Source organism: Nuphar pumila, chromosome 10 (assembly GCF_984573655.1).
Source record: "Nuphar pumila chromosome 10, dmNupPumi1.hap1.1, whole genome shotgun sequence".
NCBI lineage: Eukaryota > Viridiplantae > Streptophyta > Magnoliopsida > Nymphaeales > Nymphaeaceae > Nuphar > Nuphar pumila.
In genome coordinates this window covers 100708541-100779717 of record NC_143258.1, presented here as the reverse complement: position 1 = coordinate 100779717, position 71177 = coordinate 100708541, and the positions used below count along the sequence as shown (strand labels likewise).

Below are 71177 nucleotides of genomic sequence, written 5' to 3'. Positions count from 1 at the left end.
AGTTGCTCTCTGCTTGTAAGTTTATGAATCAAGTTTTCATGTGAATCTGGGGCTCTTTGCCTAGGCTTTGTTGTTGTCTGTTTCTTGTTTACTCACTATCATGCATGTACATTAATCTGCAAATGGTTTAATGGCTCTACGCACCCTTGTAAGCATGCAGGTGCATGCATCATACAGAAGCATGAGTTTTCTCTGTGAGAATTAAGTTTTTCTTTGTGAGGACAAGTAATATGTAATATATTATGCCTTTGGTTTATGCCTTTATGTATGTGATATGTTAATGTAACTGTGAAAAATAACCTGTTTATTGTCAGTGCCATGAATCTCTGAATTCTAAATCCATTTGCAGTCGTCTTGTGTTAGGAGGCCTGGATTTATTGTGGGTGGTGGGGGTACTCCAACTGCTGCACAGCTCCCTACATATACAAATACAAGTGTGCCTTTGAGGTAACAAATATTTGCCTTCTTGCTGTATTTACTATTTAGTACTCAATGTCTAAATGGTTGTTTTCACCTCCAGCAGTACTCTTTCTGGAAATGTATGGAGAAATCTCTCCTCATGGATGCCACAAAGCGCATCACCAGTTTCTGAGGTATTTTGATATCTTCACTAGATAGTGATCTTTTATTTTTGGTGATCATTTCCTTTGGCATTATTGTACATTAGTTCATTCATGATAGTAATCAGATGTTGATGCATACAAAGTATAACATAAGTGCAGGTTTCATTACAGTAACATTTTTTAAAACAAAGCAGCTAATAGGAATTTTTTAAAAATAAAACAGCTAATAGGACATTTTTTAAAATAAAACACCTGGCTTACTTTAATGTTTTATCCTTCTAATCAATAAATTGAAAAATAATTTTCTGAGATTGTGTTAGTGTGTATGTGTGAAGCTGTTAGAGGACTAATCTGCCATGTCTGGAATGAGTGTGATGCAAGTGTTAAGAATTTATTGGTTTAGGTTGTCATCATTCAGTGTACATGACTGGATTCTTGAAATTTGGTTTGGTGATTGACATAATGGTGATAATTGTGAAAATATCATTTGATATATATATATATATATATATATATATATATATATATATATATATATTGTAATAGGAAATACCCTTCTAGTGGTATTTTGGTAATTCTGCTCCTGTAATAGGTTCTGCCCGTTAGGGGCAGAATTGACTTTTTCATTTGTATTTTCTGTATTTTATTTTAGTCTTTTTTGTATTTGGTTGAGTGCAATATGGTCAAAAGACCATATAGTCGTTGGGGGAATCCCCAACGGCTATAATGGACCCTTCTTTGCCCTCTTATATGTATAAATAGGGACCTCTTGTCCCTTTGTATGAAATGCATTTTTTGTGCATTTTATTGTTAATAAATCTATTATTTTAAGAGTGTTTCTTTGGCCCTTAGTGGCTCTTGTTCTTGAACCCATTTTGAGTTGTGTTTTGCCTAGGTGTGTGAGGGCTCTTCCATTTTATTACAATAATCTTCTAAGTACAGGCTTTGAGGCAAGCAGGTTGACTTCAATTTTCAACTTGCCCTCCTGCTTGTTCTCTTCCATCCATGAAAATGATGACTATTTTGTGCTGTTTGGGAACCAGGACTGAATCCTTCTCTAAGCTCAAATAAACTGGTAATTTAGCTGGGTTCGAGCTGCCTGGCTTGTTTGCTAGCTCCAGTGAAAAATTTTCAGGCCTTGTATTTCTTCATTTCTCTTATCTCCTGTTTTATATGGCTTGACCTTTGCATATGTTTGCCACACAAGTTAGCAAAGCACTTCGTCTGTTAGCAAGTACCTAGTGCCCGTCTCCTAAAAGGCCTAGTCAGCCTAGTCAGGACCAAGAAAAGAAAAAATAAATAAATAATACAATAAATCCTTAAAAATAACAGAAAATACATATTCGGCACAATTTATGAAGCCAAACAACTAAAACTAAGAAAACACACAAATCATGAATGAAGCTAATTAAAATGTAATTACGTTTCTAACATTGTTGATTTCCATATAGGCAACTCTACCTTTTTTTTTCCTTTGCTTCTCTTATTCACTGATTTGTCAGATTTCTACAATCAATTGAAGTACAAATTTATGAACCTTTTCTTATAAACATGAAACACTAAGAATTTTTTGCTTTTAAGCATGATAGATTTCCCCTCTTCTTTGGTGTATTCTTGCTCCCCATGTATCAGCATTGAAATGTTGAACGGACCATTGTGGCAAGAAGGATATTTTCACATTTTCATTGTATAGCTGACGGAGATGGTTGTCATTGAAGTTTTTTTTTCTTACTGATTCTTCCCCTAATAATATTTCATGCAATTCTTCTACCCATCAGCCTGTGTTGCATGGTTGTTTTTATTTGCTTGCGGAAGATTAATTCTGTTGTGATATAACCTACTGTCAATTTTTTTTTGAAATCTAGTCATCACAGGATAGCCACAGATTTCCAGGTACGGGGAGGATTCTTGGATCAGCTCGCAATGCTGCCGCTTTTCCTACAGTTTCTTCTGATTCAGGACTTAATGCCAGGCTGCTAGATAATAGTATATCATTCTATGAAGATCCATCCACGGGAACAACAGCAGCTCGAATTCCAGATTCAAGGTACTCATTTGTCACATGGCACCTCTGTGTTACTTTCTCATGCAGGTGTCACTGCCCATACTATTCAGTTGTCAAGTGTGCTTTTAACCCTTTAAGATGGCAAATGACTAATCATTTCTTATATTGCACTTTTAGGAACTCGGCTGTGGAAAGTGCAGTGAGCGTCGAAGGCATGGGAACCAACAACCAGGTCTCTCTATTTATTCAAATATTTAGAACTTGAAAGTTGAAACCGGGATTATGATTCATTCCATAAGTTTGTACAAATTTCCTTGAAACTCCAACTAACATGGTGCTCTTTGTACAAGTCACCTGATGGCCTATAACTTGAGTTGGCTCTTTCAAATGGTATTGATACAGCTTGATATTAGTGGATTAAACTTGCTTCCTCTCTAATCCTTTCTGCAGGGTCTCAGTAACTATAGCGATCAGATCCAGAAACTTGTGGATATGGGTTTTGACAAGGTAACATTTCATTTGAGTTGCTCTGTCTTGAGGATTGATCTAATGTCTCCCAAAGAATATGCCCATGCAGTGAATTATTTTGATTAGTGATATTTAAACTAATGAACCTTTAAGATGTTGAAACTCTCCTTCCCCCAAAAGAAAACGAAATGTATGTTTAACCCTTATCCATCTGATTGGAAGTTCAACGCCTTGTCCAAACATTCTTGATATAACCATTTTGATAGAAAGAAGGGTGCTTGCTTATGAAATGCCAAGTTATGGTTGGACAGAACAGACTCGTTTTCATGAGAGATTAGAACTTGCAAGCTGTAGTTAGTTTGGTGATCCACCTTGTCTTGGTGGATTAAGACTCTACTTGGCCAATTTAGAAAAGTGGGTCGAGTCTGTATACATCTGCCGGTTACCTGAACCCCAAGAACTATTCTACTGAGGCTCTAGCCTAGAAGTGCCTGGCGGTTTGCATGTCTTAAATTATTCTGTGATTCGTGTTATATTTTAGCATAATGTGGGTGATCTTTTGATTTATCAGAGCAAAGCGGAGGTGGCTCTTAGAGCAGCAGGTGGAGATTCAAATGTGGCTGTTGAAATTCTGACGAGTCAGGCATGTTTTCCCTTCTACCGTTGCTGTGATTGCCGCTCATTGACGTTTCCTCTCGAGTTTTCTCTGATTTTTCTTGCATCTCTGTACAGGGGTAGATCGTTTATTCTTCAGTTCACATCTCGATCTCGCATCCCACTGCTGCTTATGAAGCTGACGAAACTCACTGAGCATCCCCCACGGCAGGTGCTTTCATGTGCATCTGCGTCTAGCTGATTTACGACTGAATTGATTGAGCTCATCAGACATTGATTGTGCATGTTTCCACATCGGTGGTGCTGATCTTTGGTCCTAGCTTGAAAACTAGATTGATCGATTGTGAAATAGCTGATGTAAGTCTGTCTCCTGAATCAAATGAATGATCGCTTGAATAGTGTTAAAGGGAAAAAAGTTTAGATTAATATTTTCACCATGGAAAGAGTGGCTCCGTCCGTACCACAATAATGGATATTAGAAAAAACACTATTGGTGGTGATTTTCAACGTCACCTGATCCCAAAGCAAAGTCACTCGATCAATTAACCGATGCTTGAAACATTGTCATTTTATCATGGCATATTCAGAAAAACAATAAAATCGCAAGCGAATATATGACGTGGGATTTCATTCCTTATTCGGGAACACCCTAGTCATTGCAATCTCAGGTTTCAGATTCGCTTGACCTCAACAACCAGTATAGTTGAAGGCCCCAAATTAGAGTGGGGCTTCGCTAGTTCCACCAATTCTCTGTACACAAACATTGAGATGCATGCGTTTATGCACAATCTGGATTCTGGTCCACGATGCAATCAACTATCACGAGGTAGACAACCACATCACAAATTTCTGAACCAAAAAACAAAAACGCCATTTCATTCACAAACTAACTTGTGTCTCTCCAGATTATTACCATCGTCGCAATAAAGTTACAATGAGAATCAATGTGCAGTTGCTGCTTATGAACTGGCAGAGAAGCTCAGCCTTGCCACCTAAAATTGTTACCCGTGAAGTGTACGCCTAGTTATAACCGACCCTGGTTTCATAACTCGAGCTGGCTTCTCAGTGATGATTCAAGAATCTGCAAGGAGGAATTTGAGCAAGGATTAGTTGTCAAAAATAGTGTGTACCATCAATCGCTATTGCCTAGTCATCTCAGTAAGTTAGCTGGGGTAGTTTCATTATATATATATATATATATATAGAGAGAGAGAGAGAGATCGTAACCTAATAAAATGCATCAAATTGACTATAGATGTCCTGAAACTTTCACAGACGCATGCCTGCCTGTGCCAGTGCACATGAATGCATGCCTGCAAGCATACATGAACGCTGCAGTCTCTTCCTAAATAGGGTTTCAGGGGTTTCTAAAATCAAGTAGGATGGGAATGGGATTCAAAAAGTGATCAGATGATTATACTCGTTTTAATAAACTTGTTGCACAAAATAACTAAGCATATGGAAAGAGAACTTGTTTTGCACATAAAATGCCTGAAAAAGGAAATCTATACATGACATAAGGCCGGAGAAGCCCATTTAATTTTGCAAACCTGCATCCCCGGAGGGTGGGCTGAGTTTGGGATTTTAATGGATGCCAAACTTCAAGGGGTACGAGTGCATGATACTAAACTACTCTAGCACAAAAGTAACCACCAAAATAAGGATTTCTACTGTCAGATAAGAGGCAACGAAAGAAAAGAATCTAGCACTTAGATGCTTCAATCCCTTTGAGATTTAATCAGATGATTATCGAACCAAACAAGGGGAACTTCTAATATTTCTAGTGTTGAGTGTTCTCTTGGAAAATGATGGCATCGGCTCATGATGTTGACAGCATAAGCAAGATACGATGAACAGAAGCAAAAAATAAGTCAGAATTGGGACAATATAATCTGACCAAGATGAGCCCAAAGAGATTCTAGAACAAAAATCCTAGGCTCTAGTACCATGCATGAATTCATCAACAACCAAAATCTAAACCTGGTTGTTACTATTGCACAAAAGTGTCAAAAAGTTCCTTGAAGTACCACATAGTAACTCAGGCAAAAGATGCAATCACCTTTACAAAAATAGCTTATCAAAATATATAGATATAAATGAAATAAAACGTAGTCTAACAAACACTATTATAGATACTCGAAAACCAGGTTTTGGCCAAAACCTGTTACAACAACAACAACAACTACACCTTCGTCCCAAAACAATTAGGGTCGGCGATATGAACCAAAAAAGAAAATCATTCTGGGTCTTCCACATGAATTCTTCTCCTCCAATCATTTCTATCCAATGCCATGTTCATGGTGAGGTTCAAAGCATTCATATCCTTTCCTATCATCTCCATCCAAGTCTTCCTAGGCCTACCCCGACCTCTTTTAACTAATATATTTTCCCATTTCTCCATCCTTCTAACTGGAGCATCATTAGGCCTTCGCCGAATATGTCCAAACCACCGTAAACGATTCTCTCTCATCTTATTTTCAATGGGTGCAACGCCTACCTTCTTACGTATCTCCTCGTTCCGAATCTTATCTTTTATTGTATTTCCACACATCCATCTAAGCATACGCATCTCAGCTACACTCATTTTTTGAATATGATTTCTCTTGGCCGCCCAACATTCCGTACCATATAGTAAAGCAGGCCTAATAGTCGTCCTATAAAACTTTCCCTTCAACCGCAATGGCATTCTACGATCGCACAAGACTCCAGTTGCACTTTTCCATTTCATCAACCCAACCTTTATCCTATGATTTACATCTCCATCAATTTCTCCATTCTTTTGAATGATAGATCCCAAATATTTGAAACAATCATCCACCGGTATTTATTGCTCACCAATCTTCACTACACTCCCATCACTACTTTGTTGCTTACTAAATCGACATTCCATATATTCTGTCTTACTTTTACTTAACTTAAAACCTCTTGCTTCCAATGTCTGTCTCCATAATTCTAACTTGGCCAAAACCTGTTAAACAAAAAAAAATGAGCCCCCCGAAGAATGCTTTTCTTTTCTTTTTCTTTGTTCATGGCACCGGCCAAGTTTTTTTTCAATTTTTTCATGTTTTGGCATGGCTGGAAAATGGCCAGCTTTATTTTTCTTTTTTCTTTTTTCTTTTTTCTTTTTTCTTTTTCCTTTTTCCTTTTTCCTTTTTTTTAGTTTTTGGTGACCAAAAAGCTGAAAATCAGGTTTTGGTCATCCAAACAGTCATGAATAGATGGATTTTGGCAAACCTGGTTTGCCAAAAACCAGGTTTTACCCCCTGTCATCCAAACAGGGCCTAAGGAAAGTTAACAGAGAATTAAGATGAAAAAAAGAATAAAGGATAAAAAAACAAGAATCATGATATCACACCAATAAGAAGTGGAAACCAATAATGAAACACTTACTGAATCACGAGGTGCTGAGAAGCTCAGTCAGCATTACTTGTGAACCACAGTGTAACACCTTCTGATAAGCAACTCTTAGAGCTTTGTGAAATAGGCTTGCAAAGAGCCACTCTTACACCAAAACCAGCTACAACCAGCCTGTAGTCATCTTTCTCAGCAAAATTTCACAAAAAACAAAACCTTATCTTGAGTTACTGAAATTTGGATGTGTATGTTTAGTATGTTGACGAGGCTTCCATGAATTAGATGCATCCGATGAAAACCTCTGGTTCCTAAAAGATGGCGTATGACTTGAATGAGATCCACCAGATCTGAAACTGGAATTCCTGAAAGCTGGGATGTAACTTGAATGAGATCCATGAGAACGGAAACCAGAATTCCTCTGCCACTTTTCAACTGGTGTCTTAGGAGATCCCCAGTCACTCACATTGACACCTCTACTAGGTAAATCACCTCCCTCATTTGTTATCCAGCCATTTTTCCGCCTGAACTTCCCAGTAGTAAAACCTGCACCCGCCTGATATAGGAAGCCCTTTGTCCCCTGAGATTGACCATAATCACGGGGTACTGATCTAAATCCCAAAAAATCAGAATCTTCAGCTGGAAGACATTGACTTGTCGATGGTTCAGATAACCTTTGATCATACTACAAGAAGGTTGGTTCAGTTAGCAACTTTAGATAAAACATATCATACCTAAATTATACAAGTATGTCAAAGATACAGGTAATTGCACATATGATGTCAAACCTGATCAAGTCTATTGCAACCCCTTGCTAAATGTCCCTCTTCTCCACATTTATAGCATAATGTTGATCCGTTTCCACTCTTATCTCTTGCACACCCCTATAGAGGAAATTGCACAAGCTTTTCTGACTTAATATTCAGGAAATACAAGCAACTTTCATTAGCCATGATGTGAGCTCCACTTACCGAACCAGTGTGACCTGTCTGACCACATTTGTAACAAGAAACCACTTTTGGGCCAGTATCAATAAAATCAACACAACACAGGTGACCATATTGTTTGCAGACATAACATTGTATCTCCTGCAAGCGTGAAAAATATTTAAAACGTTAATTTACATAAATCCCAACTTATATCACATTTCTTATTCAAGGCAAACAAAATAATATGAACAGTAAATGGCAAGATAAAGACCTTCAAATCATCCAGGTCATAATCATTTTTACATGTCGACATGTCATGCCCGGGATTTCCACAACGCAGACAGTACCTCAAAGTATCTTTAACGATGTTGTGCTTTTCCAAGCACTTCTTTGCGCGGTGACCCGTTTTTTTGCATATAAAACATGCACGCATCTGCATGAAACACATCATTCCAAAACCAAAATGTAATGTGTATAAAACTGCACGCTCAGAACATGCACAGCATACACACAGTATGGAAAACATATTGAACTATATAATTAAAGGCAAAAATAAATTGAACGGGAGGGGAGCAAGACAATATAATCATATCATATTAGACTACAATGCGCATTCTAATGAAAAAAGTTTATTGCAGGCATCATACTAAAGATAACATGCATTCGAAAGCCTTAGAAAGAAAACCCATAGAACATAAAAAATTGTATACTTCAGAACATGACTTGGCCGCATGACCGAACTTTCCGCAGATGTAACACGGTTTCTTCTGCTTCTTCAACAGGCACTTCGATGCGGCATGACCCACTTCACCACAAGCATAACAAGCTCCCCAAGACTCCTCAGGAGGATCGAAATACCGAGGCCCACGCTGAATATATACATACAGTAAGTTTGGAAGGCTGAAGAGTAACTTTGCACATAGACATTCAAACAGCACCCGGAAAATCTAGTTTTTTATTTTTCAGTCCCTGTGAAATCGCTTCAAAAAATAGTTCAACTTACCAGGAGTTTCAGCAATACAGTGTTGCCCGATATCGCTACGCCTCCCGCCACTGCTTCAGGGGATTCTGAAACCTCCAAATTTTCGTCTACAGTCTACGACAAGAAGAGAAAACCTATGTGAATAATAAGAATCCCCAACTTCATCATTCAAAACACCCTAAAACTACATAAGAAAAGGCACAACGCTAAGCAATTGTACAGAACCCATAGATTTTCTCGGCAAAACATCGGGCAACCGTTTGGGGGCCGAAATTTGAACTCCGAAGACGCTAATGAGTTGCAGCGGACTTCGGATTAATAGTGATGCTGCAAAGATCGCATTTTGTCTGCGAGTAACCTGCAGTTTCTGAGCAGGAATTGCAACTCCTCGTTCATCCAACCACCGGAGTTATGAATTACAATACTCCACACACACACACACACACGCGCGCAGACACAGACGGACAGAGAGAGAGAGAGAGAACCGGTTTCCCGTCTCCGACTCCAGTCTCCTCTTCTTGTCCCTTCTTCGTCCTCTTATTCATTTTCCTCCTCTCCTTCGTCCTCCTCCTCTTCGGATTCGTATTCTCGTCGGCGATCGCCGCCCCGTCGACGGCGTCCGACGACGAGACGTCGACGACCTCCGACGACGAGACGTCGACAACGGCCGACGAGCTCGGCGAGTCGCCGACAGTCAGGATCTGCTTCGTCTCCTCCGTCGGCCGCATTCTCCGCTCCGCCTTCTTGAGGATCTCCGCCGTCAGATCCTCGTTAGCCTCCCTATCTTCGGCGTCGTCGTCGTCGCTGCTGCACAACGAAATCACAGTCTTATTTTTCGTCTTCGTTTCCTTCTTCTTCTTCCTCCTCCTCTCCTCATCTTCGGATTTCGACCGGCTCCTCTCCTCGGCCAGACTTCTTCCGGCCATCGTGTCACCGGAATCCAGCAAAGCGACGGGAAATGAGGACAGGAACTCGGGAAGGTCGCCGGCAGTCAACGGCGGGGAAGCGATCTGGACAGGAGGAATGAGGGGCGAAGCCGAAACCCTAACCGCTGCAGCCTTTTGTAGGATGATCGGTGCCTCGTGGCTTCTCGCAAAAACCTTAGAGACTCCGTGATGAATTCAAAGGTCAAGTTCTTTAATCAATTTGCTGCCAGCTTTGCACAAGTTTTTGGGTGCTGTGAAGAGCGAGCCTTCCTTTGAAGGATATTTTAGGATCAAAGTTATACGCTATTCAACGTGGCAGTCAAATAGATGAAACTTATTTCTGAATACGTTATATATCATTTTCTATCACGGAAATGCCAAACGGGTCGGTTTTGAGGACTGTGGCTAATCCTGCTTTAGATCCATGTCCAAAATCCGATTGATCTTTGGAAACTGGAACCTGAGTCCAGACTTACCTGTTATGCGTTTGTGGATCCAAGTCCGGCTAGTTTCTTGTTGATAGAACCGAACCGTTGGTATCCCTAACAAGTACGGGTGTCAACGGGTCAGGCTCACCAGACCCAACCCGTACCAAATCCTATAGGGTCCGGGTATGGTGATAAATAAGAAGACCCGTTAAGATCCGGGTCTGAACCCGAAGGTCTGGTTAATACATGGATCCAGATATAGTTTGTAAAATTTTATATCATACTCACACCATTAAGTCCTGCAATTTTCAATGTAAAAATGATAAAAAATAGTATTTTACTAGGTATAGCCTGGGTCTGGTTCATCTAGTTCTTATCGGGTGCGAGTATAGTTTCTCTTATGGTAGATCTGATTAGACCCCGGTCTGAACCTGATACCATACCTGAAAATCGGGGCCAAGTCTAGTTCCACCCGAGTCTAAACCAAACCCAACCCTTTGACACCCAGACTAACAAGTAACAAACCTGGAAGAGATACCCTGAGTAAAGTGGAGTTTAGTTTGATGGACCAGCTGGTTTAGACGGGTTGGATCGCAGTTAGAGTCCCATTTTTTTTTGTTACGACGAGTAACATATATCAGCGATATTTTGAAATTATCGCCACAGTATTTCAAAACCTGATATAATCTCCAAAACAACGATATTTTCAAAGTATCACAGCTTTATCGTGATATTATTGCCTTGTTAATGCAATATTAACATTTTTCACGTTTATGTTTCTATTATATTTTGATATAATTCCTTATATGTGCAAATTTTATATTTACTAGTATTTTTTCAAGAATCTCCCAAACAATAACTTTTTTTTTAATATTGCAAGATTATCTCTTGCCGAGAAAATCCCGAAAATGAGATCTGTCATTTACATGGGTTTGCAATGTGTAGATCTTATCCATGTTAGGTCAAATGAATTGAGTTCTATGATGTTCAAAGTTTCAATTACGCATAGGGCACGTTTGAAAGAAAGAAAACTCTCATGAGAAAAGAAAGTTAGAAAGTTTTGCTTTTGAGAGTTTTTTATATGAAAAGTTTTATAAAAGAAAGTTTTTTGCTGGTTTGTGAAGAGGGCGGTGGTGGGTGATGGCGAGATGGTGGAGGTGTTGGTGAGCTGGGTGGCGGAGAGTGTAAAAATAAATTTTTTTTTGGTAAGAAACATTCTTTCACCACTCATGGAGGAATGATTCTTGAAGGGTCGAAAAATCTGTAGGAATTTTTCATTTTGCATTACTTTTCCTATATCTTTCTTGCTCTCAAACATGCCTTTATAATGTTGTTTTCCAAGTTACCTCAACCTTTTGTTTTTAATGCACCTTACAGTGAATATATTGCAGAACGTCAAGGCACACTTGTTTTGCGTGAAAATGAACCATTTTCATATGAAAATAATTGCTTTTCTGTCTGCAGACCATGAAACAAACAAAGTGGGTTAGAAGCGGTCAGCCCACTTAAGTCCCCGCTTTTTCCCACACAGTGCGGGGTTTTTGTACGAAAAACCAATCACATCTCCCTAGTCAAGCCCGGTGGTGTTTCTCCTGGGCATGCCTTCCATAGGAAAGACACTTCCCATAAAACAAACGCATCCTTATCAGAAAAAATTTAGACCCAACCAATCAGGGTTGTAGCAAAAAAAAAATGTGTGATAATCTTGGGTTTGGGGCAGTGCCCCCGAAAAGAAAAATTGAGATAAAATAAAAAATGGCTACAATTATTAATAAAAATCTATTTCATATGGACAAATCAAACTATTTGCTGCAGTCAGGGCTGGGCTAGGACTGGGCTACAAAAATGGATAAAAATCTATTTCATATGTAATCAGGGCTGGGCTTTTAAATTTTTTTTTTTAACTGGGCCGGGAGGCAGGACTGGGCTACCCAGTTCTGCCCCCCCCCCCCCCCCCCAGCTCCGCCTATGCATTGGCTGACCTCCGGTTGGTAAAACCCTTGATGTCTTCCTTGCCCACCCGAGAGTGCACCCAGTGAGTGTAATTAGTTTCTTTTTTAACTGTATAATAGTCATCTTGTTTATAATTGAAGAAACTGAAATCAGGTACCCAACCATGGTCACCATTCCTTGATAATCATATAAACTTGTTAAGTGGTAACAAATGTGTTTTGGATAGGTGTCAATGGGCCTGGTTTACCCGGACCCAACCTGAACCAAACCTTATAGGGTCCTAGTATGATGATAAATAAGAAGACCTCATTAAGACTTAGATGTAATACCCTTAAAATTTTTAGCATTTATTTAGATTAATAAAAATAAATTTATGTTGCAATTATGGATTTAATTGTATTTGAATGTGTACGGTAACTTGAAATTTAATCTAAAGTGAAATTTGAAGTTTGGATTTAATTTAGATTTAATTTCACACAAATTTGAATTCAAAATTAATTAAACATAAATTTGAATTTGAATGTAATAAGAGGTAAATTTAGATTTGGATCTAAATTAAATTTGAAAATAATTGGATTGGATATGAAATTCAAAATGAAAATTATATTGAAATTGGATTTGAAATCATAATTAATAATTTAAGAAATTAAATTAATTTATTTAATGGGATGTGCCCCCCACCCCCATGTGGCCCATCCCTCTTGGCTGAAAATCATAGTTTTTAAAATCTTATATTACCTAAGATTCCCATGTAGAGATAAAGAAAAAGGGGGGTGGGGGCAACACTCACCAACAAAAAAAATAAATAAGAAGGAAGCCTTAAGATTTATTGAAATTTTTTGTTGATATGCTTAGAGTCCATGGTGGGACGTTCCCTGTGGACTCCCACGTAGGAAAGATTGGCCAAGGAGGTGGGATGTTACCTTTCCTGTCTATTTTAAAAAAGTAAACAAATTAATTAAAAATATATATGAAATGATAAAAAAGAAAGTTTAAAGAAAAAATATAAGAGGGAATAGAAACTTGTCTTGAAAAGTTGAGAGGCCTATATAAGGCCCCTCTCATGATGCACTCCCTTCTTTAACGTGCTCTCTCTCTCTCTCTCTCTCTCTCTCTCTCTCTCTCTCTCTCTCTCTCTCTCTCTCTATCTATCTATATATATATATATATATATATATATATATATATATATATATATATATATATATATATATATATATATATATATTATTGACCCTCTCTTTCTTTATAATATTTGGGAGAGAAGAGGTTCCATTAGGGGTTGTGGCTGGACAAAGAAACACAACCCCGGTTTAGAAGAGGTGATGTTTGGTTCGTGTCTACATCATTGAGTGTTCACGGTTTCGATTCTGGTTTTCGGCACTTTCAAGCTAGGGGTTCTAACCTGATACCCGTAAGGTAAAACTTGTATTTGTAAGCATACTTCGGGTACATACAGATTTGAACCCATATATTGATCCTAATTTATGACTGGATATCGGTTCAGACTCACTAAGCACCAAAACTGTTTGTGAAAACGGATATATGAATGCATGGATTGATCCATACTTGGATCAATCATTCCCATGCATGTAAAACCAACTCGGATCAGTCCCTGGTTGTGCCAGGACAAATCAATGATGTGTGATTTTTAAATTAAAAAAAAATGTGGATCATTATTGGTCGATATATTTAAAACCAACTTGATAGTCGTTTATTGCATAATAATTTATATATGACAGATAATACCAGAAAGTGGTGGTGATATTTGTCGGAGTACATTGATAAAAAAAAAATTGAAGTATGCATTGAAAAATGGATTGCTATGTTACCTTTGTGAGGTTACTAGCATCAACCATCTACCATTGATTTTTTTTTTTGGTGTGTATTGCTACGTTTTGATAAGGTTTATTGGTGATGTAACTCATATGATGCATGCAATAAGGGATTGTTGCAAATTCTTCTCACACTACAAGAAACCTGTGGATTAGCGATGACCTAAATTCGTCGCTAATCCGACGCTAATCCGTCGCTAAACTGTTTAGCGACGGATTAGCGTCGGATTAGCGACTGAAAACTTTCATCGCGAATTTTTCGACGCTAATCCGTGCCAGAACTTGTCCGTCGCTAATTTGCGACGAATATGATCCATTGCGAGTCCTTCGCTATTTTAAATTAGCAATGGATAATATCCGTCGCTAATCCGTTGTTAAATTTTTAAAAAAACTAAAAAAGAAAATTTGCTCGCTGCCGGCGCGTTCTTCGGCAAGGAGCATTTTTTTTTTCACAGAACCGGCGCGTTCTGGCAGGCTGCGATTACGCGCGGATCCAGGGGAAGCTCCTCTTCAAGTTCTAGGTCTGCCACGAGAACCAACCGAAGAGCTTCACAGCAGTGGCGCGTTCCGGGAGGAGCTCCTCTCTTCAAGTTCCAGGTCTGCCATGAGAACCAGCCGAAGAGCTTCACGACGTGGGCACTCAGCTTCAGCTGAGACTCTGCGTGGATCTTCGCAAGCTGCAGGGGGAGGAGCAATGAGTACGGCATCTTCGCAACTCCGGCAAGCTCTTCGCGACTTCGCGCGGATCTTCGCGACTCCGGCAGGCTCCAGTGGCTCCCCAACAGCAGCCACCTCTTCGTCGCCACTCTCTTCGACTCCGGCAGGCTGCAGTGGCTCCCCAACGCCTCCTCTTTGTCGCCCCCTTGACGTTTCGGCTCCGACGAAGCCACGACGGCTCCATCTGCGACTTCTCGTGGGGATCGACTCTTTGTATGTGTGTGTCGTCAGCGGAGCTTCGGGGATAGTTTAAATTGAACGGGAGGGAGAACAAAGGGCGGAAAATTTTTGAACGGAGGGAGGGAAAATTTCGCGCCTCAGGTGGGACGAAAATTAGCGACGGAATTAGCGAGGGAATTTTTCCGTCCCTAATCCATCGCTAATTAGCGACGGATTAGGGACAAAAAAAATCCCTCACTAATTCCGTCGCTAATTAGCATTTTTTTGTAGTGTTTTGGCGACGAAAAAAAATTGTCGTTAATCCCTCGCTAATTAGCGACGGAGATATTTCCGTCGCTAATTTTGCAAATATTTCAAACGTTAGCGACAAATAGTTTTCGCTCGCTAATCCATCGCTAATTGGCGACGGAAAAAATCCATCGCAAATTTCCGTCGCTAAGTAGCATTTTTCTTGTAGTGTCAGTATTTGTCCTTAGATATATATTACTAGTGATATTTATCTTTTTAGAATTGTCATTTCTAGGTTGTTGTGTCAGAGGGTTTAGCAGTTTGAAAAATCTTTGTGTTTCTATTGATTTGGGATTAGGTCCAAATTATAAAGGTGATATGGGTCATATCAGTCCCCGTTGGGACTGGATCTGCTTTGTCACCAGAAGAAAAAATAAATAAATAAGTATACCAGTTCAATCGTGAAATGAGTTGGTCCTGTTCAAGTTCAAAGAAAGAGTGTTTAGACCCTTGGGTCTGATCCTTTCATGGATCAGACATGAGCCCATGTTCTGAAATGGATCAGACCAGTCCTTGCTTGGGACTGGGTTTGTCCAGTATCATGGATAATGTGTCAGTTAAAAAAAAAATAGTGATGTATATAGAACTGAGTGGTGGAGATTCATGGACTGATCCGATAATGGATCAAACCTGAGTCTAATCCACTAAGCAACGGTCCAATCCTCATTGGGACTGGGTCTAAACAGGTTTATTTGTTTCGCCTTGTTTAAAAAAAATGGTTTATAAATATTTGGCAATTTAGTTCGAGTTTTTGTACTGAATAAAGCATAATCAAGCAGTGGGCACTATTGATGACCTTCTGTGTGTAAATAAAATAGATTGTCCTGTTACAGGTTTAAGCAAGCCATATTTTTGTGATGCAACTAGTGACTTATATGAAATAAAACTTTACATGTTGGCCTAACTAGATCTCAAACCAAATACGGGCTAGTTAGGTTATGTGTAGTTTAAACTCTCCATAGTGATGCTTGGTTGCAAATGATAAATTAATATGTAGATATACTTTGTAGTATTGCAAAAAAGCATGTTTTAAGTTTTAAATAAGCATGATATCGGGTGAATTATCATTTCATGCCATTGAATAAATGCTTGCTGTGAATTTCACCTAATCGGACCCTAAGCGTGCATGATCGGTTAATTTTGTGAAGCATGGTTTTTTGATATTTTTTTTTATGAATGTGTTGACATGTTAATATGCATAGGTACACTGTTACATGTTTAAATGCATGTGTTAAAATTTTATGAAACATGTTATTGAATGTACTATTATATTATGTCTCTGAATGAACAATGTTATTGAATTGCAAATGCATGTGCATTGAAGTGTGTGGCATGTGACTACGTGTAGATGCGTGATATTATTGATATTCAATGCCTAAGATGAATGTGTAAATGTATGTGAATGCATTATAATTATCATTCATGGCATGAAGGTGACATTGAATCTTGCATCAAAGTGCTCAAGATGGAGGCATAAATCCTTGAGATAGATTTGTTATGTATGTGCATGAAAGATCTATTGTTCTGCATTGGTAAGTGCATGCATTTTTACATACTCATGTATAAACTTATTATTAGTTGTTAAAATTTAGTCTTGTTATGGAACTGTGATATCATGTGTATATGAAATGGACAATTATATGAATTGATGTTTAAATTTATTAAAGTATGATTCATATATATTGGTTTTAGTTTACTTGTGTTGGTTTAGTACCTTCTACTAGGGCTCAATGAAACTGACCCCAAAATTATATGCAAGTACTTATTGAGGATGCCTTTCGATGGCAAGATGTTGCGACGGGTCGAGAGCTAAACCTTTTCTTTCTCAAAATTTTTTAGAATAGACATTAATTTGTTATTTTGGATATTTTATGGACTCTAATGTTATTTTAAATTCATGAGACTAAATTAAGTTATTTATGCATTTGATAAATTTAATTTAGTATATGGTTTGATATATGTAACCGCCCAATCTCTTTAACCGATCTTTTTAACAAATGATTTTCGTTGTTAATTTTAAAAGTATTAAAAAAAAATTCTCTTGATTTTTGGGTTAAAATTTTGGGGCATTACACTGAGTCCGGACACAAAGGTTCGATTAAAACATGGACCTGGGTATAGTTTGTAAAATTTTATACCAAACCCAAACCCAACATGAGTTTCGATTAAGACCCGTAAATTTTCAATCTAAAAATGATAAAAGTTATGGTTTTACCTGGGATGGTCCAAGTTTGGTTCATGTAATTTTTATCGGGTCCGAGTATGGTTTTTCTTATAGTGCACCCAATTAGACCCAGGTATGAACCTGATACCATACACGAAGATCTTGTTAAAGTATGATTCCACCTGGGTCAACACCAAACCCGACTGGTTGACATCCCTAGTTTTAGATATATTTTAAGAAATATAATATAGCATATAACAAATGATTTATGTATTTGGTTTGCAAGCCTAGGTTCAATAATAAAATCTTAATGCTTCAAGCTCTAAAACAATGTAATATGTTATTATATTGCTTCTTCTTTTTTATATTTACACCGAGAAACCACCCCTTAATATTAGAGACCTAGTCACACTGGCTCTACCTGCGATACTTACAATCACTATCATGGCAATGTGAAACTCCGTCGGCTTACTATTTGCCCGCAGTGAGGCACCATACTTCGATATGCATGGCCTTGGGGTTGTGATTATATTGTTTTCAGCTCCGAAACAACTCAATCTTGGTTGTTTAGCTCAGGCTCATTATGGGCTTGAACTTGGCTGGGCTTATCACAAGAGAAAGCCAAGTTTGAACACTTCAAGCTCAGCTTCTTTACTAGCCATAGTTTGAACTCATGATTGGATAAACATGACTGAAATATTTAACTTGACATTATAGCATAGTGACAAACGTTTTTTATCAACAATTTTTGTTTTCCAAAAACTCATGAGAAATTGAAAAATTCCATAAATATCGCATTTTTTTTGCAAAATATCAGCAATAAAAAAAGTAATAAAAAATATAAAATTTTTTATAAGAAAACATTAATAAAAATTATTTAAAAATAAAATACATGTTTTTTTTTCACGATAAATAGCCATTTAAAATGAATATATCACATTTAAATCACGATATTTATGTTTTTTCATAAATCTCGCGAGAAATTGCTGTTTTAAACTTTCAGGAAATTTCTCACGATATTATCGCAAGATTTTCATAAATCTCGCGATATTTGTCACACTGCATTATAGTGACAAATATGGGCCATATTTTGATAACATCAGCATCTGTGATATTTTGGTCATTGTTTAGACAGTTAAAATAACGTGATGCTTTAAAACATCATGATGATGTCATTTTAGTGAAAATGCTATGATTTTATCATGATATTTATGCATTTAACGATTTATTCATAGGAGAAAAATAGAGATGCTTTAGTTTTTTCTTCTTTATCTTTTCATTTGCTTAACAATTTTGTGTTTATTTTTTTTACTAATTAAAAAAAAGCCTGTGTCATAGCATAGAAGAAGTTAGCATTTGAGACCAAAAGCACTTTGAAAATTGAATGGTCAGTTTCCAAAGGATATTAAAAGACTTTTCTTGGTTAATAATTGTAGTTAATTAAAAAAAAACGCTGTTGGAAATTTTTGATAATTTGCAAAGTTTAAGGGCAAAAAATTAGAAAATTTTACTACAGAAAAAAAAAACTAGGGTAATTTTTCTTATACAGGCCCATCTTTTACCTGAGATTCTATGTCAGGTACCAACCTTTCTAAAAATCCTAACATGGACTTACAATTTTTAAAATATTTAAAATACCGACAAGTTAAATATTTAAAATACCGACAATATCCTCATCCATTTTTCCTTTTTCATTCACTAATATATTTGTTATGGATCTGATTAGAGTGTTAACGGGTCAGACTTTTATTTTATTGATTGGGCAATACCCGGCCTTTGACATCCTTAGATCCGATCCAAACTTGCGCATAAAAAAAAATATGCCAGATCCCTTTCCTTTTTCCATGGGAAATGCTGGGTGTCAGATCCGGTTTGGATCTCATCTCACAATAGACCTGTTAATTCAAGTAAAAAAAAGAGGCATTATTAGACAAAAATTTTACCAAACCCAACTTTAATACTTATCCGGTTCTAACATGGATCTGAACAAGCCCAAATGTACGCTTTAACTATCTAGTCCAAATTTGTATATATATATATATATATATGCCGTATGAAAATATAGGTTAGATCTACTTGTGTATTTGTTTTTCAAGTTTGGTTCAAGTTTTAGACCCATATGCGACTTAAGTGTCATGATAAATTTTTAAATCTAGTTTGAAAACTGGACCCTTTGATATGGTATCTGCTAATTCAACTATATTGATAATTTAGGTCCAACCCACACCAAAAATAATCCAAAATATATTTATCATGGATCTGGCCCAAACTAGAACAAATGTGGTACGGGAATAGGTGGAGGCAAATTTATTACACGTAATAAGGTAGGTGTTTTGAAGGGTATTCATGTATTTTTATTCTAATCAACAAGGATAAAAAAGGATTTTCAGAGCACTGTAAAGCGTACCTATCCAAGGTCTTTATATGACCGTTGTCAGAAAAATGTAAGTCCATATCAGGAATTTTAGAAAAGTGTGTACCTAAAATGGAATATTTAGTAGAAGGTGGGTTCTATCAGGAAATTACCCTAAATATTAATAAAAGAGTGGGCCTGGATTGACATTTCCAAGTCTCCGCTCGTTCTAGCGCCGTCGGAGTTTTCCGGCCGGACGACTCGCTTTTCCGGCACGTTGGTGAGTCTCTTTCCCTCGTTTTTTAACTTTTGTTTTGGAGGCATCGTCGGAAATCCCATTTCCGTCGAATACCCCTACCTTCCACTGTTTGCTTGTTTCCTTGATCTGATTCTAATCCGGTGGAAATTTGGACGGAGAATCGTGTGAATCTTTCTCTATTCTTGTTGCTTCATTCTTTAGATTCATGGGTTTCTTACTTATGTCTGCAATCTCTCTCTCTCTCTCTCTCTTATGGGAATAATGTTTTCTTGAAACAGGATTAAAGAGGGCGCAATGGGGTTCATAGGGGAAACGGTGGAGTCGATTCGGTCGCTTCAGATTAGGCATGTAGCCACTCAGGCTGTTAGCCTCGGTATGAAATAACTTCTGTTTCAATAGTTTTGATATGCTTATCAATAATTCGGGTTTTTTTCGGCACTTTTTTTCATTTTTTTCCTCCGTAAATTCTTGAGATGATGTGCATCAGGAATGATTGTTACGTCAGCCTTAATAATATGGAAGGGGTTGATGTGCGTCACCGGAAGCGAATCGCCCGTCGTCGTGGTTCTTTCTGGGAGTATGGAACCTGGCTTCAAGAGGGTATGACTTAAACCTGTATATTTTACCTTATTTTTGGTGCTCATCCTTGTCTTAGATCAGATTCAGTAGTCTATGAAGTACTGCTGCTGTGTGTTGTGTATGTGTTACTAATTTATCAAATGAAGCCCGGGATTCCAACAGCATAGGGTTGTTGATTAGATTATAGATACATAGCATCTATCTGAAGGATCGTTACGGTGCCCAAAATTCAAAGAGAGACATATCATATGACTGGCTGTTCAAGATAGTGGTCGCTAGCATAATGTGGTATTCTTGTTGTGGGTCATGTTATTCAAGCTCTATTAAGTTGATCCTTTCTGAAAAGGAGAAAAAAGCATACTTGGCTCTCTTTTTTTTTGTGTGTTCATGGTGGTAATTAGTTGCTTATAGATTTGATTCAAGTATGACCATATTGAGACCCATGTTGCATTGACATGGACACGGCTACGGGACAAGGCATGAATACTGGATTTTCATGAAAATTAGGACATGCGAGTTCACTATGCCATTATGTTTTGGGGCATGACGCCTTCCATGGGATAGTGACGTAACCTGTTGAGAAGTTGGATCAAGGCAAGGTGGCACTCCCAAAGTCAGTATCCCGGGAAGCGGAAGCGGGAAGCCAGGCACTTTCAAAATTTTAGGAAGTGGGAAGCGTAGGACCACTTAGGAGCGAATCAGAAAATGTCTCGGAAGCGAACCAGAAGCGAGGGATAAAAATAAAAATAAAAATAAAAATACAAAAAAATGAAAAAAATGAAAAAATGGAGGAAGCGAGGGGGAAGTGCGCTTCCAAAAAAAAAAAGCGTGCTTCTCAGCGCGTTTCGGAAGTGCGACGTTTCGCGCTTCTGAAACGCGCTTCAGGAAAGCACGCTTCCCCAATTACCTAGGCGTTTCTGGTAACTCTGGGCTGGATTGTGGAAATGACAAGGAAATGCTTATGGTGCATAGGAGTAGCAAAGCATGTCAAACTTTGTTAGGCGGGAAAGGGGATCCCAAGAAAGTGAGAGCCTTGGATAAGTGCTGGGCGTAAGAAATGCCTTATTGACTTGAAATAGCGGGCTTTGTGTGAGCTTTCTTGTAGTCAGGAAAGACCGTGGAGTCTTACACTTAAGTGATGTTAATGATTGAATTTGAGAAGTTTAATGGATATGGGTCAAGATCAGATCTTGTGAATAATTTTCCAAAGCGAAGTGGATCAGATGAAAGTGGAAGAGCAACTATAAGGCCTCCATTGTAACATCAATTGGAAACACCCATGAAAAGTTGTTGCCAAATATACAGGAAAACAAGCTCCTCTCAAAGGTATGATAACTAAGCATGTTGAAGTTTTGAGTGAGGGAGAGTTACCACATGCTCATTGTTGAGCATGGTTGGTTGTTCCCGAAATGTGATTGATGTGCCGAGTGGATGTAAACTAGTTTGTGATAGTTCCTATTGTAGCTTGGTGTAAGGCACTGATGGTGTGTGACTGGGCATGGTTATGAGAGGTGCAACATGTGGTGGCATGCGTGATGGTTAGGTTGGTCGGCAGGTGCTCTTGCATGTATGAAATCACTGAAATGTTGGAATATGATAATGGGTTGAAAAAAGGTGCTATTTGTAATAAAATAGCGAAAGTGATAAAGACAATACCACTAAGGGCTTAAACAAGATTATACTCACAATGTGCACAAGTACAAGTCCATTAAGGGACAACACAAATAGCTAACAAAGGGCAAACACATGGGTAAAAAATATAGGATCTTATTGAGTTGCTTGAGTAAAAGCATAAAGAATAGGAGGGATCACACCCCTATTTATACATGAGAAAAGGAGAATAGAGAGACCATTGGGGGCTCCCAAGAGTCGTTGGTGAGCCCCAATGACTCTATGGTAAAAAAAGACCATAGAGCCCCTATGGTTCCTCTAATTTACAAAAAAAAAAATAACAAAAAACTATATTTGATAAGCAATTTTATTATAAAGAGGAAATGACTAAAATGCCCTTGTAGGGCATTTAACTATTACAAAGATTGATAACTATATATAGGTATATATATATATATATATATATACATCTATACATATATTTTAACACTCTCTCTCAAAATTGTGATAAAATAATCGAAAGTTTGTCAAGAAGGAAAATAAAACGAGGTGCAAGAAGAGCTTTGGTGAAAAAATCTACAAGTTGGTATTCTGATGTGACATACGTTAATATAATAGTTCCTCTTAATTATTCATCTCTCACATAATGACAATCCATGTCAATGTGTTTGGTACGCTCATGGAATGTGTGATTGCTTGCAATGTAGATTGCACTTTTTTTATCACAACACAACTTCGAAGAAGAAAAAATGATTACACCCATATCTTTGAGAAGACTTCACAACCATGCAAGTTTCATTGTTGTAGCCATTGCCCAATATTCAGCTTCAGTTGAGGACAAATATACCTTTTGTTGCTTCTTGCATCTTCATGAAATTAGAGAATCTCTTAAAAACACACAAAAACCTATAGTTATATTATATTTTTGGGATTTTCTCCCCAATCAACATCAATGTAAGCAAATAAATTCAGAGAGAAAGAAGCGTATAAAAAAAGCCCTTTAGTGATGGTATTTTTGATGTATTTGATAATTCTTAACATAGCACCTATGTTCATAGTCTATGTCACATGGGTGCGGGTGCGGGTGCAGGGGTGCGGCACTTTCAAAAAACTTTGGTGCGGGGGTGCGGCAAAATATATATATATATATATATATATAAAAGTTCAAAAGTTGGACATAAATTATCATGGGTGTGGTCAATGCACCCAGGGTCAGGTTGACCGCACCGGGTGCCGCACCTGCACGCACACCCGATGCGGGTGCGCCACCCAGTTGGGCGAGTCTCTGCGACATAGTTCATAGTGGTCGGTGCATGCTTAAACTAGCTTACAGAATGAATTGCATGATCTATATCTGGTCTGGTGATGGATAAGTAAGTGAGTGCCCCGATCCGCTGATGATAGGGTGTAGGATCTTCAATGAGAGTCCCATCTTCAAGCCTTAACTTAGCATTGATCACTTCTGGGGTTTCTATTTTCTTGTCATCTGAAATTCCAGACTTGGCGTAAATGTTTGCTTTAAGCTTCATTTGAGACAGAATGTACCCTTTGAGAGAGTATGCAAATTCAATGCCTAAAAAATATCTCAAATAACTCAAGTGAGACATGTCAAAATTTTCTTTTAAAATATTTTTAATATTACTATCTCCATGTTGGTCACTCCCAATGATTATCATGTTATCTACGTAAAGTAGAAGTATGACTACTTTGGTACTTGTACTTTTAATAAAAAGAGTAGTTAGAGTATAACATGAATGAAAACCCAAATAAGACATGACACTACTAAATCTATCATGCCAGGTCTTTAGGGCATGTTTAAGGCCATACAAGGCCTTTTTCAGTTTAAGAATATTACCATTTTCAATACTAACTCCCGATGGAGAGTTCATATGAACTTCCTCACTTAGTTTCCCGTTAAGAAAAACAATTTTAACATCAAGTTGATATATGAACTATTTTTGGATTGAAGCAATTGCTATGAGGGTTATAACACTTGTCATTCTGTCTACTGGGGCAAATGTTTCCTCATAGTTAATTCAATATTCTTAAAAATATCCTTTGGCAACTAACCTGACTTTATATCTTTCTAGGGTTCCGTCACTTTTGGTTTTAACCTTAAAAACCCATCTACATATCTTTCTTCCTTAAGGGAAATAAAGTTACTTCCCAAATATTAACTCTTTTAAGAGCATCCGATTCTACATTAATTGCTTCAACCCAATTTTGAATATTTTTAGCATCGTTATAGTGCGATGGTTCATAGTAGGAATGTAAGGCTATTAAGCATGCTCTATAATTTGGTGTCAAAGTATCATATGATACGAACCTACTAGGTGGAATAGAGACACAATTGAATCTTCTAATTGAAATTTCTTCTATAGAAGAATCATGTGTATATTTTTCCAAGGCACTTGGAGGGTTCTTTTTCTTACGCCAGGTATGTATTGGTTTATCAATATTATCATTACTTGATTCGGCATTTTCAATATTAGAATGCCCATCATTTGTTAAAATATTATGTCTCTTTTAACTGTAAACTGAAATACCCATCAGGGGTATTTCAGTCCTTTTACTCAATAGGCGTCAGGCACCCTAATAGGCTAACATTTTTACTTTTTCTTTTTTTATTTACTTTTGCCTTTTACACCTTTTTCTTTTTACACTTTTTTTCTTTTTGACTATTGTGAAAGGGACAACTCCATATAGCTGTTGGAGCTGCCCCAACAGTCACAAATGTGACCGTTGGGTGCAGCTCCAACAGTCATATTGAGTTGCACCCTGTGGCTTGTTTTTGCATTATAAATAGGCCTTAGTGGCCTTTGTAAACACATCCTTTTTTGTGAGTGCATATGCAATAACAATGCTTTTGTAAAGCCCCTCTTGGGAACTTATGAATTGAAGTTCATTTTGTTTCATGCTTTTGTGCATGTGTATCCGTGCCTTCGTGCACTTGTGAGTGTTCTCCTTTGTGCCTTTGTGCACTCTCTGTATTTCTTGTATTGCGGTGTTACACACAATCTCTTTTTATAGAGATTTTCACATGGTATTAGAGCAAGGTTGCTTGGAGAAAGAAATTAGTGTGATTCTTCTCAATATCAAGTGCTTCGGAAAACGTGCCTTCAACTTTTTGGTGATTGGAGTGGAGACTCTTCTTCATTCAATATTTTAGAAAATTACTATAATAAGAAAGATTTAAAATCTTATTGTGGTACGTATTCTTTTCTTTCTTCTTTCCTCTCTAATGGGTGAGAAAGACTCTCATTTTTCTCTTGGTTTTAAGCTAAATGGCTCAAATTATCACGTGTGGGCCGGAAATATGGAAGCTCACATCAAAGGGAAAGGGCTTTGGGGTTACATTCAAAGCTCGATTCCGGAACCAGAGCCTAAATTTACTTTGGTTAAAGAAGGGAAAATCAAAATCCTTGAGGGAGATGAAAGAACTAATGCTCTTGAGGAATATAGTAGGAAACATGAGGAATGAGAAATGAAGAATTTCAAGATCTTGTCTTGGATTTTCTCTTCCATTGAGACAAGGATTAATGCCAACATTATAAAGTTTAAAAAGGCTTCTCAAGCGTGGGAGTATCTTGAGAAGATGTATACTTCTAGGGACTTGTCCCATAAGTATTATCTTCAAAAGAAAGCGCTAACTCTTGTTCAAGGTGATATGTCTATAAGAGAGTATTTTGCGGAACTCTCTTCCATTTGGGATATTATGTCTCTTTTAACTGTAAACTGAAATACCCATCAGGGGTATTTCAATCTTTTTACTCAATAGGCGTCAGCCACCCTAATGGGCTAACATTTTTACTTTTTCTTTTTTTATTTACTTTTGCCTTTTACACATTTTTCTTTTTACACTTTTTTTCTTTTTGACTGTTGTGAAAGGGACAACTCCATATAGCTGTTGGAGTTGCCCCAACAGTCACAAATGTGACCGTTGGGTGCAGCTCCAACAGTCATATTGAGCTGCACCCTGTGGCTTATTTTTTTGCATTATAAATAGGCCTTAGTGGCCCTTGTAAACACATCCTTTTTTGTGAGTGCATATGCAATAACAATGCTTTTGTAAAGCCCCTCTTGGGAACTTATGAATTGAAGTTCATTTTGTTTCATGCTTTTGTGCATGTGTGTGCCTTCGTGCACTTGTGAGTGTTCTCCTTTGTGCAATCTTTGTATTTCTTGTATTGTGGTGTTACACACAATCTCTTTTTATAGAGATTTTCACATCATTATCACCATTATCACTCAAGAAATTATCATTTGAAGAAACATCACAAGAGGTTAATTCTTCTTGTGGCAAGAAATCAAATAAAAAGTTATAATCTACTTCATCTTTTTCCTTAGTTATCTCAAATCCATTTTCATTTTCTAAAAAGGTTACACACTTAAAAACATAAAATTTGTTATTCTTGAAGTCAAAGCATCTAAAACCTTTTTTATTTTCTCCATAATCCATAAAGACACATTCAATGGATTTTTTAGATAATTTGTCTCTCTTTTGTAAAAGGACAAAATATTTGCAACCAAAAATTCTCAAACGTTTATAATCGGGAGTTCTTTCAAATAGTTTTACATGTGAAAAAATATTTTGAAGGGATGATGAGGGCATTCTATTTATCAAGTTGATGTTAGAGCAACTCGGCCCAAAAACTCTCTGGAACATTTTTAGAGATAAGTAAGATCCTAGCGGTTTCCATAATATGCTATGTTTTTTTTGGATAGTCCGTTTTGTTGAGGAACTTTTGGACAAGATTTTTTATGACAAATCCCATTTTGTTTTAAATAATTTCGAAATTTATTTGATAGATATTTTCCACCTAAGTCAGATTTAAGGATGAAAATATTGCTTGAAATTTGATTTTTAATAATCATGTAAAATTCTTTAAAACAAGTAAATACAACAAATTTGAGATTAAAGAAGTAAACCCACACATATCTAGTGAAATCAGCAATAAATGTAGCATAATATGAATAACCTCCTTTTGATATGATCGAAGAGGGTCCCCTAACATCGGAATGCACTAATTCAAAAGGTCGTTTTTCATTTTTCTAAAAATATAGTCCTTGCAAATTAATTCTTTCTCATTACAGAATTTTTTTCCAAAAGGAAAAAGATACATCTTTGAATAGCTTGGATTTAAAGTCTCTTATGCCAAGTTTCAATGTCTTTATCTTGGACATAGTTACAAAATGATTTTGAAGGAAGATTTAAATATTTCATGTAGTAGAGATCTCCTTTCCTATGGCCTTGCCTAATCCACTTCTCGGACCGGAGATCCTGCATGAAGCAACCCTTAGATGAGAAGGAGATTTCATATCCATGATCAAATATTTGAGAAACCAAAAAAATTTAAATTTAATTTTGGAACTCCAATTTTTGAGACACAAGTTTTTACAAGTCTCTAAGGTTCAAATACTTTTAATTTGCAAGGATGTTCCATCGGCAGTGGAAACATAGGAACTTTTTGAATTAGTGCAAACATTAGATAAATTATTTTCATGTGGAGTCATATGAAAAGAAGCTCTCGACTCAAGGATTCAAGAGCACATACCTGGAGGAGAGGAAGATGCTATCGTGCCCCCCGAAGTTGTTCGAGTGCCTTCGATAGTTAGGTAAGTGAAAAAGTGTCTCCTCATCTTCTAATGGATTCTTCTTTCTTTGGTGTAGTTTAATCAACGAAAGCTACTTTTTTTTTTGAGGTATCATTAAGTTTGGGATAATTTGGCCTAATGCGTCCCGGTTCATAACAATGGTGACAAATGCCTTTCATATACCCACGATTATAGTTATTTTGCCTCTCAAAATTTGGAGGCTTGTAAGATTTAACATGATTGTCGGGTTTAGAGATGACCAATACTTCATCTCCCCCTTTAACCATACCAAGACGAGTTTCTTCTTGGCAAACTTTGGCAACTGCATCTTGCAATGGAAGAGCTTTAATTCTATGAAAGAGAGATCTTACTTGCTCAAACTCGGGCCTAAGCCCATGTAAAAATTGGAAAAAATAATTTTTTTTCATCTGTTCTCTCCTTAGCTCAACATCTTCACTAACAACCCACTTGGGTTCGAGAAGAGATAATTCGTCTCAAAGTGGACCAAGAGAGCTAAAACAATCACGAACGCTCATATCACCTTGTTTGATTGTTTGTATTTTGTCTTGTAAGTAAAATTATCTTGCAAGATTTTTTTATTTTACATACCCTTCAAAAAGAACCAAGCCCCATTGGCTTTACGAAATTTGGCAATGTTGCCACATATCTTGAGCTCAACATTGTTCATAAACCATGCAAGAATCTTGGCATGAATACTTTCTTAATCCTCTACCTTAGTTTGATGGTCTTGAATGACTTTCATGCGTGCATCACCTTCTAAGGCATTCTCTTGATCTCCTTCTTTTTTTGTGAACTTTAGTTGTGGTTTCGAGATGATGCCCATGACATACCCCCAAAGTTTCTTTCCTTTGAGATTGTTTTCTATAGCGGATGCCCACATCATGTAATTTGTACCATTTAGCTTAAAGGAGAGATCGATTTTTTGTTGAACACATGGTTACTTTGAAGAAGCACTTCCTCAATAACTCGATGGCTCTGATACCATGTAATGAAATAGCAAAAGTGATAAAAACAATGCCATTAAGGGCTTAAACAAAATCATACTCACAATGTGCACAAGCACAAGTCCACTAAGGGACAACACAAATAGCCACCAAAGGGCAAACACAAGAGTAAAAAATATAGGATCTTATTGAGTAAATACTTGAGTAAAACCTTAAAGAATAAGGTGGATCATACCCCTATTTATACATGAGAAAAGGAGAATAGAGAGAGACCACTGGGGGATCCCAAGAGTTGTTGGGAGCTCCCAATGGTGAGACCGTTGGGAGCCCCAACGACTCTATGGTCAAAAAGACCAGAGAGCCCCTATGGCTTCTCTAATTTACAAAAAACAGAAAAAAATAAAAATAACAAAAAAACTGTTTTTAATAAACAGTTTGACTAAAATACCCCTATATGGCATTTAACTATTACAAAGATTAATAACTATATATTAGGTATATATGTATATAGGTATATACATACATGTATACATATATTATAACACTATTGAGTGGAAAATGAAAGATTAATATCATTTATATGCAGCGTTGGATGTGTAACATTAGCAACATGTGGTGGTAGGATGGCAGATGACAAACAGTGACCACATCCACTAGGCAATGTTGTATAGTTGCATAGAGATGGCTCATTGCCTGTAATGGTGTTGGATTGCTAGAATATATTGGTGGCAAATCCTGCATTATTGGTGGTGGTGTGCATGTAGAAAACATGAGCATAAGGGACAGGCAATCAAGGTGGTTAAGGTCCTCAACTACTATTTTGTTTTCTCGTCTTCTTAAAATGTTCAAGCATGTTAAAGTTCATATTTGTGTTCAAGAAAAAAACAAACAGAATCATGAAGCATAACAAACGATTGAGAAAAGCCACAAACCACATTGATTGTGTTCGATTCATGTCATGTCACCTAGATATGTTGCTCGAAATCATGTGCCATTTTGACAGATTATGATGTTACATGAGGAGTGTTGACTTTTGCCAGGTTAAGTTTTCACAAAGATCTCGTTCAGTTCAACATCTTTATTGCTTCAGCCACTCATGTCAACCCCTTGGCTAAGTGCAATGAAATATTTTATTGATCATAACCATCTGTTTTCACGATAAGTTTCTACTTGGATGATATATTCACTCTCTATCTTTGGGCATGCCTCTGTTGTTATCCATAGTTTGTCCAACCATTTCCAAACATCAGTGGCTTGTGCTCTTCATCATGCTTTGTTTAAAGGTGGCTTCCTCAGGTTGCTTCTTTTACAATCAACCAGTTACTCCCTTTTGATGTCTTTTCCGTTTGTGGAATTGAAAGAAATTTATTTTGTGAATCACATCAAAACTAGAGTCAGTATCCTACGAAAATATTTGGTATGGGTTAAGAAATGACCTTGATCCTGTTAGCCGGTATGAAATTTTTATTGCAGGATTGGCCTTAAATTTCTGGAACAATGTATCCATTTTATTCTATCTGGAGCATTTCATTGTTGCTCCGATTATTTTTTCACCTTTTTGGTGATCTGTGCCCTACCTTTTTTTGCTTCCTTGAGATTGCCCTTGTTCTAACTTCTACCTACTTAACCACAACCTAATTAATGCTATCATTTCATGCTCCATACCCTTGTATGGACTTACTGATTTGATTCCTTCACTGCTTATTCGAACACAAGTTGCTCAAGCTGTAATTCCCTTGTAGCTATTGGTATAGGTGAAATAACCTCTTTCAGTTTGAACAGCATATAGTAGCACAAATTTTCCAAGTTGAGTGGATGATTGAGTGACCATCTGCACCAACACCTAGGTCTGTCTCAATCTGTATCCTTGTAAAGCCCAACTGAGCTGGTAGCTTCAAACCCTGCCACAACTCAAAGAAAGACAAGCCAAGGTAATGCCGGATGTGAGATGGTATATTAACGTGCACTGATCACAGCCTACATAAGAATCCAAAACTACTCTACAAGTTCTATATGCTGAGATCATTTCCTACCTAACTATATTCATCACACCTGAGTTCTCCCATCTTCTTGATGATCTTAGAATTTGTTCCTCTGGTTCTGGCCATGTAATTTGGAGTTCTGAATCCACCTGATAATCCTCAAACCTGACATCTCTTAAGTCACCAAAGGTCCCTAGGAAATCCAGTTCCTTGGACAATTGCATCTCTCAAAATATTTTTGTATCAATCACCAACTTCCAAACATGTTTGGTATCAATGGACCAAGCTTATTCTTCTTGTAAGTTCCAGTATCTTTAAAAAATTTTCAGGTAGAAAATTAGTTTTTGCCTGACACTGGCCAGAACAGGTTGCTTTCTCTTTCTTTTCTTTTCTTTTTTATGTAATTGTCATACAATCGTCAGTTATTGACATTAAATTTTATGTTTTTCTGTTGATGAATATAGTATCTATTTTTTATTTTTCTTATTTTCTGCTCAATTGTGTTTACAAGAACGACATTTAGCTCCTTTGCCAGGGCTATTAATTTTTTATTAAATTCTCTTTCTGACTATTTGTTGTCTTGTAGGGTGACATATTGTTCCTACACATGAGTAAAGATCCTATTCGAGCTGGGGAGATTGTTGTGTTTCATGTTGATGTATGTTTCCTTTTGGCTTATACTTTACCATGTTCAATCGTCTACAGTGCTCTCTCTCTCTCTATGTGTGTATGCGTGTGTGTGCAAAGGCATATGTAGAACTATTTAGGCTGGTAGTAAACCTCAAAATCAATGGTGGGGTACGAGACATCCCTCACCTGGGAAAGGTTTAAAAATTAGACAGGGCCTAAGGAGAGACTGTGAGAAAAGTTATTCACTTATGTTGACATTGGGTATGCCAGTGGGAGAATCGAGGTGTGTTTCTTCTGGGATTTTCTTTCAATGAACTTTCAGGAATAATCATGATAAGTGGGAGAATCGAGGTGCTACCCAGCCTTTCTTTGGAGAATTTGTCATCTTTCAAGACATCTAAAATTGTCTCACCACAGTCACAAACACACACACAAAAATATATATAATTTTCATTGGTGTACACATCTCTTTTTTTTAATCTTCATTTATTCTGCTTCCCACTGATGTGCTTATTAGGTATAGAACCACAAAGTATTGATCATAGATTATTTTACTTGCATGTTCTCATACAACATTCTCATTACTTTGATGCAGGGCCGTGAAATTCCAATTGTCCATCGGGTAATCAAGGTGAATACCCATGCTTAGCTTCTTCCCTTCATTTTACATCTTAATTGTTGGTATTCAAATTATGCCATTTATTCTTACTTCATGTTAGTCCGAGTGGTGAACATAGGTTATGGTTATGCATAAACCTATTTCCTGCTTGCAGCTTGTAATTGCACAAAATGCAAGTCTGCCATGATTGGGCTCTATAAGCTTTAATCTATCAGATGATCCTACACTTCGTAGGACTGTGTAATAAATAAAATTATTGTGTTTAATTTTGCACAATCGGACATGAAATGGAATTTTTTCTGAATTTGGAGGCAAGAAATCTCTTAGAAATGGGTAGCTTAGGGTTTAGAAGTGTTTTCATGGCTGCAAAAAATGTTTGCATGACCTGATTTAAGAACAGAAAGCCAAAGTGGCCAATCTTAAACAATTGGCAAACAAATAACTCTTTCTCCCTCTGGGAGAAATGATCACCTTGTATGACAGGCTGTTAGTATAATGTAATTCTGTATTATATGAGTCATATATGATACATTGTCAAACTCTGCTTTCAGATGGAATTTTCTCTTTTTTCAAATGGTAGCGGGGTTGGTGTGGGGGTAATTTTTTATTGAATCATTGCTCTTGAATTTAATTATATGCTATGTAACCGCGACACGGTAGTTCGGTTGCCGTACCCGCGTTGACACGGGTACGGGTACCAGGCACAGTGCAGGACGCCACGGGTCGAGTCCCGCACTGCGCTGGGTCGGGTCAGGTCTAACGCAGACCTGAACCTCAGGGGAAAAAACAAAAGCAAATCCCCTCCCCCCCCCCAACCCCAACACACCACACACACACACACACACGAAACCCTCAACTCTCTCTCCCTGGTCCCGCTCTCCCTCCCATCTCTGGCTCTCGTCTTCCCCTCTCTCTACCGTTTCCCCCTTCTCTCTGTCTCTCTCTCTCAGCGACTGCAAGGTCACTTGAGAGAGAGAGAGAGAGAGAGAGAGAGAGAGAGAGAGAGAGAGAGAGAGAGGCGGCGGGAATGGGGTTAAATAACCCTTTCCCTTTTATATTTTTCCAAACACACACACACACGTATTTTTAAACATCCCCTTATTTAAAAAAAATCATTTTACCCCTTCCTCTTTTACATTTAAAATGTTATTATTTTTTTCTTTCATTTAAAAATGTTATTATATATATAGTCATGTCCCCGTGCCCACACCCATACCCAGGTGACATAGATTTATGATTAAGTATTGCATTCAGACAATGTTCCCTATCGCCTGAGTCCTTATTTATGGTAGGAGAAAAGTTAGCGTTGCATGGACATGAATCAGAATGCTAGTGTTAAGGTTATTTTTACTACAGATATTTGGCACCAATGTTCGAAAATTAAGAGTATGCATTGGTGGTTTGAGTTGGACTTTGATGACTTGGTTCCTTTCAAGGACACAATGAGTTTACTCATTTAATTTGGGAGTCACCAAAGTGGGGCTTTGGATTGATCTCACAAGATTCCCAGTTGGCCAAGCCTTTTGGGCTGATGACGAGTGTTATGAGTTTCCAAATCTTGGACTAACTGTGTCTTCTTAATGCTCAAGTTTAAGAATCTCAACAAAGATTGGTCGACTATGTGGGTAGGTAATTCTAGGTTATTCTTGTCATTCCTCCCTTTTGTATTTTGGCTTTTGATGAACATATATGTATTCTGAACATTGTCTCTTAATTGTATTTAAAATTTAAGGTGATATATTTAAAATTTTTCTTTTGCTTGGTGTTCATAATGAAAACCATTAGTCATTATGGTCCGTTCTGTTATAAGAATAAGCACCCTTTTACATCTAAACTAGAGTCTAGGGCATTGAACTCATGCATCTGCTGGAAGTATGATTTTCTAGTGAATGTACTGTATGTTGATGGTTGCATGTTCTTGTTTACCAGGTTCATGAGCGGAATGACACTCGTGAAGTGGACGTACTAACAAAAGGTTGCCACATTTCTGATTTCCGAAATCTAAAAATTGGACGTTCTTAATTATCAGGAATGGATGGTTTCAAATGGCTGTTTTCCTAATAAATGTACACTTTCTCTTATATGAGTTTATTTAATTTATCAGGGGATAACAATTTTGGAGATGATAGGCTTTTATATGCCCATGGCCAGCTCTGGCTTCAGCAGCATCATATCATGGGCAGAGCTGTTGGGTAAGATATTATATACTTAAAATTGGATTTTCTTTACTAAATAATGCATAAGGCTACATCTCATTTTGCCAATGTGGTTGGCAGTGTCATTTTTCAGTGCCTGTATAATTTATTAACAGCATCACTGAAATTCTTGGTTAAATATTGGCCAGGTTTTTACCATATGTTGGCTGGGTAACAATTATCATGACTGAAAAGCCCATTATCAAGGTTCGCTGTCTTCTTCTTTTTCTTTAATTTTTTAATGCTATTTGCTTTTGGCCTTGAAAATTATGATGGCAAGATTGTCGAGGCGTACTCTGGCAAATGAATTATGTGTAAGCCGGACGCACTTATGCTCATTCTTGTGGCAACTTTTTTTCCCTTTTTAATATATGCTTTTAACCAATGAGGTATCAAGTGAGATACTTTTTGAAACGTTGGTGTCTTCTATACCAATCATTTTCATGTCTTGGCTTACTTGGCAAAATTAGAAAAAAAATAGGGCTTCTGTTTATTTTTTGGATAGTGTCCTTAGAAAGTACAGTAGTTGGCCTATTGAAGCGGCCCTTGTGTCTCAAGCGTACGTTTGGAAAGGTGAAAAAAAAAACAGTTCGGCATTTCAAGAAAGGTTGATCATACGTGCTACTAGCGTACTAGTCTAAAGTGATGCTTATGCGTATGATTTTTTATTTGTTGTCCATTTTTTGCAGTATCTTCTCATTGGAGCCCTAGGATTGCTGGTTATAACATCTAAAGAGTAGAAGCATGACAGGTTTGTTTGCCATAACATGTTTGTGAATTTCTTTATCTAGAAATACATGCTCTCTTCTATGAAACTTTTGCGCTCGAAACAATAGGAGTTTGCTTGTTGGTGAATATGTGCACTTCTAGCTTTGAGTCTCATTTTTCAGCTTCATATTCATTCTTTTTTTTTAATGAAACAAATCTGAGATATAAAGTTGCTGCTACACTGACCATAAATATATTGGTTTTTGGTGTATGTACTTCATGTGGATGGAGAATTATTTCCTTTAAAATGTTTTGATACTGGTCTCCTTTGAGTTGCAGGTAGGTCGCTGGTCAAGTACTTAGAAATGGAAGTAGGAGAGCTTTCCACTGCAAAAGTTTGGTAGTTGTTGAGTGGTTTTTCTTAGGTCCTCATTTTTTGTAATCCTCATAACTGAGAAGCTTTTTCAATTATGCTTTGGTGCGAAGATGTTTCTAGTCGTCTATGAATTTATACTTTCAATAGAAAAGACACAGATAGGAGCTCCTTTTTTTGGCATCTAGCCCAATCCTCTTTGCAGTGCATGACTATTGTTTTTTCTCTGACTTGGTTGGACTAGCTTATCTCAGCTAAAGAATTCAGTTGGGTATCTTTTGGGTTATTGAGTTTTTCTTTTCTTTTTTTATTTATAACTCGAAGAAACCACATCTGGGATCAAAGACCTGGTTGCGCTGGCTCAGCCTGCCATACCTATGAACGTCGTCCAGCGGCGTAAAATTCCGAGGCTAAGATGGGTTATTCAGTTAGTCTTTGTCTTCAGCAGAGTGACCTATGGTTTGTGGTGTTGCCCTGATAAATACATAACTTGATTCTAAGGCAACTACATAAGCTTGATTTCAGGTGGTGGGGCTAAGGAGAGATTGATGCCCCTGGTATATGACCTATCTTCAAGTGGTTAAAACCTCTCGCCCGCCCCTCTTGCTCTTCAATGAGCCTGTTGCTTCGGCCCTAAGACCAAGGACGTGCATCCCGGGTATCGAATTCTTGATGTCCTTCAACTTGAATGCTTAAGCCCACCCATAACATAGATGTTGCTTTCAAAGATATGCATTAAAAAATGCCTAACGGACTCACCACCTCTGGTTGAACTTGGGCTTGTGCTGCAGCTCCAACTCCAGACATTGTGAACCATCTTCTGAACAGCCCGGTGATGTTTCATGAATAATGGCATCAGCAATGTGTGTGTGTGTTTGTTTTGATGACAAAGTTTTCCGCCTAAGTGGGTAATCTTTGGGTCCGAGCCCACCAGTTAAAGGCACTCCCACACACCTGGTGAGAGTTGAACCTGAGATGAAGGGGTTAACCTTTTTCTCCCCAGGCCCGCTGCCACTCAGGTGACCTGGGCGGGTGTTACCAACCTGTAGAGATGTAGAATGATCGAATTTCTGTTTGGATTGGGTAGACAATGAATCCTAGATAATCAATTATGGCATAACCTGAACTGATTTTGGGTCTGCAACCATAATCAGGTTCAGGTGTTTAGTTGAGGTTCAGATGTTTTAGATTTGGATATCAGTCTTTAACCAGAACTCTTTATTTTAGCTAATTGAACCTGGGAGGGGTCATTGGATAACCTACCTAAATTCGAACTTTGATCATCTCATGTACGACGAGGAAATGGGCCTGGGTCACATCCGCTTTTAGCCCATGTCAATATCCCATTTGGAAAAAGTCCTGGATGTGGTGGGTCTTAAGAGATACCCACTGGGTTTGGATTTGGGCATGGATATAGGCCTAGACACGCATGGGCCTTGAAATCCTAATTAAACCTGATCCGATCCATTGCATCCTATGCAATTAGAAATTTAAAATTTTTTCATTTAGGTCCCAACCTTTTACCCTTAATTTCAAATATAAGCTACACTTTTTTAAAATTCTAAATATGGGCAAACCTTTTCTTGAAAACTGGCAAACAAGGGCCTGCATTTATTGTTGTTCATTAAATCATAGAAATTATAATACCACCAAGGTGGTATCCCTTGTGGTTTGCGGGTTCCTGTGCCAAGCTGAAGGCCCAGGTTCGAATCCCTCTGCCACATGGGGCTTAAGAGATATCTTGTAGGGTCTGCCTAACCCCAGCTTGCCTTTAAAAAAAAAAAAGTTAAATTATAGCATTGACCTTCATCGTTAAGAGTTCAAATTGTTTATTTTTTCTCATTGACGAGGGTGAATGTCTACTTTTCAATTTTCAAGAAACAAAAGGGAGTCACGTTTTTTAATATGATGGATGTTGTCCTGAGGTCCCTACTTGACTGTTTTTAAGAAACATTTGGCTTCAATTTGAAATTTCAGAAATGTTACGCCTGTATCTGAAATTAAGGGTAAAACGTTGTTCCTAAATAGATTTTTTCCTTTGAAAAATCATGCCCTTGTGTTTATAGATGTTATCCAATCAGATATATCCGATATCCGAACCTATTTGGAATCCGATTATACGGATTTAGTGAACAAAACTGAATATGATTACCAATAGGATTCATATTCGGTTTAGGATTTCATAACCAAGCTTGACAAGTATCCGAATCCAATTACATGTACTTTTTCAGATTCAATATTAGCCTTTTCCCATCTGAATTGATTCTAAATTCAAATCCAATTAATCAATATGGAATTAGTCGGGTTTAATCCGAACCCTTTACCATTAAGGGTGGGCATCGGGCAGGGCCGGCATGGCCCAGACCCAATTAAAGAGCAGTCCCTGACTCATTGGCCCAATGGGCGAATGTCCAACTGATCAGTCCAGACTCCAGCCCAGCTTAAGCCCATTTGTAGGTTATTTTTTAATGAAGTTCATAAATTAATTTTAATAATACCAAAAGCTAATAAATAAAAAATTAATGCACCCAGCTAATTAGCCTTCTATTTCTTGTATAATCAATGCAACTAATTACCTAAATAGTAATAACAAGTTACTATGCAACCAGCAACTAAACAATTAATTAGGTGGCTCAGGTTCATCGGTTGGCCCAATAATCTCTGGGCCGACTTAGCCCGGTAACCAACGGGTCAGAGCTTAAAACCTTCACCCAAACCCGACCCATTGCCCACCCTTATTAAAATTCTACTCGTAACGTATTTTTCAAAAAAAAAAAAAACTAGTGACTTATGCTTGTAATGAGTCATGGTTCGTGTCCGTGTCTTTGTGACGTACACTGCACCGTCTTGCATCCAAGTCCCAACCGTTTGAGAGGCCCTATAAAGGCAGACCCCCGTAGTCTCAAATTCTCCCTCTCCCTTCCATGTTTTCTCCGTCGCGTATATTCTCATCCGAAGGCTTAGGTATCCAAATCCAAGCAGTCTCTCGAGACTCGCCATTGTTGCAGGAGTAGCCTTGTATCTATCTCCGGAAACGGGGGAAGAGATGAGCATGGACCGCGCTGCTCAGGTACCCACGAGCTTCGGCCAGGAGTTGAGGGCGTGCCTTCGTTGCAGGCTCGTCAAGACCTACGATCAGGTCTCCTTCTTCTTATTCTCTGATTTCTTCTCTTTTTTCATTTGTTGTTCTCGTGGTGGGTTTCGTTTCCTTTTCATGGTTGTTTGCATCAGTTTCGGGAGATGGGTTGCGAGAATTGCCCCTTTTTCAATATGGACAAAGACCACGAACGAGTCGTCGATTGCACCACCCCCAATTTTAATGGGTACCTTTTCTTTTCACCTCCCACTCAATTCTGATTCCCTTTTTTTTTCTTTTTCGACGGCGCTAAAAGAGTTCCTTTGGTTCAATTGTTTGCTAGTCTTCTGTGGTCATTGAACTCCCAATTTAGTCATTTATTGTTTTCCCCCCTTTTCTAAGAGTTTCTGTAGTTTTTATATATTGGTATGTTTTTGGATCTATAATGAGGTGGTTATCACTATGAATCAAGATTATGCTCATTTCGCTAGTTCATTAAGTACTATAAATTGTGGGTTTGTGGTGTTAAAACACATGGTGTCGTAAAAAAGGTGACTCTGGAAGAGTCAAGAAAACGTGAACATAAAGAGTTTCCTTCCCAACGTGAGTGTGAACGTTGTGGAACCAGATCTGAATGCCAACGTGTGAAGAGTCCTTCTATTGGAAGGTTTCCAAGAGAGAGAATCAATTAAGAAAGTTAATCCTAAGGAAGAGTTTGTAACTAGACTTCCTAAAGAAGTTGGAGTCTGCTATATTGAACAAGGAGGAAAGACTCTCACAGTATGTAAACCTCATACATTATTATAAATAAAAAGCCTCTCTCTCATTGGATTTGATGAGCGAGAGAGAGGCCTAAACCCTTGGATGTAGATCATCTCGGATAGAACCACACCTAAAAATCTCGTCTTATTGCTTTGTGTGCTTGTCATGGTGTGCATACGCTCTTGAAATTTATGAAGTGGTACAAAATTGGGTTGAAATTGATCTCCTTTGCAGGGTTTAGGAGTAGCTCATAGTGGTTTCTCTTAATCTAATGCTTCCCGCATTGATTTTGGCCTTAATGCACATACTGTTGGAGTTGTCAGTTTCTTTCTTCTTTAAGCGAATAGTGGTTTGATTCTCACATATATAAACTGAAGTCGTCTCTAATTGTCTGTTGTTGATGAATGGGTGTTCTGACATCTCTTTAGGCTTGTAATATGGAAGATAAGAATTGCTTTGGTAACCACTAATAGGAACCATACCAAGATGATAGAGAAGTTCAAGGTGGGACTATTGTCTTGTAAAAATTACAGTGTAATTAATTTCCAATGAAACTAATTGAATATTTAAGTGGATTAGAGGTCCATTTGATGAAAAGAAGTGCACAAAAGTATCTTTAAGTATTAGACAAGGTCAACTGTTGTGATATATTGATACCTTGGGTTAAAATAAAATTTATGCCTCCATAGAATTAGACTTCATCATGTTTTAAAATATTCTCTTATAGTCTTCAAAAGGGAAAAAAAGAATATTGATCAAGAGACCTTAGGCGTCTCAATTGCTTGGAATGATACTTTCATAGCATGCGATGCATGTCCAAGGTCATTCAATCCAACCATCATTAAATCTTTTGTATTTCATTTCCACTTTGCAGGAATTGGTATGTTTCCCAAATATAAAGATAAACTTGAGGAGCTTATAAAAGATGTTTTTTGATATTTCCATGATGCTACTGTTAAAATGTATCTCCAAAACCATTGTTGTAAGTATAAATATATATACTTATATATATAGAGATACATATACATATATATCATATATGTATATGTATCTCTCTCTCTATATATATATACACACACACATTTTATTTTCTTATACCCGAAAAGGGTATCCTTGTAATTTCACATCTTTCACATATTCCACTTGGAATATGTTGTAATTTCCTTTTTTTTTGCATTTCTTTTTTTTTCTATTTTTTCTTTTTTCTTTTTTCATAAAGGTGCATTGGGGGTCCCCCCAATAGAGTCGTTGGGGACCCCCAACGGTCACAAATGTGACTGTTGGGGGCTCCCCAACGACTCCTTTGGGAGCCCCCCTTGTACCCCTTTGCTTTTGTATAAATAGGGGTGTTCCCCCTTGTTATTTCTTAAGCTTGAGAGTTTCAAGCATTTGCTCTTTTCTATAAAATACATGCCTTAGTGCATGTTTGCTACTTTTACGCTTTTGTGCGCATTTTGTTCAAGTGTTGTGTGTGCCTTCGTGCACATCGTTCATAAAGTATTTGTGCTTGTATGCGTATTGTCTCTTCGTAGACAATTTTACATGGTATCAAAGCAAGGTTGGTGATAGAGGATCATGGGATTCTTCTTTTTTGAGTGCCTCGAAAGGCGTGCTTTCGGATCTTTGAAGTTTGAATTGGTGGATCTTGTTTCTCAAATATTTTAGAAGAATCTTGTGCAAGTCAGATTTTGAAATCTTGTGTTGGTACACATTTTCTCCCTTCCTCTTTACTCCTTAATGAGTGAAAAAGAGTCTCATTTTGCTCTTGGCTTCAAACTAAATGGGTCCAACTATCATGTTTGGGCCGGGAACATGGAGGGTCATGTAAAAGGAAAGGGGCTATGGGGTTATGTGCAAGGCACAATTCCGGAACCGGAACCCAAAATTACCGTGGTAAACAGAAGTAAAATCAAGATTCTTGAGGGAGAAGAAAGAATCAAAGCCCTTGAAGAGTATTCTAAGAAGCACGATGAATGAGAAATGAAAAATTTTAAGATTCTTTCTTGTTTTTTCTCATCCGTTGAAACTAATATTAATGCCAACATTATTAAGTTCAAGAAAGTATCAAAATCTTGGCATTATCTTGAGAAAATGTATACGTCAAGGGACTTATCTCATAAGTATTACCTTCAAAAGACGACTCTCTCTCTTACTCAAGGTGAAATGACTATTAGGGAATATTTTGCCGATCTTTCTTCCATTTGGGACGAGCTTGCCATGCTTGAACCAAAATGGAGCGTAGAAGCAATTGAACTCCGTCACAAGCAACTTGAAGAAGATCGCTTCTTCAACTTTTTGAATGGGCTAAGGCCCGAATTTGTGCAAATAAGGTCATCTCTTCTATCATCGTTTACCCCTCCCTCTCTTGAAGATGTACTCACCAAATTAAGTGGTGAGGAGACTCGTATGAGTTTATGTAAACAAGGATCAAATGTTCTTGCAGTTCCTTGTAATTATGAAGAAAACAATGGGGTCAATGCCGTATCAAGACCCAGAAACAATGTAAAAACCTATCGTCCTCCTCACTTTAAACCACAAAATCAAAGTGAAAATGGTGGGCAAAGAGGGAAAAAGGACTATAGCAAAATTATTTGTCATTTCTGTAAAGAACCGGGGCATATCAAACCAATATGTCCCAAATGGAAGAAGCTTCTCGCAATGGCTACCACCGGTGTACCGCAAAAAGAGGAGGCATCTTCAAGTGAATCTCTCTCTCTAGGTTAAATAATGGAAGCCCTTTAACCTCTCTTCAAGGGAGCTACCTCCGGTGCCGTCGTGTCTTCTCCTTCCTCTCCAGGTAAAGTCTCTTGGCTTTTGGACTCCGATGCATCTTTTCACATGTCCTCAAACATATTTTCGCTTTCCGATTACTCAAAAAATGTTTCTCCATCTTTTGTTTCCATTACGGATGGAACCTCTCTTGAAATTAAAGGCATATGTAATTTTGAAACTCAAGACTTTTTTATTCCAAAAATTAGATTTATACCTAAACTTAACTTAAACCTTCTCTCTGTTTCTTAACTCTCGGACCATTGTTGCGATATTAAATTCTCTTGTGGTAAATGTTTAATACAGGATCGCCAGTCCAGGAAATTGATTGGGGAAGGCTTTAGAAAGGGAGACTTATACTATATGGACCTATGTCACATGGGTGCGGGTGCGGGTGCGGGTGCGGGTGCGACACGGGTGCGGCGCAATTTCAAAAATTTTGGACACGGGGACTCGGCTATATATATATATATATATATATATATATAAAGACTCGGTCAAAGTTGTGCCCATTAGGGGACATGTGATGAGTTGTGAAAGCATTCTGTACACTTTCTTCATACAGGAATAATTCACTTTTGGGCACTTTCTTCATACACTGTAATAATTCACTTTCTTCATACAGGAAAAAACCACAAAAACTTGAGTTGTGCCCATTCTGTACTTAAAACTTGAAAGTGTACAGGTTTTTTAGTTGTGATGGGTTTTTTTCCTTACAGCTGTAGCCCAGAAAATTTCAAAAAAAAATTCAAAAAAAAAAAAAAAATTCCAAAAAATGGACCAAAATGACCCTGGGTGCGTTGACCACACCCAGGGTCGGGTTGACCGAGTCCGAGCCGCACCCGTGTCCGCACCCGTGTCGGTGCGTGTCGACGCGGGTGCGGCGACCTTGGAGCCGAGTCCGTGTGACATAGATATGGACTCTCTTCAAGTTCCAATTTTTTTTTGTAATGTTGCCCGACACAAAGATATAAATGTGTGACACAAAAGACTTGGTCATCCTAATATCATCAAGTTATCTTATTTATACTTTACAAAAGACCTATGTAAAAGTTCATTCTCTTGTAATGATTGTATTCTCGGAAAAATGCAGAGTTTGCCTTTTGAGCAAAGAACTATGTTCTCTTCTAAAACTTTCAAAATTGTTCATTCAGATGTTTGGGGACCCACACCTGTTGCTTCAAAGGGAGGCTTTTCTTATTATGTAATTTTTGTGGATAACTTTTCCAGATATTCGTGGATCTATTTTCTTAAGTTCAAACATAAAGTATTTTCGTGTTTTAAAACTTTTCATACAATGATCAAGAATCAATTCAACATTAACATAAAGATATTTAGAAGTGATTCTGGAGGAGAATATATCTCCAATCAATTTAAGGAGTATCTTGAGGATAACAGAATTGTTCACCAAAGGTCTTGTCCTAAAACTCCTCAACAAAATGGGTTGGTCGAAAGGAAACATAGGCACATCATTGAGACCACCAGGACCCTTCTTATATCCCAAAACATTCCTAAAAACTTTTGGGCTGAAGCAGCTCTTGCTTTTGTTTATCTGATAAATCGCTTACCATCTAGGATATTGGGGAAAATATCTCTTTTTGAGGTATTGCATAAGCTTGAACCTGATTATAATAGGTTATGAGTCTTTGGGTATAAGTGTTTTATACTTACTGATAAAAATGACAAGCTCTCCCAAGGCTATTTCTTGTGCCTTTCTCGGATATTCTGAAACTCAAAAAGGGTTTCGTTGTTATGACCTTAGAGATGATAAGTTATATGTCTCAAGAAATGTAACATTCTTAGAAAATGAAAGCGGCTTTGAAAAAAATGTTTCTCAACAAGAAAATGTTGATTACTCCTTATTTGACTTGTTATCTAGCAATGATGACATATCTAGTAATGATGATGTATCATCAAACCATGATGAGAAAAATGATGGTGATGTTGGTGAATATAACTCACCCAATGAACAAGAAGGTAGAATTTCAAGTGATCCAATAACTTATTCTCGGAGAAATCAAGATACCTTTAGAAGTGCTATTGATCAATATAGTGAGTTTGTTCCTACTCTCGACCATAGAAGATTTGAAAGGAATAGGAGACCTCCAACTCATTTTGTCTTGTTTGATTCTTTCTCATCCCGATATAGGGCTTGTCTTAGTGCTATTCACTCCTAGTTTGAACCTAGAAATTTTGAAGAAGCTAAAATATGTATAGAATGACAAGAAGCTATGCAAAATGAACTTAACGCTCTTAGGAAGGCTGAAACCTGAGATTTCCAAACTCTACCCATAGAAAGGAAAACTATAGGTTGTCGATGGGTTTTTAAGGTTAAGACTAAGAGCGATGGATCACTGAAAATGTATAAAGCTCGCTTAGTCGCAAAAGGATATGGGCAAAAGTATGAAATTGATTATGATGAAACTTTTGCTCCTGTAACCCGAATGATTACAGTTAGATGTCTTATTACTATTGCATCTATTAAAAATTGGAATATTTTTCAAATGGACGTGAAAAATATTTTTTTGAATGGTGATCTTAACGAAGAAGTTTATATGGATGATCCACCAGGCATGAAGATTCCTAAAGATAAAGTTCTTCGTCTTCGAAAGGCCCTCTATGGTTTGAAAACAGGCCCCCAAAGCCTGGTATGATAAATTCACCAGTGTAATGCTGGAAAATGGTTTTTCCTCCCGTTATACTGATACTGCTTTGTTTATTAGAAAATCTGATGCAGGAATTGTGATACTATTGCTCTATGTTGATGACATGTTAATTACAGGTGATGATGTTCAAGAAGTCAAGGGTATTAAGTCTGTCTTGACTTCAAAATTTGAGATGTCAGACTTGGGTTTTCTGACATACTTTCTTGGAATTGAGGTTGCCTATTCTCAACATGGTTACTTTCTATCTCAGTTTAAACTTGCTTGTGAGATTATTGACAGGTCAGGGATTTCTGATGACAAAGTCTGCAAAACTTCTGAAGTCGTGGGATCAAAAATGAAGATTGATGACAGTGTTCTTCTAACCGATCCTACTCCTTACAGACAGTTGGTAGGCTATTTAATGTACCTTAGCATTACTCGACCTGATTTGTCACATGCTATTCACATCGCCAGTCAGTTTCAGCACGCCCCTACATCAGTTCATATGAGTGTTGTTCTGCGCATCATCAGATATTTAAAGAGAACAATGAATAAGAGAGTATTTATATCTTCCTCTTCTGAATTAAAATTACTTGCTTATACTGACTTAGATTGGGGAGGTGACCCTAATAACCGTCACTCCACCATTGCTTTTGTGTAGTCTTAGGAGAGTCTTTGATTTCATAGCGATGTAAAAAACAACAAAAGATCTCTCTGTCATCCACTGAAGCAGAATATAGAGCCATGACATTCACTACCATGGAAATTGTATGGATTTGACGCCTTTTGGAAGATATGGGAGTGCTTATCAGAGAACCAACAAAGCTATGCTGCGACAATAAAAGTGCAATTTATATTACCAAGAATCACACCTTTCATGAGCGAACAAAGAATATAGAGATGGACTGCCATTGTGTCAGGGAAGAATACTTGAAGAAGGTCATTGATCTACCGTACGTGACATCTGAGTATCAACTTGCAGACTTCTTTACAAAAGCTCTTTGTTCGCCCAGATTTCATTTTCTTCTTAACAAACTTGCGGTTATCACACCGTAAGTTTGAGGGGGGGTGTTAAAATGTATCTCCAAAACCATTGTTGTAAGTATAAATATATATACTTATATATATAGTATATATAGAGAGATACATATACATATACATCGTATATGTGTACGTATCTCTATATATATAAATATCTATCTATCTATCTATATATATATACATAATTTATTTTCTTATACCCGAAAAGGGTATCCTTGTAATTTCACATCTTGCATATATTCCACTTGGAATATGTTGTAATTTCCTTTTATTTTTTGTATTTCTTTTTTTTTCTATTTTTTCTTTTTTCTTTTTTCATAAAGGTGCATTGGGGTCCCCCCAATAGAGCCGTTGGGGACCCCCAACAGTCACAAATGTGACCATTGGGGGCTCCCCAACGACTCCTTTGGGAGCCCTCCTTGTACCCCTTTGCTTTTGTATAAATAGGGGTGTTCCCCCTTGTTATTTCTTAAGCTTGAGAGTTTCGAGCATTTGCTCTTTTCTATAAAATACATGCCTTAGTGCATGTTTGCTACTTTTACGCTTTTGTGCGTATTTTGTTCAAGTGTTGTGTGAGTGCCTTCGTGCACATCTTTCATAAAGTATTTGTGCTTGTATGCGTATTGTCTCTTCGTAGACAATTTTACAGCTACAACATGTTTGACACATCTTTCTTGGCAATGGCATTATGAAACGAATGGTATCACCTTTTTTTTCTTTTTTGAGGGAAAGTGGAAGTTTCACTAAATAAAAGGAAAAGAGGTTGCCCAGAAAGAAACCGAACAGGAGATAGTGATGGAATTCAGTGGATAATAACAGATTTCGACAGTATATGTTACACAACAAGAAGCATGTCGAAAAACCCTGACAATCATAATTCCTCAAGTGTTCCAGATGTTAATTTACCCAATCTAACCCAAGTCTTGATCCTTCTGTATTTCCACTATGAATGGTTTGACTGAAATATTTATATGAAGGCGAATTAGGAGTGAGTTGCTGGAGTCATCTTTGAATATCTGGTGGTTTCTTTCCAGCCAAATACCCCACCAGGCTAAAGATTGCCGGCATCTCCGTTTAATGGGCCACTTTTTCCCCTTAATCCTCAACCACAGTGCCAGGATAACCTGCCAATTTGACTGCATTCTGTCTAGTATGTCAGTCCATCTGCCCACACCATTGATAATATGCTTCTGAAGAAGAGCATTTCCATAAAAATTGAAGTGTAAGTTGTTCCTCCTTGTGACAGAGGTAACATATGCTTGCTAATGAGAATCCCTTCATTTTGAAATTAATCTGTGTAGGGATGCCATCTACAGACACTAACCACAAAAATATTTCAGCCCTTGGGTTTGGACTGCAGCCTATAGAGCTCTCCTATGGAAAGGAACTTTGAATGGTGAGAGGAGTATAGCAGATCATAGTCTCTGGTTGGGCATAAGCTGCGTGTAGTAGTTACCAGAAAATGGCTCTTGGGACTAGATTTGAATATGTAATATTTACATGGGTGTAGGATTAGAATGATTTAAATGAACTGAAAATTTCAGCTCTTAATCTAACTTAAGAGCAAATAAGATAAAAGGTGGTTTGTTGTACCTTTCTCCTTTTCTATTTTAGATGCGAAAATGATCGAACCAAATCCAAGATCAAGTATTTTGTCCTTTTGTTTACCAAAAAAAAAGGAAAAAAGACGGCGAAAAAACAATCCTTTGTTAGAATACTGAAATAGGGCATTATCCTCTTTAGCATAGAAGCATAGATGGGATAAACCGTCCTATCAATTGTCTCCACTAGCTAATTAAACTTAACCAACAAATAGAATTTTTTTCCTGCAATAATGGTGAGAGACACATAGAGCCTGTGTATTTATTATGAACACCTATAAAACATTTACATCATTATAATTGTGGCATAAATATGTTAAAATATATGTATGTGTGTATATATATACATATGTATATATATATATGCATATATTCATATATACTTATTTTGTCTTGTAATAGTTAAATGCCCTATATGGGCATTTTTGTCTTTTCGCATGTATGTAAATACTATTTATTAAAACAATATTTTTTTCTTTTTGTTTCATGTTATTAAGGGAGACCAATGAGAGCTCTATGGTCTTTTCAGACCATAGAGTCGTTGGGACTCCCAATGATCACAAATGTTTTGTGACCTATGTCACACAGACTCTCCAACTAGGTGCCGCACCCGCATCGCACCTGCACCCGCACACGATGCGGTCAACCTGATCCTGGGTGCATTCAACGCACTCAGGGTCATTTATGTCCAACTTTTAGACTTTATATATATAATTTTTTATATTTTTGCCGCACCCCGCACCCAAGTTTTTTGAAAGTGCCGCACCCCGGCACCCACACCCATATGACAGTTTGTGACCCTTGGGAGCTCCCAAGGGTCTCCCTCGGTTTTTGTTGTGTATAAATAAGGGTCTTCACCTCCTATTATTCTCATGCTTTTCCAAGCATATATTTAATAAAGAATATTTTTTTTTAGTTGTTGCCCTTTGTTGGCTCTTTGTATTGTCCCATAATGGACTTGTATTCTTTTGTGATTGTTGTGCCTTCTGCCCTTGTCCACTATTGGACTTGTATGTGCTTTTGCACTTTGTTCTAATAATTTTGCATACTTCGTTACATGGTATCAGATGAAGGTTGCTCTTGGTCCTTTGGGAAAATGGTCATATTGTGATTGTGAGATAGCATTCAAAGTGTTCATGGTGCTTGCGGAACTCAAGGTGGATGAGTTCTTTTCATATTTTCTCTTTTTCTATCAAACCAAAATAGAGAATGAATAAAAGATAGACCTCCCCTTCAAATTAAATAGTTCCAACTACATAATGTAGGCATCCACTGTGAAAAATAACCTCAAAGGCAAGAAGCTTCGGGGATACGTGATGGGCTCTATTCTGGAGCCTCAACTCAAACTCATTAAGTTGGAAGCAAATCAAGAAAACACGTTGGAAGGAGATGCTCAAATTCAAGCCATTGAAGATCATCAATCCAAGGTAAAGGATTGAGAAAGTAAACATGCAAAAATTCTTGCATGGTTCATGAACAATGTTGAGCTCAAAATATGTGTCAACATTGCTAAGTTCCGCAAAGCTAATGATGCGGTTTTTTATGAAGGCTATGTATACCCAAAAACACCTTTCAAGGCAATTTTTTTAAGAAAAAATCCATACCATCAATCAATGGGACATGAATGTCCGTGACTACTTTAGTACTCTTGATCCTCTAAGAGACATTATCCCTTCTTGAACCCAAATGGGTTGCTAGTGAGGATGTTCAGTTAAGAAGAGAACAAATGAAAAAAAAACACTTTTTTCATGGGCTTAGGCCTGAATTTGAACAAGATCTTCTCTCCTCCATCTATCTAAACTTCTTTCTTTGGAAGACGCCGTTGCCGAAATATGCCAAGATGAAACTCGTCTTGGTATGATTAAGGGAGGAGATGAAGTATTAGCCATTTCTAAACTCGACAATCATGTGAAATCTTACAAGCCTCCACACTTTGGGAGGCAAAATAGCTATAATGGTAACTACATAAAAGTTATTTGTCATCATTGTGATGAATCGGGGCATATAAGGCCTAATTGCCCCAAGTTAAATGATTCTCCAAAGAACAAGGTGGCTTCCGTTGAAGAATCCACACCAAAGAAGGATGAACCAAGTAAGGGAAGAGACTCTTTTTCACTTGTTCAACTACTGGAGGCACTTCAACAATTACTCAAATCTTCATCTATATCGGGTGCTGCAATAGCCTCATCTTCTCCTCTAAGTATGTCTTCTTGGATTTTTGATTCGGGAGTCTCCTTTCATATGACACTTCATAAGAATGGTCTATCCGATTCATGCACTAACTCAAAAACTACCTATGTTTCCACTGTCGATGGAAGATCTTTGCAAATTAAAAGTATTGGAACCTTAGATTCCTTTCAAAATTTTTGTGTACCAAAAGTTAGGGTTGTTCTACAATTAAATTTAAATCTCTTTTTCATTTTTCAAAATTTCGATTATGGATGTGAACTCTCCTTCTCATCTAAGGCTTGCTTTGTACATGATCTCCAGTCTGAGAAGCAAATTGGGCAAGGTCATAGGAGGGTAGATCTCTACTTCATGAATTATCTAAATCTTCTTCTAAATTCTTTTTGTAATTATGTTCGAGAAAAACATATTGAAACTTAGCATAAAAGACTTGGACATCCAAGCTTCTCAAAGATGTATTTTCTTTTTAGGAAAAAAATTTTGTAATGAAAAAGATTTAATTTGCAAAAATTGTATCTTTGAAAAGATGAAGTTCATTCATTTTCCTAATAGAACTTTTGTCTCTAAGAGACCTTTTGAATTAGTGCATTTGGATGTTTGAGGACCTTCTCCCGTCATATCAAAAGAAGGATTTTTATATTATGTTACTTTTATCGATGATTTCACTAGATAACTTTAAATTTGATGTGTTCTCTCTCTTTAAAAAATTTCATATGATTGTTAAAATCAATTTCAAATCAACATTTTTATTCTTAGATCTGATTCGGGTGGTGAATACCTATCAAATGAGTTTCAAAATTATTTAGAATAAAATGATATTTGACACAAAAAGTCTTGTTTTAGAAATTCTTAACAAAATGGATTAGCCGAAACAAAACATAAGCATATTATAGAAACCACTAAGACATTACTTATTTCTAAAGACATTCCAAAAGTTTTTGTGCCGGGGCCGCTCTAACATCAACGTATTTGATAATTAAAATGGCCTCATCATCCTCAAAAAATGTATCTCCTTATGAAAAATTATTTGAAAGAACACCTGATTTCAAGCGGTTGCGAATTTTTGGTTGTAAGTGTTTTGTGCTCTTACATAAAAGAGATAAATTGTTTCCAAAAGCCATTGAATGTGTATTCATGGGTTACATGAGAACCAAAAAGGATATAGATATTTTGATCTTAAGAGTAACAAATTATATGTTTTTAAAGATAACCTTTTTGGAAAATAAAAATGGTTTTGAGAGAACCAAGAAAAAGAATGAAGTAGATTATGCCTTTCTATTCGATCTCTTGCCACAATAAGAGTTGACCTCTTGTGATGATTCTTTGAATGATAACTATGATAATACCTTGAATGATAATGAAAATGGTGATAATAATGTGTATTAAGATGATGAGAATGCGGAATCACCTATAAGAAATGATGATATTGTTGATAAACCCATACAAATATATACCCGCCGTGAGCAAATGAATCCTCTAAATGCTTTTGAAAATTATTCACAAAATTCATCTTTAAAAGAAACCTCACTTAGAAGATCCAATTGTGTCTCTAACCCACCAAGTAGGTTTGTATCTTATGATGCATTGACACCAAATTATAGAGCATATCTAATAGCTTTACATTCTTATCATGAACTATCACATTATAATGAAGCAAAAGATCTTTCTCAATGGGTTAAAGCAGTGAATATAGAACTTAAAGCCCTTGAAAATGCTAAAACATAGTAAATAACTTCATTATCCATAGAGAAGAAATCTATAGGATGTAGAGTTTTTAAAGTTAAAACCAAGAGTGATGGGACTTTAGAAAGATATAAAGATAGGTTAGTGGCCAAAGGGTAATCTCAAAAATATAAAATTGATTACGAAGAAACTTTTGCCCTAGTAAATAGAATGACTAATGTTAGGACACTCATAGCCGTTGCATCTATTAAAAATTTGCCTATATACCAACTAGATGTTAAAAATGCTTTTCTAAATAGTGAATTAAATGAGGATGTTTATATGGATCCTCCACCGAAGTTTTGTATTGAAAAAGGTAAAATTTTTAAACTTAAAAAAACTTTGTATGGTCTTAAACAAGCTCAAAAAGATTGATGTGGTAAATTTAGTAATGTAATGACTCATCTGAGTTTTCATTCTTGCTATATTGACACCGCTCTTTTTGTCAAAAGTACAGGTTCTAAAGTTGTTATTCTTCTACTTCATGTAGATGATATGATAATCACCAAAAGTGACAAGCAGGAGTCAGTGCTATTAAGAATATTTTAAAAGAAAATTTTGATATGTCTAACTTAAGTTTTTTAAGATATTTCTTAGGTATTGCAGTTGCGTACTCTCTTAGATGATATATTTTTTCTCAAATGAAACTTGTTGCTGACGTTTGTACTAAGTCAGGTATTTCACATGACAAGAAGATAGAAACCCTTGAAGTGATTAATGTTAAATTAAGACTAGAAGATGTGATTCTACTCCAAGATCCTACACCTTACCGCCAACTTGTTGGGTCTGTCACTTGTCTATCACTCGGCAAGATATAGCTCATGCAGTTCACTCCGTCAGCCAGTTTCAGCATGCTCTGACCATTGTACACATGAGTGTTGTATTAAGAATTGTCAAATATGTCAAGTATACTATAACCAAGGAAATTTTCTTATCCTCATCTTCGTCATTAGATTTACATGCCTATATTGATGTTGAATGGGGGGAATCCCAATGATAGAGTCTCAACTATTGGTTTTTATGTATTTTTAGGTTTCTTTGATTTCGTAGAGATGCAAGAAGCAACAAAAAATATCGTTATCTTTAACGAAAGCCAAATATCGTGGGATGACTACGACAACTATGGAGCTTGTACGACTAAGAGGTCTTCTCAGAGATATGGGAATAATAATCTCAAAACCTTCGAAAATGTGCTGCGATAATAAGAGTGCAATTTATATTGTAAGTAACCACACCTTCCATGAGCAAACCAAACACATTGAGATGTATTGTCATTATGTTTGTGATGAATATTTGAGAGAAACCATTGAGTTGTCGTATGTTACATCATAGTATCAACTGGCTGATTTTTTCACCAAGGCTTTTCCTGCTTCTAGGTTTATTTTTCTCCTTAACAAAATTTCGGTTACTGTGCCGTAAGTTTGAGGGGGAGTGTTAAAATATATGTATGTATGTATATACATATGTGTATGTACATATATTCATATATACTTATTTTTGTCTTGTAAAGTTGTAATAGTTAAATGCTCTATAGGGCATTTCTGTCTTTTCACATGTATATAAATACATTTTATTAAAACAGTATTTTTTTTATTTTTTGTTTCATGTAATTAAGGGAGACCAATGGGGGGCTCTATGGTTTGGACTCCCAACAGTCACATTGTGACCGTTGAAAGCTCCCAACGACTCTTTGGGAGCTCCCAATGGTCTCCCTCGTTTTTTGTTGCGCATAAATAAGGGTCTTCACCCCTATTATTTGCTTTTCCAAGCATATATTCATTAAAGAATATATTTTTTAGTTGTTACCCTTAGTTGGCTCTTTGTATTGTGCCACAGTGGACTTGTGTTCTTTTGTGCTTGTTGTGCTTGTCCACTATTGGACTTGTATATGCTTTTGCACTTTGTCGACCTCGAGCTGCCAAGCCCGGGACTCACTCTCTCTAAGACGACGCGAAAAGTCCGCCTTGCATATCTCTGCTCAGGAGCAGCCTGTATATCCGCTCCTTAGCTTCCAGCCGCCGACCGAGTAAGCGTGGATACGCTCCAATTCCTTGATGCGGCGTGAGCTGATGGCATAAGCACTCCTCTGTAAAAAACAAAAAGCAAAAAAAACGGGATTACAACGAAAGAGACGAAAGCAGAAAATGCACAGTACCAGGTTTGACCTGGGCATCCAGCTCACGCTGTAGCAAAAAAAACAAGACCTGAACCCCTTAGAATCATGCTCTGCAACATGTGCTGAGCTCTATTATGTTTATCACCTTTAGAATCATGCTCTGCATTAGTTTTTTATATATGTTTCCAGTTGCATCTCTTATATGCAGCTAATAGTCCCACTGAACTCTCTGAGCACTGTGCCTAGGGGTGGGCAACAGGCCAGGCTGCCGCAGGCGAGCTGGCATGGCCCACCATGTGCCAGGATTTTGACCCCAACCTTGCACAGCCCGAAAGGAAATTAAAAATTATATATATATATATATATATATATATATATATATATATATATATATAGAGAGAGAGAGAGAGAGAGAGAGAGAGAGAGAGAGACTATGTATTTATTTATTTATTCATGGGCTGGGCTGGGTTGGCCCGACCCGACCCAATTAGGCCATTGGTCAGATATTCAGCGACGAGCTGGCCCGTCAATTGATGGTCTGGGCTTGACTGTTCCTGGCCTGGTCAACGGCCCGGTTCATTAGTGGGCCAGACCAGCCTGTTGCCCACCCCTAATTGTATTCACCAATTTTTCCGAATGAAAGTATCCTTTTATCTTACAAGCCAAAGGAAAAAGTTGTGAGTGCCCACCCGACAATGTCCAAGAAATCCCTTCATTTCTTAACAATCATCTCGTTTATTTATCGTTTGTCTGTATGGATATCTTTATTTCATTCCTCTTTGTAGGTAAAATGATGATTTCTCTGGTAGTTCAGAACTTTATAGATGCCCAACCATGTACCACCTTGCTAGTTCGTGTTACATGCATTGCTTCAGTACTTTGTCAAACTATTTTTCACCTCACAGTTTTTTCGTGCATGCCTAATTACGTTTGACTTGTTTCCTCTTTCAGGATGATTTCTTGCATGGATCCAACTAAAAGTTGGGCAGCTCGTTGGTTGAGAATTGGTAATTGGTCTTGCACTCTGAGCCTTTTATTTTAGTCTGTGTGTATCTGCGTGTAACATGTGATGCACTCCACACCCACGGAAAAAGGGACAAGGATATTGCTTGGGATTCTATTTCCAGTTTGATAGTACATTTGATAATGTAAAGCTTATATGATTCTTTACAGGTAGGTTTGTTCCAGGCTGCTACACACTAGCAGTTTCTGAGCCACTCCCAGAGGAAATGCAGGTCTGTGTTTTGTATTCCTTGCTTTATAGATATTGCATTCTACCCTGTACACTCTGTTACGATGTTGTTTTGAAGGAATTTTATGCAGGCTGTTTGTGAAGACAACAATGTACCGTATGTTCCTTCAAAACATATATGATTGGATCTAGTTTATCATTACTTGTGGTATGGACAGGTTTTGTAATCTCTCTCTCTCTCTCTCTAGAATGAGCTATGCATTAAACGACCCAAGTTTGTAGCTATAGTCAGATATGGCCATCATACATCCTAAACTTGCCAGCAATGTCATTAGGGCTATATCTTTGTAAATCAAGCAGGGGAATATGACAATATTTTAAATAAACTGCACCAAATATGCTTCTGTTGTTAAACAGGCTTTCTCAATGCTAGAGTGCAGTATTGTTTTGCTGCAATAAGGTTCATCCACTGTGGACAATAATGGGGCTCAACACAAGGGCAAAAAGTTGGTTATTCACCAATACTTTCTGTGTTTTGGTGCTGAATGGGTGCCATCTCACGTTTTCCCCCTCGAGGGCAAGACCAAAATCAGAAATAAACATGATCCATGTCACACAAATACTCTTTTGACTCCTGTTCCGTATCCCCCTTATATGTTAGTCATATTGGAAATCTTATAGAACGGACTGTATCCCTGTATTCACAGCCATATCCATGCGACAAAAAAATATTACGAGCAGTTGCAATTGTCATCTACAACGAGGAGCATAAGCTTATGTTATTCGCACACACGAACGTATGCACACACATTCTGACAGAGTGCCCTTATTTTTATAACCCCTTAGGTCTTGCATAATGTGGTCTCATATAACTTTTCTGAATCTTCAAGATGTATGTGCGTGCAGGACATTCTGATGTTTCATTTTGGTGGCTTCACTATGAGGACGGGGCATTTGGCATGATGGGCAATGTAGTCGCTGACGCTACCCAGAAATGCTCTGCAAAACCATTTAGTAGTAGCTTGATCAGTTGCCTGTACAAGAACCAGAGTAAAAATAGAGATACTGAAGAAAACAATAGAATTTGTTTTTAGCTCTGTGAATGTGGTCTTCGATTTGCATCCTCTTGAGGGCAAAGCTTGTGTTAGTAATTGCCCTGCTTTTTGCATTGTTCTTGTTGGAGATGGGCTTTAGGGTGCACTTAATTGTTCCTTGACTGGAAAAGAGAAATTTTTGCCGGTGGTTCGGAAAGCATCTGGCTTACCGGTAATCTCCCATTCCCATCATCGAATGGCTAACAGATTACCTTTTGATGGTCCCGAGACCACGGCTCCCCACAACGATTAGATCTGCATGAAGTTGCTCCGCAAGTTGGCATATCACTTCCTTTGGTTCTCCTTCGGTGGTCAATGATTCTGCTGTTACCTGAACGAGCATAACCTGATTGTTAGAGTTTGTGTTGCCTGCTAATACTTGGTTGAGCTTTGGAACTCATGCTAGGAAGCAAGTGACTTGGTCAGTCATTTACTAGTTGGCACACGATAAATCACAGCTCGGGTCCTGATTGGGCGTGTCTAGCTGCAAGCAAAAATTTATTGGCCTGGACCGAATCCAATAACTCGCCTAAGTCTAGCTGTGTGTGTGTGTGTGTGTGTGAGAGAGAGAGAGAGAGAGAGAGAGAGAGAGAGAGAGAGAGAGAGAGCTCACATGTTTTTGGTTGCATGCTGATACAGCACGCTCTAGGAGCATTGCACTATTATGTTTTTGACCTTTCTTTACTGATTCCAGCACTGCAGGTGTGATAGAAACAGCTGCACAATTTAAAACATAATTCATTATGGCGCTCCATTGTTGAGGGCTCCTTTGATGCCCACAAGGGCTTCACACAGCTGGTTAGGTGGGTCAGGTTAAGGCATTCAAGTTAAAGGACGCCACAAATTCGATAGTTGGTGTGTGTGTGTTCCTTACTGCAAAGTGGAAGCTAAAGGAAAACTATCTCCATTGATCAGGGGAGTAGTACTCATGGGGTTTTGCACTTCAGACACTAGAACAGGGCCACGGTTAATGTGGCACCTCTCACCACTGCAGGGTCGCCTGTGTGGCCGGCGTGGTGGTTGTGAGGGTGCTGGGATTAAGGCTCCGATCAAACCTCACTGGAACTCGGGTGTGTCTGTAGCTTTCAGAGGTTGGCCATGTAAGACAGGGTGGCCGTGGGGCCCCACCAAGAATTTTCCTTGCTTAGGCATTGTGGCACCTCTTGGCCTGTAATGGAACATCTGATCTATAATAGTGTTTTTCTTTTCATAGTAGAGCTGGGGGGATTACGGCCCCACACTTCTACAAATAGCGCTAAGCCAACTCAAATAGGCCAGAGGCCTGTTCATACTACCAGGCAGTTATTCAACCACCCATATGCCAGTGGGTTTTGAACTTGTGAAGTCCCATCACATGCTGACTTACACAAACTGCTCCTCCCAGATGGTAGGAGTCCCTGTTGGTTAATAGTGGTTTCTCCTTGTTATCAAAAAAAGGAAAAAAAATCGTGAGTGGTGGTGTTGTGGGTTTTCCCTTAGCATCACATGATGACCAATTTCATGAACTTTAGGTAGAGCTGAAAACGGTTCGGATCAGGAACAACTAAATACATGGAGGAGTCTGATTCAAAACAGCCAAAAATTGCGAAACCTCCATCCTGGATCCGACCCGTTAGCATCCATAACTTTAGGTCTTTCACTGTATGGAGTCAAAAGAATTCGTGAACTTCATCCTAGCTAAAACTAGAGGACCACAACATCATCTCCTTCTCAAACGTAGTAGTTAATGACTTATGAATTTCATTTGCTGGAGTGAAAATGGATATTGGATTACCTGGTCCAGCAGGGAATACATTATGATTGAGAGGTAGCTGGGCATGCAGAAGAACCAAGCTTCCAAACTCTTGGTTCCCATCTACAAACAGGTGGTCTAATACCCAATTGAGTGCAAGAAAGCTACCTTGACTATCATCAACCCCAACCAAAACCTTCTTCTTCACCATCTCTTCTTCTTCTTCTTCTTGTTTGAGAGTTTGTTTTCCTTCACTGGATGCCATCTTTTTCTATTTTCCCTTGAGCTGATAATTGATATGTATGTTTTTAGCAAAGACAGCAGCAAATCCTACTTATAGGGCTCAAAAAACAATGGGACCCACATTATCTTTTTCTTTTTCCGTTGGCGTTATGCTATAATACACAGACCACTAGATAGTTATGCTATAATACGCAGACCACTAGATAGCATGATAAGGCAATTATTACATGGCTAATATGGATATATCCTGTGACATTGAAAAATCACTTCAAAAAACGGGTTTCATTAGTTTTGAATAGAGTAAGATGGGTGTATTGGATATTAAACTAATTTGCCAGGTAAACTCTAATAAAGCAAATCATAAGTGTTGATATATCTTCTATGGCATCGAAAATTCACTTCAAAAAATGGGTTTCTCTAGTTTTGACTAGAATTAGATTGGTGTATTTGCTACTAATCTAATTTGACATAAACAGTGTAACAAAGCAAATCATAGGGGTTGATGTATGTTCTATGGCATTGAAAAAATCACTTCAAAAAATGTTTTTTGTTTTGTTTTTTTAAGTTCTAGTTGGGTGTGGAGGGTATTACTTTATTTTTTCAGATATGTGACAAGTGTAAACCACATAGCATACTAAAAGCACGCGGTTTTGTTTGGTGGGGGATGAAAGAGAAAGGGAGTGGCAATAAGTTAGAGAAACAAACCAAAGGGTGCTCCGCTTGCCTGGCATGAGCAGTTAGTTCAAGTCACCTTGTGTTGGGACGTTGCAAGTTCGAATTCCAATGGTATGGTTGTTTAACTGATAAGGGTTGGCCTACCCCACTTTTCTCTGTAAAAAAAACAAGTTAGAGAAATTCTCAAAAAAGACAAAAGCAGCTAGAAGTTGCTTTCTGCTTTTCCTATACTTTGTCTTGAATCCATGAGTTCAAAACTAGGAAATCAAACCAATGACTGGTTGCTGGTTTGTTGGTTTTCCTGAATTTGGAAAGAAGTTTTTTTTTTTTCAAAGGAAATTTGGAAAAAAAGTTTTTTTTTCAAAGAAAGTTTGGAAAAAAGTTTTTTTTTCAAAGAAAATTTGGAAAAAAGTTGCACAAGGACTAGAGACATGTAGTGCACTTGGTTGGGCAGCTTCATTTGCTTCAATTTGAGTCCGTTGTTTGAAAGGTTGTGTATCAAGGAAATTAGTCAGCCCGGAGGGTGTTGGTTTTATGGGGTTCTCTCGCGGCTGTTAGACGGGTGGTTAAGGTTAGAATCTTGTGGTAATCATATCCTCTTGTATAAGCCGAAGCCTAGCATAGGCCCTATCTAGGGGTGACGCCGTGAGGGTCTTAGACTCAGAGTTTTACACCCCTGGGATGGTGAGTATCTCTGGTCCCAATCATGGTTTCTCCTAGTTATAAAGAGAAAAAAAGAAGGAAATATGATCATGTGTTAAGGATTTCCAAGGCAGCCATGTAAACTCTTGTTCTCCCGTATGCAACAGACACTAACACAAAATGTGACTTGAGGTTTGCAAATTCCTTACAGAATACAGGAGGACACAAAATTTTTATTACTTTATTGATAAAAATTATTTTTTATACTTTAGTTTATAAAAATATATTTATTAGTGGGAATATTAGTACATATATTTAAAGCTAATAAATATTGTCTCTGTCTAAAGGGCATGTCACATGCCACGTCATTGGGCGCACGTGTCCTGCCTTTATGCGCCCAGTCAAAAGTGGTGTGTCCCTGTGACATAGGTTTTCCCTGCTAAAGACTTGCTCTTGACATGGTGCATTGGATAGTGAACCACCATTTTTGTTTTCTTAACACAGCTTATATGAGTGTGTTCATAGATAGGTCCAAACCATGCATGCAAGTCTAAAGAGCAAAAGTGTCGCAAGAAAACCAACTGGGGGCTCGGCTTGTCTGGCAGGAGTAGTTAGTGCATGTCACCTTGTGTTTGGATGTCGCAAGTTCGAACCCCAAATGGTATGGTTGTATAACTGGTAGGGGTCTGTCTAATCCCAGCTTTCTCTGTCAAAAAAAGTGTCACAAGAAAACAGCGACATGAAGCACAGAATGGGTTTGGATAAAAAAAACCAACATTGCATAACGAAATCATATGGTATGCATGGGACTTTGGGACATCATGCTAAACTTAGTATCTAAATTTGTCGGATTATAAACAAAGAAAAACTTTAGTGTATGTGAAATATCAAGTTCTAATAAAATTAGATAATTATGGTAAACTTGCAGCTAATTTTGTTAGAAGCTACAAGCACAAGATTAAGAAAATATTAAGAGGGTCTTGAATCCATCATCTACTCTTAAGAGACACATGTTTATGCTTAACTTGGCAACTAAATTTGGTATAGTATATGAAGGGAAGAGTGAGCAAAAAGTTTTTTTTTTAAATGATGAAGGAAACCCTCACCGAGAACTGGGTCACTTAATGGGCCTGCTACCTGCCTCCCTGCGAGGTAAAACTACAGGTTGAAGATACAACCACCCAGCCTTACGTACGTAATAAAGCAACGGCAACCCTCATGTACTAGCGGGATTCGATCCTGTGCCTTCAGCTTGACACAGGACCCCGCTGACCACATGGGTAATCACCATATGAGAGCAAAAAGTTCAAGAGCCCGTTTGGATGACACATAAACAAATTAACTTGGTTTTGAGAAAAACTTAGTGCAGAACCTACTGGGCGAGGGGGCTGGCTGATGGGGTTTAATCACTTGAGGGTGGGCCATATGGCAGAGCGTCATTTTCTCCAAAGCGCCACCACCTGAACGGCTGAACCCTAGTGGGGGTTGAAAAAAAAAAAGAAAAACTGATTTTATTTCTTGAATGTAGGCAGCTAATTAACAAGTAGTTAACCTAGCTTTCAATAAGAGGTTCTATCAACTCTACCATGTGTGAAAAAAACAGACACATGGCAATAGGCACGAAGACCTGATTGGGCTGGCTCAGCCTGCGATACCAACGGTCGTTGTGCCGACAGCATAAAACTCTGAGGCTAAGACTCCTGCCCCCCGGAGCCTATGATATGAGTTGGTCTATACAAAAGAGGGACACCCATGAGAATCAAACCTTTACAGCCCATCTAGCAGCCAAGGCCCCCCACCCCACTAAGCCAAACCCCCTTGAGGCATAAGGTCTGAGCCTTGAATTTTAATTTCTTGGCTCCCCCACTACCTAGCAAGTAGCAAAAGGATAACTAAGGCATGAATATTAAAAACCTATTTCTTTTTTGAGGAAATGGTGTTATGATTGATTCATGATAATGCTACTTTAAGCCATCATGAGGCTGGTGATCTGTCCAATTTGGTTTCACCCGTTTTCATTTAAATCATGGGTGAAAAGGAAGTTTGATTGGATTAACATTGATCCAAATATACATTGAATGTGTAATATCATAAAGAATCTGGGTTCCCAATCACCTTTGCCACTAAAAGAAAGAGAAAAAAAATACAAAAAGTAATTAATTATATGTGCACAAAAGAGGGTGAATGTGATGTCTGGATGACTAATATTGCATTATCTTGCACGATGGATCTCATGTTGGGACCAATGGGGGCATATTCCTTACTTTGCCTAGTAATTAAAGAAGGAAAGAAAGAAAGTGTGCCCACTAGCATAGGCAAAAAATTATCCAAATCTCCACCGAGTGCACTTGTCTTGTCTAAAAAGTAGGGAAACAAGAACCAATATCTTTTATAATCCCTCTAAATGCATAGTTTTAAAAATTGAAAGGTTAATTGAAGGTTCTTTGTATATGGATTTGTTTTGGGTACATTTGTTGCAGGGGTGGCCATAAGGATTAGACATGACACATGACACATGACACATTAGTGGCTCATAATCTGAATCTATTTCCAGTAAAAAAAATACATTAAACTGACAAGTGGAATTCATATTGGATTCCATATGGTTCTGTCAAATTAACTAAAAGACAGGTTGAACAAGATTTCAGGGTGCCACAAAAGAGGGTGATGTTTGCCCATATTACTATAATGTTTCATCAATCTTTTGTTAGTATAAAATGGATCGTAGAAGAGCCACTTACCAGATGCGGCCTTAGACGATTGAACGGCGCTTGGTCGACATTCTCCTCATCTAATTGATGCCCTCAATGAACTCAAGTCAGAATGCCGAAAGGTAAACAAGACCCTTTGAACCTAGAGAGAAATAACAAAAGTATGTGACACTCATCACACCACTATGAGTCTCCTATTTATAAAGAGATTTGGTGGAGGTCCATAATGGACACTAGTGGAGGTCTCTAATGGGCATGAATAAACAATTATGAGACTTCATAACTGTCCTCTAACATCCCAAAACCCAAGAGCCTCCTGTAACCCAAAGGCTTCTAGAGAAGACTCTACTTCTTCCCTTGATGGACCCGTGTTAATAAGGTCAACCTCTAGTTGGACCTGCTCCAGAAGTCCAACATTCTACCACCTGACCTATTGACACGAAAAAACATATCTTTGAGGTTTTTTATCGTTATCTCGATTTAATTTTCATTTGGGTTCACATGCTATCATGTATCACAAGAATGAATCATATGAGTCATGAAGATGAACACCTCTATATGAGATGTCATGTTTTTATGTACTATAATATTATTCATTTTTAGTGTTTAACATGTTAAGAATATCTTTATGAATAGGTTGGTATCTAACCCATTCTATTGGTCATTTTTAATATTGTTATTAATTCTGTTATTCTTTTTTCAAATGAGAGATACTTTATACAAAATCAACAATACACAAAACTATAGAAAATTAATTTAGTTTCATAAATGTGATCACATATAACTATAATGTATTATCATACATCAGAAAGAATCAAATAGACTCATCATCATAACATATTGATACTATAATCTCGATGCTAGCCTTTTAGTAAGAGGATCCATAATCATTTTCTTCATATTGATTGTATCAATACACACTAAATGATTCTAAATCATTTCTTTTACAACAAAGTACTTTAACTCTATGTGTTGACATGAGGTGAAGCTTTTGTTGTTATTTAAGAAGAATACAATAGCTTTATTATCACACAAGGTCTTCAGTGAGCTCTCAATAAAGTCCACAATACCAAGACCTGAAATGAATCTTTTAATCTTTATGGCCTGAGATGAAATCTCATTTAAATCAATAATTTCTACCTCAATGGCTTTCAAAAATTCTTTCATTGTCTTACAGTGAGAAATGACGTCTTTAATATTCTTAGCCACTCATGATTGCAAAAGCAACAAACTGGGACTATTTGAGTGTTCCCACTTATTATAGACAACCTTTTGAGCACTCTCACTTTTCATAGACAATCTTCTGATCGACTATGCTATTCTCTGTATGAGTGAGAGATTAATCACTATATATGAGATTCATATAGAAAAGATAAACATAAAACCTTTTAATATTCATTTTTTCTAAGGCAAGTATAATAGAGTCATTATCATTTCACTTTAATGAAAATAATAATACCCAAAGTTGATTCGCCTTCTCAATTCTCAATGAATGACTTTAATTGGTGAAACTAGTAGAACATATAACTAGATGCAATTTGACATTGTAACTTTGGGTACGAACATGTTTTATGGGCTAATGTACATATATATTATTACACCCTTTGTGAATTTGGAACACAATGACTTACTTTTAGGTATAATCATTGTTTCACAAAGTCACACACAATCTCAATACCAAATTTCAATCTCAACATGATCCAATAAACCCTAAATCAACAAAACTTGGATCACTTTGGTGATAACTAAAGTGAGTTGATCAAAATCTTTTACCACAAGTTCATGTAAAGCATGTCATAACACAAATAAAGTGCACACATTTATAATCTCATGCTTAAATAATCATAGATAACTCAAAAAACAAATTGAAACACACTTTATATCTTGCTAAAGTTACCAAAAACTATGAGATCAATGACAAAGACATGCATTTACGAGTCATATATGGAATTGAGGTCATTAAAGACGTTGAACCAGTAACAAAGGCTCTAAATTGGTCATAAAAACTCTAAACCAAAAACTTTGAACCGATTACAAAAAACTCTAAACCAGTCACAAAAACTCTGAACTGGTCCAAAAAACCACTAAACTAGCAGGAGCCTCGAATCGGTCTCATAAACCATTGAATCAATCCCTAAAAAGCTAGAATCGGTCCCAAAATGCATGAATCGGTGATAAAAACCATCAAACCGATCCTAGAAACCACCAAACTAGTTTCCAGGATGCCTGAATCGATTTTAGAATGTCTGAACTGGTTTCAGAAACCCCAAAATTGGTCTTAAGAACCTCTGAACCAGCTTCAAAAGGATCGTATGGGTTCCTGGACCGATTCCGTCTTGAATGGATTAAAGAGTATAGTTCTGAACTTGATTCAACCCATGGTTACTGAGTCGATCCACCTTGGAACAATAATGGGTCCTGGACTGGGTCTCAACGGGTTAGGACCAAACCTGGTCCACCTGAAACTACAACGAGTCTGGGGTCTAGGACTTAGTTTGACAGAGTCAAACTTAGACCTAGTCCACCCGAAACCCCAACTATTTCGGGTTCTGGATCGGGTTTGACTGGGATGGACTTAAACCCAGTCCACCCAGAACCCCCAACAGGTTCGAGTCTTGGATCAGGTCCGACCAGGTGGGACTTAGACACAGTCCACATGGCACCCCAACGGGTTCAGGTCCCAAACTAGGTTCGATCAAGTCAGACTTAGACCTGATCCACCCAAAGCCTCAACGGGTCCGGGTCTCTAACTAGGCCAGACTCAAACCCGGAACCCCCAATGGGTTTGAGTCTCAGACCGGGTTGGACTTAGACTCAGTCCACCTAAAACCGCCAATGGGTCCAGGTCACAGACCGGGTCCAGGTCACAGACCGGGTTTGACTGGGTCAGACTCAGACCTGGCACCCCCAACGGGTCTAGGTCAAGGACTGGGTCCGACCGGATTAGACTCAAACCGATCCACCCAGAACCCCAATGGGTCCGTGTTCTGGACTGAGTCCGGTTGGGCCAGACTTAGACCTGGCCTACCTAGAACCCCCAACGGGTCCAAATCTCGAACCAGGTCCGATTGGGTTAGGGTCAGACCCAGTCCACCTAGTACCCCAATGGGTCCGGGTTTCGGACCGGTTCAAACCATGTTTCAATCCCGATCCACCTGGAACACACTTACTGGGTTTGGGTTCAAATTGGGTGCCTTCGAGGCAGACTCAAACCAGGTCCACCCAAAAACCCCGAAATGGGTTCGGGTTCGACCAGGTTGGGCATGACTCCGATCCACCTGGAACCTCTAACGAGTTCGGGTCACAGATTAGATCCTACTAGGTTAGAAGAAAACCTAGTCCACCTAGAACCCCCAACGGGTTTGGGTTATGGATCAGGTCGGACACAGATCTGGTTCACCCAAAACCCAACGGGTTTGGGTCCTAGACTAGGTCGGACACAGACCCACCCCATCCACCTAGAACCCCTTAATGGCTCCGAGAATGCTCTTCACGAAATACAACCTGATGGAGATCTCAAATGTCGATGAAGTCTGTATAGAAGTTGTTTGGAATTTAATTACGAGCAACTTTTGTTTTGACTCCATTGTCGAATTCTACGTTGATTCATCAAAAAATGCAAATCAAGGCGCCCGACTCTGCTTGGATAGAGTTCTACAGGAATTCTGTAGAGCTGCTGAAAAATATGTCAGAAACTCTCCACATTGCTCTGATGACTTTCAAATCATTAAGACAAAATCCTCACACATCAATGAACTCTGGTCCACTGGAGGACTGTTGATCCTCCATCGGAGATGGCTGAAATTTAAGGATATATAGTAAAGGCCGCCTTAACAATTGTCAGCGGATGATCAACGTCAGCCAACCAAATGACTGGCTGAAATCACTGTGGTAGGCGGTGGGTCACTTGTTAATGCTTCCCCCGTTGTCGTCCAACATCCAAAAAACCAAACGAGGTCCAATGAGGGAGAATAACATTGACAAAAAAATTTGGCAAGCACCACATGGATGTCAGTACACTCACATCCCAAATATGCATGCAACGAAAGTGCGATGTGGGCCCATAACCCAATGTTAGCATAAAATAGATCGCAGAAGAGCCAATTACCAGATGCAACCTTGAATGATCCGAACGATGCTTCGGTGGATGCGGGTGGTCGGCATTCTCCTTAGCCAATCAACGCCTTCAATGAGCCCAAGCCAGAATGTTGAAAGGTGAGCAGGACCCTTTGAACCCAGAAAGAGAAATCACACACATATGTATCACTCATCACACAACTACGTGTCTCATATTTATAGGAAGATTTGGTGGAGGTCCATAATAGGCACTAATCGAGGTCCCTAATGGGCATGAATAGATAGTTATGAGATGTCATGTAACCCTTCAAAACCCAAGAGCCTCATGTAACCCAAAAGCCTCAAAAGAAGACCCTATGTCTTCCCTTGATGGACCCATGTCAATACGGGTCACCTCCGGTTGAACCCGCTCCATAAGTCCAACATCTTTGCCTTGAATTATAGCTAGGTTTGAATCCTTTAGACATTGCCAAACATGGATCTGAATCTAATCCTAAACAATGTTGATAGTGAGGTGTGTTTGTAGGAGGAGGGCCTATCCCAGAGATGGTTTGATCCATCATGCTATGGATGGAAAACTTGTTGGACAAAGACTGTCCATTAGGCTTTCATGTCCTTCTTTTGGACTAAGCACCATTTATCCAAAGAATTAACCCATGAATATGTTGTGATTGGCCTTCTAAAATCATGTTTGGAAACATGTGAAACATTTTCTTACCTTAGAAACTAGGCCCTTTTTTCTCATGTGAGAAAGTTGTTCAAAGCTAGCAAAAATACTACCAGACATAATTTTCACATGTGAGAAAGTTTACCCATGAAAGTTTTCTCCAACATTTATGCTAAGGAAACAAATCACAACTTTCTCAGGGAAAGTGGTTTGCTTTTCTTCATGCAAATGTGCATTTTCCTACCAGCGGGGGCTCCAATTTGTTTGGTAGGAGTTGTCAGTGCACGTCACCATGTGTTGGGACGTTGCAAGTTTAAAACCCAATGGTATGTTGTGTAACTGGTGAGGTCTGCCTAACCCCAGCTAGACTTAAAAAAAAAATGTGCATTTTCTTCACATGAACAAGCCCTCTAATAAAATTGATGAAAATGAGGGATACCCATTATAATAAAAGATAAAATGAAAGATGTTTCCAAAGAAAAGCCTGTAACGGTGCACACACAAAGTGTCCACTGCTAGTGGACACTTCTTCACTTATTTTTTTAACGTGTATAAGTCATTAGCCAGTTGTGACCATCGCTAATGATTGTTTTTTGCGCAGGTCATTAGCGGCTGTTGTGACGCCGCTAATGATCGTAAATCTTTGAAAATCATGCTCGTTTGATGAGTAGCCTGTCCGACGTTATGGGCTACTCTATTTCCAAATATCCATTATAATTATATAATCCAGAAATGAGATAGTCAACCTGAGCCCGCTAACCGGTTAGGTAGCTTCAACGTGGTGCATGGACAAACGTACTTGTGCAATTGTCAAGAAAAAACATGAAGTGGCCAATCAAATGGGAAGCCACACCTAGAAAACTCACAATTATGCACAACGTACATAAAGTCAGGTCTAGCTCAAGGGCTCTGCTCATCTGGTAGGAGTGACTCCTGATCGTCAACAAGCTGAAAGGGTGTCACAAGTTTGAAACTTACAAGTGTGCATCCTGTGCTACAAAGAGCACCTGGTCAGCAAGGGAGACCTCAGGTTTTTACACCAATGAAAACGCCAGTGAGTGGTTTTTTTGTGATCTATGGCTAGTCATGGGTGGCTATTTCATAACATGTAGGGAAATTGCTGCTACTATCTTGAATACAGATACAATATAGAATAGGTATACATCCCACTGGAGTTTGTTTCTTTGCTATGTCCACTCATTGATAAGTTGATATTGACAACACTATCGTAAAGTGATTGTTGGGGGCTATTCCAATAGTCACTATGTTTAAAAATGCAAAGAGACGTGCCTCTTGGAGCTGAAGGGGTTTCTCTTTGAAATGTGTCCCAAACTTGAACTCTTTACAAATTTATAAATGCAGTGAAATGGCATGAAAACATATTGTTAAAAAAAAGGCATTCAAATTGTAAGTGAGTTGAGAGTGTCGACCTCCCTGACGATTTCGAGCGTAACAGTGTGTTCTTCACCCCCACAACAATTCTGTATCCGAGCATTTTGTTTCTTACATTGGTATTAGAGCGGGATTGATAGATCCCTGACGGTGGCGAAAGCAATTGGTGCGTATAGATGTATTGATGCAGGAATCGAACACGGTCGATCTCGGCAAAAACAAAAGAAAAAACATTTTAGCGAAATAAGGTTAGTGGAAAATTTTGTTTTCTGACAAACAAATAGTGAAAAGAAAATTCTTGTTTGTAAAAGCCAAAGGGGTCTTGAGAACGTACCCTATCTGATCGGTTGCCCTAGTGTCACCAAAAAATCGGGCATCATTGGAGTCATTGTTGGTTGCCGATAAAAATAAACCCTCTAAAAACTGTTTCTTGAGCATAGGAAACCACCATTTGTGTGGTGGTGTTCGATTGCCTAAGAAAGGGTTAAATCCTCAATCTTAAAAAGAAGAGACAAAGGGAGAAAGGAGCGCCACCCATCGCGACCCTCTAAACTTCTGCCCTTGCCGAAAATAGGCAGCAGCCGCAGGGCTGCCGACGTTAACGAGAGGATCACCTAATTTTAAAACAAAAATAGGCGATTTATTGAGGCACACCATCGAAGGTCGCTTGGCGTAAGGTGTGTCAGGGAGAGGACGGAGCCCCTTGGTCGCATAGCCTGAAAAAAAAGATGGTTCTCTTCATCGTTGCCTATGGGGGTGCCGCCTAACATTAAGAGCAATGCGTCGAGTGGGTTCTCCATTTTCGATGGGTCGTTGCCATAAATTGCTTACATCGACATTGGTTGAGCCATTGAAACAAAAAAGGGAAAACAAAAAAAAAGCAGAGGGCCTAGAACCATGCTCATCTTTTTCGATCAGAGGTTGGATTCGCCGCCGGAGGTGTCGGTAGTGGTGCTGTTGCTGGAGACTGGTTGGCCAAATTTTTTCAGCCTTCAAAACCTCGCCGACGGAGACCTCATTCTCTAAGGTCATGCAGTGACCGTCGGTCATCACGTCTGGTGCGACGTGCTACCTTCAGACTGATCGTCGGGTGCCGTCGGGTGCAGCGTGTTACTGCCAGACCGATCGTCGGGTTCCGCCTGGTGCGTGGCCTTGTCACTGGAGAAGGAAACCTGCGAGGTTCTTCGAGAAGAAGAAGGGTCGAAAACCCTTCTTCTCTCATTACTTATAAAAAAATATAATAATAATAAAAAAATCATTTTCATTTTAAATCCATATATTTTACTTAATTCCTTTTAGGACCCCTCTAGAATTTCTATTCAAAGGGTCTATTTTCTATAAAGTAAAAAAAGAGGCTTACTTTTTTATTTTTTCAAAAAGAAGCCTCTACTTATCGATTTTTTGCAGAAACAGACTTTTGGTTTTTTGAAATTACAGAAAGAGGGTTGAATCTTTCTATTTAACTAAAAAAAATCAATTTGAAGTTTATGTTTTTGTTTTTGCTTAGAAAGGCTTTTGCTTTTTTGAAAATTACAGAAAGGTGGGTACATCTTTTTTGATAAACTCAAAAATTTCAGAAAGTATTCTGCCTTATTGAATTTTTGCAGAATGAAGCATCTAATCTTTTTTGATATTACAGAAAGAGGGTTAAAACTTTATGTTTAACTCAGAAAGTTGCAGAAATAGGTTTATGTGTTTTTTCTTACATAAAACCTCTTCTTTTATTTTTTGAAATTGCAAAAAAGTTGTCATGAGTTTTTAAAAACCACCTAGTGCTTGTTTTTGTTAAAAGTATTTAGAATTTAGCATTTTGTGCATATTCTTGCACGTTTAAGTATCTTATTACATGCTAAATTTGTTTAGAAGGATCGAAACTAGTTACATTTATAAATATTAGTTGAAATAAGCTTTATTAATTCTAATATTTATTTATAATTAGAAATATGGAAAATTGAATAGTCATGGTTGAGTTGTTCAAAATTAAAAAACTTAATGCGACTAATTTTGGAATGTGAAGAAGAAATATGAAATATCTATTAACACATGACAAGACTCTATATGTATTGAATAATGTAAAATCTTTACTAATTGATAAATCTAGTGAAGAAGAAAAGAAAGCTCATAATAAGTTTGTCGAAGATGATCAACTTGCTCGAGCAACTCTTCTAACATTTATCCAAGATGACCTCATCTGAGTATTTGAACACTGCAAAAAGAATGATGAAAGAAGTTAGAAAAAGTATGAAATGACTTTAGAAATCCACATTCAACTTCTTTTGAAGCAATACAACTCATGCAGGATGAAAGAGTCAGACAATGTAGTCGATTATGTGAATTGAATGCTAGTAATGGCTAAGGATTTAGCTATAGCTGAAAATGATATTTTTGAGCGGATGAAAATCTCTACCATACTGAACAACCTTCCTCCAACTTGGAAGATGATGTCAATTACCATGAGATTAAACAAGAAAAGTCTTACTATGACGGAGCTCCCTCTGCAATTAGCCCTTGAGAAAGAGCACATGTCAAAAGACATGAAGAGGGAAGTCATGAATACCCAAGAATCCTTCTTGACAACCTCTCACAAGTTCAAGCCTAAAGGCATATTCTTCAAAAAATTTAAGAAGAATAAATTCAACAAGAAGCATCCAGTGCAAACCAAAAGCTTCAAGTCTGCAATCAAGGGTGCATGTTTTTCTTATGGAAAGATTAGGCATTTCAAGAATAATTGCTCAAATATAACCAAGAAAGAATCCAGGAAAACAAGTGGAGAATGAAAAATAGTATGCACTATGTCTAAATCATTGATCGTAGATAATGATCTCCCAGGTTAGTGTATTGATTCAGGGGCGACGCGACATATGTCTAAGTCAAAAAAAGGACTTGTGAAGATGATGGAGTTGAAGTCGAGATATCATAAGATATATATAGGAAATAACACCTATAGTGATGTGGTCGGGATAGAGACCTACAGGCTTCAAGTAGAAGGGATCAATCTCCTACTAATAAATATACTTTATGTACCTTCCATAAGAAAGAATCTTTTAACAATAGGAGATTTTGCTAAAAATGGCTTCAAAATCTGCTTCAAGGATAATAAGGTCACTATTGAAAAAAATAGAAAAGTGAAGCTCAGGGGTCGCTATGATGCTGACTATGGTATCTTCTGTTTAAATGTACCTCCTATAAATAATGCAATGAATATTTTTGGTTATATTGATTGTGCATTTAATGTTGATGCATATTTATGGCATTTAAGTTTAGGACATGTAAATATCAATAAAATAAAAAAATAATTTGCATGAGATTATTATCTTCTCTTAAAAATATAGAATTTGAAAAATATGAACCATACTTATCAAGTAAAATGACTAGAAAACCTTTTTCTAAGGGAAGTAGATCTTACATCCCATGAATTATGGGCTGGTAATAAGCCAGATTTGAGTCATTTATGAAAGTGGGGATCACCTGCTCATGTGTTGATTCCTAGTTAAACGAGAGACAAGTTAGATAGCAAAACTATCAAATGCATCTTCATCAAATACCCAAAATGATCAAAG

General features: G+C 37.9%; 5 protein-coding genes across 6 annotated transcripts in view; 3 read left to right on the top strand and 2 right to left on the bottom strand.

The window, feature by feature from the left end:
* The window catches only part of LOC149827599 (rhomboid-like protein 15), a 7274-nt gene extending 3075 nt beyond the window's left edge, over nucleotides 1–4199 (top strand). The window contains exons 6-13 of the mRNA XM_090019519.1: nucleotides 1–15; nucleotides 350–447; nucleotides 524–593; nucleotides 2429–2610; nucleotides 2746–2800; nucleotides 3019–3075; nucleotides 3608–3679; nucleotides 3769–4199. The exon at nucleotides 1–15 is cut by the window's left edge and continues 59 nt beyond it. Of these exons, the coding sequence (XP_089875645.1) occupies nucleotides 1–15; nucleotides 350–447; nucleotides 524–593; nucleotides 2429–2610; nucleotides 2746–2800; nucleotides 3019–3075; nucleotides 3608–3679; nucleotides 3769–3774 (555 nt within the window). The 3' untranslated portion in view covers nucleotides 3775–4199. The remainder of the gene's footprint in view (nucleotides 16–349; nucleotides 448–523; nucleotides 594–2428; nucleotides 2611–2745; nucleotides 2801–3018; nucleotides 3076–3607; nucleotides 3680–3768) is intronic.
* Nucleotides 4200–4497: 298 nt separating this feature from the next.
* On the bottom strand, nucleotides 4498–9939 carry LOC149827598 (uncharacterized). The gene is made up of 8 exons (XM_090019517.1): nucleotides 9399–9939; nucleotides 8935–9027; nucleotides 8642–8800; nucleotides 8203–8364; nucleotides 7974–8090; nucleotides 7791–7886; nucleotides 7042–7687; nucleotides 4498–4732 (listed from the first exon to the last, which is right to left on the bottom strand). The coding sequence occupies exons 1-7, from the start codon at nucleotides 9837–9839 to the stop codon at nucleotides 7223–7225; spliced, it is 1533 nt and encodes a 510-aa protein (XP_089875643.1). The 5' UTR covers nucleotides 9840–9939; the 3' UTR covers nucleotides 4498–4732; nucleotides 7042–7222.
* A 10033-nt stretch (nucleotides 9940–19972) lies between these two features.
* On the top strand, nucleotides 19973–35547 carry LOC149827597 (uncharacterized). Its single transcript, XM_090018177.1, has 10 exons — nucleotides 19973–20037; nucleotides 20295–20389; nucleotides 20504–20616; nucleotides 31335–31406; nucleotides 31974–32009; nucleotides 33927–33972; nucleotides 34102–34189; nucleotides 34342–34399; nucleotides 34882–34943; nucleotides 35240–35547. The coding sequence occupies exons 2-9, from the start codon at nucleotides 20311–20313 to the stop codon at nucleotides 34930–34932; spliced, it is 543 nt and encodes a 180-aa protein (XP_089874303.1). The 5' UTR covers nucleotides 19973–20037; nucleotides 20295–20310; the 3' UTR covers nucleotides 34933–34943; nucleotides 35240–35547.
* A 2643-nt stretch (nucleotides 35548–38190) lies between these two features.
* Nucleotides 38191–55635, top strand: LOC149827596 (transcription elongation factor SPT4 homolog 2-like). 2 transcript variants are annotated; one of them, XM_090019524.1, is made up of 6 exons: nucleotides 38191–38412; nucleotides 38505–38596; nucleotides 54144–54199; nucleotides 54366–54427; nucleotides 54516–54592; nucleotides 55291–55635. In XM_090019524.1, exons 1-5 carry the CDS (start codon nucleotides 38320–38322, stop codon nucleotides 54564–54566), a joined length of 354 nt encoding a protein of 117 aa, XP_089875650.1. In that variant the 5' UTR covers nucleotides 38191–38319; the 3' UTR covers nucleotides 54567–54592; nucleotides 55291–55635. The 2 variants fall into 2 exon arrangements, with proteins under 2 accessions (XP_089875650.1, XP_089875649.1); XM_090019523.1 differs by having other exon boundaries at nucleotides 54516–54602.
* On the bottom strand, nucleotides 55153–59480 carry LOC149827595 (universal stress protein A-like protein). Its single transcript, XM_090019522.1, has 6 exons — nucleotides 59396–59480; nucleotides 58159–58283; nucleotides 57253–57496; nucleotides 56092–56195; nucleotides 55691–55809; nucleotides 55153–55383 (listed from the first exon to the last, which is right to left on the bottom strand). The coding sequence occupies exons 3-6, from the start codon at nucleotides 57473–57475 to the stop codon at nucleotides 55305–55307; spliced, it is 525 nt and encodes a 174-aa protein (XP_089875648.1). The 5' UTR covers nucleotides 57476–57496; nucleotides 58159–58283; nucleotides 59396–59480; the 3' UTR covers nucleotides 55153–55304.
* Nucleotides 59481–71177: the final 11697 nt, after the last annotated feature.

What these genes read in the sequence shown, in the direction of transcription:
- LOC149827598 (XM_090019517.1), bottom strand. Translation starts at nt 9,839, where the DNA reads ATGGCCGGAAGAAGTCTGGCCGAGGAGAGGAGCCGGTCGAAATCCGAA. An exon ending in ATGACCTGGATGATTTGAAG is followed by an intron (nt 8,091 to 8,202) that starts GTCTTTATCTTG and finishes TCACGCTTGCAG; the next exon opens with GAGATACAATGTTATGTCTG. An exon ending in AGACAGGTCACACTGGTTCG is followed by an intron (nt 7,887 to 7,973) that starts GTAAGTGGAGCT and finishes TTTCCTCTATAG; the next exon opens with GGGTGTGCAAGAGATAAGAG.
- LOC149827596 (XM_090019524.1), top strand. Translation starts at nt 38,320, where the DNA reads ATGAGCATGGACCGCGCTGCTCAGGTACCCACGAGCTTCGGCCAGGAG. An exon ending in TCGTCAAGACCTACGATCAG is followed by an intron (nt 38,413 to 38,504) that starts GTCTCCTTCTTC and finishes TGTTTGCATCAG; the next exon opens with TTTCGGGAGATGGGTTGCGA. An exon ending in AGCTCGTTGGTTGAGAATTG is followed by an intron (nt 54,200 to 54,365) that starts GTAATTGGTCTT and finishes GATTCTTTACAG; the next exon opens with GTAGGTTTGTTCCAGGCTGC.
- LOC149827595 (XM_090019522.1), bottom strand. Translation starts at nt 57,475, where the DNA reads ATGGCATCCAGTGAAGGAAAACAAACTCTCAAACAAGAAGAAGAAGAA. An exon ending in TGTATTCCCTGCTGGACCAG is followed by an intron (nt 56,196 to 57,252) that starts GTAATCCAATAT and finishes TAAATTGTGCAG; the next exon opens with CTGTTTCTATCACACCTGCA. An exon ending in CAGCATGCAACCAAAAACAT is followed by an intron (nt 55,810 to 56,091) that starts GTGAGCTCTCTC and finishes ATGCTCGTTCAG; the next exon opens with GTAACAGCAGAATCATTGAC.
- LOC149827597 (XM_090018177.1), top strand. Translation starts at nt 20,311, where the DNA reads ATGGGGTTCATAGGGGAAACGGTGGAGTCGATTCGGTCGCTTCAGATT. An exon ending in TTGTCCATCGGGTAATCAAG is followed by an intron (nt 32,010 to 33,926) that starts GTGAATACCCAT and finishes CTTGTTTACCAG; the next exon opens with GTTCATGAGCGGAATGACAC. An exon ending in CTGAAAAGCCCATTATCAAG is followed by an intron (nt 34,400 to 34,881) that starts GTTCGCTGTCTT and finishes CATTTTTTGCAG; the next exon opens with TATCTTCTCATTGGAGCCCT.